This window comes from Engystomops pustulosus, chromosome 1 (genome assembly GCF_040894005.1).
Source record: "Engystomops pustulosus chromosome 1, aEngPut4.maternal, whole genome shotgun sequence".
Lineage (NCBI taxonomy): Eukaryota > Metazoa > Chordata > Amphibia > Anura > Leptodactylidae > Engystomops > Engystomops pustulosus.
In genome coordinates this window covers 112,593,808-112,665,896 of record NC_092411.1, presented here as the reverse complement: position 1 = coordinate 112,665,896, position 72,089 = coordinate 112,593,808, and the positions used below count along the sequence as shown (strand labels likewise).

Genomic DNA, 72,089 nt, shown 5'->3' with positions numbered 1-72,089 from the left:
CTCACCTCGATTATTAAGATTGGTGTCATTATGGGGATACCAATTTTATTTCAGGTCTTATTTGGTTTTAATAGGTTTTAAAAATGAAAACCTTTTGTATCAAAAAAATTCTTCATTTTCCCATATTTTGGCGCTAATCCCTTTTTTCATACTTTGGTTTATGGAGCTGTGTAAAATGTCATTTTTTTGTGGGACATGTTGATGCTATATTTGATATAGAGGTCGGAAGAAGTGCAGCTTGCACTAAGCGGTGGTAGCCTCTTTTTGTGGGCTATCTGCACATCCTTCCTCTCACCTAAAGCCCTGGTTCTGTTCGTGAGTATGCATATTTTTGTATGAAATAAAAGAAGAAAGCTTTGCATTGGAAGATCGGTGAGTGACAAACATTTTTTTTCTCTTGTTTGAAATGCCATAAGTGTATACTGTATACTGGAGTATATACTGTATACTGGAGTATATATATTGCAGGATATCCAATATATATTGGAGGATATCCCTTACTAGTTTTCAATGAAAAGACAATTAAGACAGATGGAGTTCCTATATTATCTATACTTTTTTATTAATGTGGATCAATTTTCTTCTGCCTCACAGTGCTTTTGTTTTCCACTGCCTCTTCTGGATCAACAATAGATGGACATGTGTCTTTATTGAACCTCATTTACTATAGTAATATGGTAGATTTTACAAGGGTACAATACTGTAGGATTTGGGATTAGTTAATTCCTTAGGGGGTCCTACCATGTGTCATGGTATAACTGTTAGAAGTGTATTATTGTCCATGGATCTTTCCCCATTCTCGAATATTCAACAGCCATGGTTGCTAATAATTCTATTGCAATGATTACCTGCTTTTACCTGTAATACCTATTTTATTTACATTGTCTGTGAAGCCAAGTTTCTATATCAATAGTAATTTTTTCTGTGCAATGGTTTAAGATACATAAAACTTTCTTCGTGTCTGTTATAATAATTGCAGCATTGATCACTAGAAAACTAAAATGTCAAGTGAAAAAGTTGTTTTCTCCCCCTAAAGTGATTCATGTGTGAAATCTTTCTAATTTATATTTTACTTTGAGTACTGTTCTGCATAGATATACAATTTCCTGAGCTGATATTTTAAACAGATGACTCTGGATATTGTTCACTATAATAGCTCCATAAATTACATCTTTGCTTGATTTTTTTTTCTGGAGGTTTTATTATTATTTTCTACTGCTTTCAGAAAGATGGAACATATTTCTTTTCTTCCTGTCATAGTTTACATTAACTCTAACATGTTTCCGTTAAAGGTACAGTGACTTCAACAGTTTCTCAGAAATGGTTATTAATATTATGGATGAAAAAACTGTATAGCTATGCTAAACTGAATATATTGCCTCTCATTGGTTACCATGTACATCATTTATATTTTAAATACAATAACAGAGGAAGATGATAACAAGCAGACAAAATGGTGCTCATTTGACTGTCTTTTATTTTTTTCAAACTGAAGGAGCATTTTACAGAGAAAGGGCACATTCACATGGCCATCTGCGGGGACGTACATGCGGCCGCAAATTTGCGGCCGCATGTACGTCCCCATAGACGGCAATAGCAGCGCGGCACACATACGGTGCCATACGGGCATACTGCTTTGTGAATTTACCCAAAGGGCGTTGGACTGTACACTGTGAAGAACATGCCCCAGGGACACCGGGACAAGTCTGGCAGGGAGCAGGGTAATTGTTGTAATTTTATACACAAAGAACAGAACTTTTATAAATACAGTGTGGGCATATGCTAGTACTCTGACAATTCAGAAAAGGTATGTGGTCGAATTATACCTTTCATAAAGAAACTCACAGTTTGAAAAATGTTTTTCTCTACAGCTCTTGATCTTGTGGCATGCTCTGGTGTCCCGGCAGGCTATTGGCTGGGTGCGCATGCACACCTGGTTTTACTGGCACACTACAAGTCCTAGACCTGATCAATGAGGGATCCAAGTGCCTTTGATATCCTAGATATAGAGGGTCATGGTATCTGTTGACCTCTCAGGTACTTGTATGAAGTTGAATCCATTGTTTTCAATTGTAAAATTTACATTTCCTTAGAGATTAAGGAGCTACAGGAGTATTTTTTTTTTTTTACGTATCTTTGGAATGGCCGATCCGTATATAATGCAGTTAGGTTTAGGGCTTGGCGTGTTTCAGAGGATGTCCCTACTTCCTGAGTAGCATAGATTTTTAGGGTAATTTCTCAGCATTTATTCTATTGTAGTTTTTTTTAGAAAAAATAGGAAAATGGCAGGCTGTTTGTAAAACCTGGGAGGAATCGGGCTAGTCACAGAGGACAGCACTGAATAGTTTAGCAAAAATTGTTGGTAGTCTCCTTTTCATACAACTGTTCCTATATAACAGTGAACACCTCTCCATTCTGGTTTAACTGAATGAATCCAACTATATTTCATGAACTTTGGATAACAATTGTGTACTTTTTAAAAATGCAATAAAAGTTAATGTTTCTCAAAACCAGTTTTAATATTTAATATGGGTTTTTGTATCCTATCTTTCAAACATAATAATAATAATAATAATCTTTATTTATATAGCGCCATCATATTACGTAGCGCTTTACAAATCATAGGGGACAAATACAAATATAATAAAACATGAGAGAGCACAAACATTTGTATGGAACAAGAGGAGTGAGGTCCCTGCTCGCAAGAGCTTACAGTTTACGAGGAGGAGTGGGGTGACACAAGAGGTAAAAGAATATATAATGGTCAAGCCATTCTTCTTAAGGGAATAGAACAAAATATAATAAATGGGATTGCTGTCGCTTGACCCAGTCATCAGCCGTCATCTTGTATACAAGGTCCAGGGTGAATGGGACTGCAGAGAAGTCTGGTGCCTGTTGGTTGCTGGATAACAGATGGGAGGAGGACACAGGACGGGTTAGTAAAAGAGTTAAAACTTCATGCAATTAATGAGTGTTATAGGCTTGCCTAAAGAAATGGGTTTTAAGAGCACGTTTGAAACTTTGGAGGTTGGGTATTAGTCTGATAGTCCAGAGCAGAGCATTCCATAGAATGGGTGCAGCTCTAGAGAAGTCTTGGAGACGCGAGTGGGAGGTCCGCACTAGGGTAGAGGTTAATCTAAGATCACTAGCGGATCTAAGAGCACGAGTTGGGCGATAGACTGAGATAAGAGAGGAGAGGTAGGGGGGTGCAGCATTATACAGAGCTTTGTGAATGAGGGTTATTATTTTAAACTGTATTCGAAAGGAGACTGGCAGCGAGTACAGTGACTGGCATGAACTGGAGGCATCCGTGTAGCATTTAGTCTGAAAGACGAGCCTGGCTGCTGCATTAAGAATTGATTGGAGAGAGTTTGGTGAGTGGAAGACCGGTTAGTAGAGAGTTACAATAGTCTAGACGAGAGTGAATCAGAGCAACAGTTAGCATTTTACAGGTTTCAAATGTGAGAAACAGTCGGATTCTAGAGATGTTTCTGAGATGCATCCGGCAAGAGCGAGCAAGAGATTGAATGTGTGGCTCAAAGGAGAGGTCGGAGTCCAGCACAACCCCAAGACAGTGGGCCTGCTGCCTTGGGGTTATGGTGACCACACAGACTGATATGGAGAGGTTAGGATAGGCTCTGTTAGTGGATGGTGGAAAGACAAGAAGTATACAGCTGGGTGTCATCAGCATAAAGATGATATGGAAAACCAAATCTGCTGATGGTTTGTCCAATGGGGGCAGTATAGAGGGAGAAGAGAAGAGGACCTAGGACTGAGCCCTGAGGAACCCCGACAGAGAGAGGAACAGAAGAAGAGAGAGATCCAGAAAAGGAGACACTGAAGGTGCGGTCAGAGAGATAGGAGGAAAACCAAGAGAGTGCAATGTCCTTCAGGCCAATGGAGTGAAGCATCCTAAGGAGGAGCTGGTGGTCCACAGTATCGAACGCTGCCAATAGATCCAGGAGAATGAGGAGAGAATAGTCACCTTTGGATTTTGCAGTGAGGAGATTATTGGAGACTTTAGTAAGAGCAGTTTCAGTAGAATGCATAGAGCAGAAACCAGATTGCAGGGGGTCAAGGAGCGAGTTAGCTGAGAGAAAACGGGAAAGTCGAGAATAGACCAGGCGTTCCAGGAGTTTGGAGATGAAAGGAAGGTTAGAGACCGGTCTGTAGTTAGCAGCATTGGATGGGTCCAGAGAAGGCTTCTTTAGTAATGGGGTAACAACCGCATGCTTGAAAGATGAGGGAAAGACGCCAGAAGTGAGAGAGAGGTTGAAGATCAAATTTTTCTATCAATGGATGTTGTTTAAATGTACACTCCACCAAATACCCCCTTTGAAGAACATGTTAAAAATGATTCTATATTAAAAGCAAAGTCATTTGTTGTTGATCTTAATATTTGAGTTTTTCGTTCAAGACATGCGGCTTTGCAAATACTGCGAGTGCCACACCTATAAAAAACCTTTTAGTGACACCAACGTGGTAGGAGATATGGATTTTGTTTTATTTATTGTGGGGGCCACTTAAATCCCCAGATTAGGAGCTCAAGTATAAATTATAGGTTTTTTTGGGGAGAGTTGGCCCAATGATTTCATCTCCTTTTAAGGTATGCCAATGCTTGTGGACAATCTTTTAAACCTTTTTACATTTTACATTGAATGGCAACACTAATTTCTTTTCTTTTTTGTATTCATTCATTTTTGTATTCATACAGAATTCTCATAATAGGTTTTCCTATCCAGCCCTCTCCCTTTCTCACATGACCATGTCAGAAAATTCTCTGAATACTCCTTCTATACAAATTGACTGGTAAGTAGTTTTACTTTTACTTCAAAATCTTCTATTTAGGTGAAGTTTTAACAGAGACATCTGAACTGACTAACTGTCTTGTAATATAAAGCTATTTCATGCAGTCTTTTTTCTAAATGTTGAGAAGTTGACTTTACCGTTTCGTATCTCTACTGATAAGTCAAGGAATTCAGTACGATGAGTACTATCATTTGAAGAAACTTCAAGGTTGCATTCATTCTGATTTAGTTCCAAAAGAAATTGATCTTGATCTTTGCCAAACATGTCATCAATATAATGCCACCATAGCACCAGATCCATGCAAATTTTGGGAGTATGATGGACTCATCCCAATATGCCATTAAAAAATGAGGATTGTTTCTTAGAGAGAAAATGATTTACATGAATGAGGCCTTGTTTATGTTTATAAGTGTACAGTGTTGACATGTGAAGTGTTACCATAATCCAATTTGATTGGCATTGTAATGTTTCTAAAGTAGTAATGATTAGAGATCAGCGAGCACTAAAATGCTCGAGCGCTCATTACTCGAGTCAAACTTTTTCTGATGCTCGAGTGCTCGTATCGAATAACGAATCCCATTGAAGTAAATGGGAGACTCGAGCATTTTTCAAGGGGGCCAAGGGGACCAATAAAATGTGTCATTTTATGTGTCATTTTATTGAGAAATAAGGAAGTCAGTCCTGTTTCTTCATTTTTTTTATTCAATGGAATATTCATGGAACTTCAAAAAGGAGAATGACCCGTGTTAAACATCTGCAATGTGTTCTTCACACATATTGTTCTTCACATACTATTGTGAAGAACACCGTTCGGCCAATCAAAATGATGTTGTGATATGTCATGCTTATATGATAAAAGGGGCTGATGTAGGTCGTAGGGTTGGGAAGATTTTCAGTTTTTATAATGGCTCTACTTGATATATCTCCTGAAAGTCAAGGCATTATTCGGCAGCAATATTGAACTTTTGCGTCTTGAAGGTAAAAAGTCTCCGTCTGTCTCGCACGATTTTTTTCTGTACATACTTCCCTCTTATGGATGGTATAAGTTGAGCTGTGCGTAGGCGTAGAATTAGGTATACAGACTGTACAATATTAGATAAATACCAAAAACTAGATGAAATGAGGGAAATCCATGCCAAAAATAAACTTGTAAAATAGAGAAACTTTATTGATAACAAATTAATTCTTTAAAATGTACTAAAAAAGATTGGAGAGGTGGAGACTATATTGCCAAAATGTCCAAAATAGAATCGAGATATATTTTCACCTTTGACACTATGTTACCTAGGGGCCTCAATGCAGAACTTGAAATTTTTGGTTTTCTGTGAATTGGATGGAGGTAACCGTAACACAGACCACATTTGTCCGGCTGTATACCAGCACATGTGGCTACCTTCCGGTCCCCCCACCCAAAATCTATATAAATATAAAAATATGATGTCTTGTATGTATGTTGCTGTGGGGGTCAACCTCTTTATATATAATTTATACGCATACAAATTAATTTGTTGCCTGAAGAAATGTCCCCTATTTCTTTCCCTATTGTTGAAGAAATATGTATCGGATTATGCCCATTTCTGTACTCATATTTCAGGTTTTTTGTATATATGTCTGAAACATGTCCGTCATTCTGCATATAGTCGAATATTTTTATTAATTTGAATAATATGAGTCTATACCTTAGTCACATTTTCCCATTTTATTTCATCGTTCATTTTCATTTTTTATATTTTATATATTTTTTATACTTTTTATCAACCTTAGATTTTTATCTTTTGCAGTCATGATTTACTGTGACACATATATTATAAATGCGAAACACCATCTTAAAAAGAACTTAAGTAAATTGGTCCAGGTCAGGTTTTTCACAGCCCGATCCAGCATGTACTAATCCAGGCCAGGCAATTTTTAGCCCAAAATGGGTATTTAACAAAGTGCAACAATGAGGAGGTTTTCACAACAAAAAAGCTACTGAGGAAGAAGCATTGCGCTTCGAAACGCGTCACGCTGCAAGAATCTTAACACTCTTACAGAATTTGAACACTCCTACAGAACCAAACTTACCATCATTATCACTCACGTACCAAGAACAAGCATGAAAAATTTGTATATCTAAGAAACATCCCAAATAATAGAAAGACATTTACTTAAAAACGCCAGAGAACTGAAACCAACTATTTAGAATATTGGCTGATGCGATTTTACCCACCGACGAGTACAACACTGTCCGTAACATACGATGGAAGTCACCCAGTCCGAACTGTGGGAGGAGAAGCCGCACGGTGGAATAGGAACGTGTGAGTTAACATCTCCGGACAGCATTCCTGGACGGCACCCACAGACGCCATCACACGTGGAAAACGGCCAACAAACAATCCACACAGCATTTGGCGTTTGGTCACTCCTGCATACCAAAAGCAGCAATACGAACACAGGGGGATCCATACCAGTCGCTGTTAACGAATCGTGAGTGTTCAAATTTTTATACAACAAACATTCATAAACAAGATTATTCGAACTTTCCAAAAAAACGTGTAAAAACGATCTGTAAGAGTTATCACAGGTGTAGGGCCCTACATCCTGTCAGTTAGTAAAACCTCCTGGACATTAATTTACTTCTAATAAAATAATTTTTTAGAAAATTGATACATTTTCAGCAACGTATTTTTGATATAGACTTTTTATCAATCATTTTTTATGCATGCATTTTTTCACATTTTTGGTGTACACCCATCAGAAGAACTAAACAGACAAGGATCAACAAAGCTTCTATATCCTTCTGTTTAGAACTCACTTGGGACATTATATTGTATAAGTTTACACTTATATTGTATAAGTTTACACAGTATATATGTTTCCACGAGGAGGGGTATTATAAGAAAAGGACCAACCAAGTCCCTGTACACCATAATTAAGATACCAAAGTGTACATAATATACATTTGTGGATAACACTACACTGTCTGTTACAATTTTAAAATTAACTGTTTGCTGTATTTTTAAAAGAACTAATTGTCTGTTATTCGGCAGGAATTAAAATCGTATATAATTCATTTCCGAAACCGTTTTTCGAGCGTGCCCACAACCACAAAATCTGTTTGAATTTTCCTTTCTGGTCCCTTTTGGTGTTGAGACCTATTGTGGCTGCACCCGAAATCGGCTTAACAGAAATCGATTAGTGCCACCAAATTTACGACACAACGAATGTATGTCAGTTTTGTTTGAAAAACACAGAAATACTACAGACTAGTCCTTACTTTAACATATGTACTTCCTGCACTAATGTCTTCTGATAAGATAGGAGATGTATGGAAACATCTGCAATGTGTTCTTCACTGAAGAACACATTGCAGATGTTTCCCTACATCTGCTAATTTATCAGAAGACATTATTGCCGAACGGTGTTCTTCACAATAGTATGTGAAGAACAATATGTGTGAAGATTCTTCACACATATTGTTCTTAACATACTACTGTGAAGAACACCGTTCAGCACTAATGTCTTCTGATAAGTTAGCAGATGTACGGAGACATCTGCAATGTGTTCTTCACTGTGTTCTTCACTGTGTTCTTCACTTAAATGATCCTGTGTTCTCTGTGTTCTTCACTGTTCTTCACTGTGTTTCCTTAAGGGAAAGCTCATTCTCGAGCAGGCGAAATACTTGTCCGAGCAAAGAGACGTTTCTAGTACGCTAATACTCGAGCATCAAGCTTGGACGAGTATGCTCACTCATCTCTAGTAATGATTTCTGTTGTGTCTTCAACCACTTAACAACCAGGCCCTTTTCATTTTTGCATTTCAATTTTTCACTCCCCACTTTCAAAAGCATATAACTTTTTTATTTTCCCAAGTAAAGAGCTGTTTATGGGCTTTTGTTCAGTGTAACAAATTGCAATTCATAGTGACAGTATTTAATATTCGATGCTGTGTACTGGGAAGTGGAAAAAAAATTATGAATGCAGTAAATATGCTTAAAAAACGCATTTGCACCATTTTCTTGTGGGCTTGGATTTAACAACTTTCACTGAGATCCTCAAATGACATATCTACTTCATTCTTATGGTCGGAGATATCAAATTTGTATAGGTTTTTATAAAGTTTTCATACATTTACAAAAATTAACAGAGATATCAAATTTGTATAGGTTTTTATAAAGTTTTCATACATTTACAAAAATTAAAACCTGTACAAATTTTTTTTTTAATTTTGTCGTCTTCTGGCGCTAACTTTTTCATACTTTGGTGTACGGAGCTGTGGGTGGTGTAATTTTTCGTGAATATTGATGAATTTTTCAATGCTACCATTTTGAGGACATTACGGCCTTTTGATCATTTTTTATAAAATTTCTTATATTTAGCAAAATGGCAAAAAAGTGGCATTTTCGACTTTGTGTGCTATTTTCTGTTACATGGTTAAATGCAGGGAAAAAACTTTATAATATTTTGATAGATTGGACATTTTGGGACACGTCAATACATAACATGTTATGATTTTTACTGTTTATTTATGTTTATATCAGTTCTGGGGAGGGGGAGTGATTAGAATTTAAATTAAATTGAATTTTTTTTACTTTTCTTATTTTTTTTATTTTTTTAACTATTTTTTATTATTTTCCTTTAACCCTAGGTTGTCTGTTTGATCCTACCATTTACTGCCATACTACCGTATTGCAGTATATGGGGATTTTGCACATCATCTATTAGAATGCGCAAATTGCATTGTAATAGATAGCCTAAAACATGACAACCTCGGGTTTTTGTGTGACCGGAGGTTGAGATACCAACAGATCGCTGCTTCCTGCCACCACAGGGAGCGACAATCCGAGCCAAGATGGCGGCACCCATGCACCCCGGCTGGTTAAATTCACCGGCAGCATTGCTATAACCAATCGTGGGTGTTAGCGAAGGATGTTTGCTCCATTGTGCAGCAAACACTTGGTTCATACCCCCCCTCTCTGCTACTGGACATACAGTAACGTCCAAATCCGGTAAGGGGTTAATATAGTTAAATGTATTCTTACAACAAGTTGTAACATTCTATGTATTCAGATAAATTTTAATTTAATGATGCTATCCCTGAAATAATTGGGCATTCTGGAGGTTTTATGGTCTTTATGAATCTTCAGTATTGTATAAAAACTGTAGCCTCTAACTACATAGGCTAGTAATAACTTAGAATGTATTTTATTTCAAAATGTGTTTATTTAAATTTGCTTTTAATAAAGTTTTTGATACAATCTGCTATAATTTATTGCTACATTTTCCAAGATCGCCATTGCAGTGTATTATGATAACCTAGCAATTTGAACATTCTCTATCAGAAACATTTTCAGAATTTTGTTTGCCATTGGCAGTAGAAAAATAGCAATAGTAATTAGAAACGTACAGCCACCATTAGTATTTGTATGATCGATGGAGCTAAATAAATATTGTCTCAAAAGTTCTGCAGAATATATAGACAATTATCTGCTGGTACGTCTAAAATTTGTAAATGGTCAACAGGAAATACCTCTATACAATGTCCAAACTTTGGAGTAGAAATGACAAAAAGAGTCGAAAGGCAACAGATCCCTCCAAAAACATGACACCAACTCCTGAAGGTTCCTTGACCTCTGATGGTTAACCAGATCCTGATTTATATTTTTGAACATAGTGGAATCCATTTCCTAAAAAACATTTTAGTTCAAGGTTGACATTGAATTAAAGTTTTAAACATAAAAATCCAATAGCTTTCTCTCTGGCTCATTTTTTTACTTAAATCTTCTCCCCTACAATGATTTGTTACTCTTTCTTATATATAGAAAACAGTCCCCCTAGGGTTCCTAGCATGATATTTAAAAAAATGTGCCAACAAGGAGTGGTCCATTTTCCTTTCCGAATATTGTTAAAATGTTAACTTAAATGTGTTTTTTAATTTGAAGTATGTCCTTCCTATGTCTTTCAAGCCACAAGGGCATACTATGTAATATATGACACCACTGTTTTGCACATACTGAATTCCTTCATTTCATAAGTTGTCATACCATCCAAGGAGGTACATTTATTGATACCTCCTATCTTCTTTTTAACCCCAACATCTTTACAGGGTTTACAATAAAGACAAGCAATAAAGCCTTTATGTATAAACACATCTTTGCTTTGAGTAACATGATCATGACTGCATGTTATTTCATCTGTAATGTTCATTGTTTATGGAAAGAATGGTCACTATATCCTGGATGTTTCTTTCTGGTTGAAGTTTTCAAAATGGGGTCACTGATTTAGGTTTTTTTTAATTCAGTTCAGAGTCTTTGGTGATTAATACTGAATTGGCAGACAATTGCAAATTTTCATTGTGCTCTATTACTTATAAGACTTATAAAATTTTCAGACAAAATCTAAAGGTCACTTTTATTTTGGGTCTATTGTAGCTTGTATCAGGCACTAAAATGTTTTTTTTTTCTTATTTTTACAGCATTTTCAAGCTTTTGGTACCTTAAGGGCTCTCCTTGTGAATCATAGCACCTGAAAACTATTCTAGCCAAATCTATACTCAAAGTTGCACTAGTAATGGGTTGGTAATTTCTTATTTAGCCCCTTTTAGATATGAAAAATGTGGAGTTAAAGTCACCTTGAAAAAAAAAATTTTCAATCCATGAATTGTCTATGTCAAAGTTAAAAAAAAATTCACTAAACCCTTTGATCAAGTTCTTGTTTGCAAAATGATGTAACTTGTTTATATATTTTTTTTGGTAGTTCCTCTGGGGCTCTCCAAATGATTATAAAATTATTTCAGCCAGAGCTGCTTCCCAAAAGCCCAACTATACTCATATGTCCTGTTGTGTGTCCATATTCCATTTTACAGCAACACGTAGGGTAATGGAATATCCAGAAGATTGTATTTTCTTGGTTTGGTATTGGGTGCATGTCTAGGTATACAAAACTGTATTTTTGGTCCAGGTTCGGGTGAACCTGCTGAACCATAAACCCCCCGGATCTGCTCATGCCTACTCTGCATAATCACCCTGGGTCTGCTCATCACCACTCTGCAGTAAAAATACATCCAAATAGTCCATATGGACACAGGAATACAAAATGTATATAGTTTTATTGTGGTATCAACCACAGATGTGAAATGGGCCTTGTTATTATTGATTAGAGTTGACTAAGGGTGGATTCACACTGGCGTACCTGTTGCATGACAATTGTTTGCTTTTTCTGTTTTGTCTCTGTTTTGCTCCTTCTTTTTGTCCCTGTCCACAGAAAAAAATTTACATTGGCTCCCAGCTTTAACAGTGACAAAAAATTAATATGGCAACAGTTACATTTTCGCATACCTATAGACTTTTACTGTCTTCTGTGATTCACATCCGTTAAAAGAAAGGACAGGTTTCAAAATCTTTTTCACGGAAAACAACTGAAATGTGAAAACACTTATTGAAAACAATGGCTCAGTAAAGCATCCATGAAAATCATTGAACTACGGATGTGAAAAGCAAAGCCAGTGCAAAAGAGGCCTAAATATGTTAAGAACATCTTTGTGTATTTCTTCTGAAAATAAAATACTCTGACAATTGTAATTTATTTCAATGTTGCAGCAGATGTTTTGTAATGCTAAATCATAAAATTTGTTAAGACCAACAACTAATTAGACAGCGTTTGAACGAAATGTCTAAACTCGTCACTTAATCTATATAATAGACATCTGCTTAATGTGTTCTAAACAATTAATTAAGATGTAGTAAAACTAGTTTTCCAAGTATTGTTTTATTGGTTCTCATTTGGTTATTAGGAATGTACCAATAAATTGAGCGGATATGGGCTATTACTGCACATTAGATTAGAACAATTACCTTAAATATAATAAATACACAGAGAATGTTTCACGGGTAAATCTAACAAGCGTTAAAAGTTCAATTACAGCTTTTCACAAAAGCATAGCCAAGCAAATGACCAATGCTGCCGTAGAAGATTGGAATGCAAAAAACTTTCACTAATTCAAACTAGTTTCAACATGAAAGGTAATAAAATAGGCGATACCTTAAGAACCATACGTGGCAGAAAATCAAATAAAATGAGAAATGCAGAGTACACATATTTTGCACAGAATCACAGCACAGCTACATAAACAGTATTATGTAGCACACATAATAAAAGAGGATCTTTAGACAGAGAAAAATAACTAATGTGAAACCCTAATTTATGTTTTATATCTCTTTATATTCTTTCATTAAAATGTTCTAAACTATTAATTTAAAATATTACTCAAGAAGAAAATCTTTTTTACTTAAAAAACATCTGTACAGGCAGTCCCCGGGTTACATACAAGATAGGGTCTGGAGGTTTGTTCTTAAGTTGAATTTGTATGTAAGTCGAAACTGTATATTTTATAATGGAAGTTCTAGACAATTTTTTTTCTTTTGCCCCAGTGACAATTGGAGTTTCAAAATTTTTGGTGTAATTGGACCAAGAATTATCAATAAAGCTTCATTACAGACACCTTACAGCTGATCATTGCAGTCTGGGACTGTAGTAAAGCATCCAGAGAGCTTCACCAGAGGTCACAGTGGGCAGGGGGGTCCGTCTGTAACTATGGGTTGTCTGTAAGTCGGGTGTCCTTAAGTAGGGGACCGCCTGTAGTTAATATGCATTTTGATACAGATCTGGTGTGAATTGTAGACATTGATTATGTGCCTCTATTTATCAATGGTAGCTTCTGCATGGAATTCCCTTAAAGTGTAACTATAAAGTTGCTGACAAAAAATAGTTTTACCACAGCTGGAAATAGCCTTTAATGACAATTCCAACAATACTTGTATCATGCTACTGGCTTCTTCTAAGCCTGAGATATATCTGGTATTGTTAACATTAGATTCAGATTCAGCTATTCCTGATGTGGGTGGGCATTTCCAGGTTGTGACATCAGCTCAGGGCAATGAAGCCAGAACAGGACAGCGAGCTTTTAATTGGCTGATCTGAAGCATGTGAAGCATCACATGCTTGTAACATCACGGAAGGTCTTTTGCCAGAACACTAAGGTCTTTCAAATGATGCAGAACAGTGTGTTTGTAATTGGCCAATCTTAAGCATGTGATGAGTCTCATGCCTGTGACTTCACTACAGGTCTTACAACCTCTCTCAACAAGCCTCCTGTTGTCTCTAGCTGGAATATAGGGTTTCCCATGGCAACCAGAAAGCATTGCAAAGATTAGCCTGGAGGGCAAGGCAAAACCTCTGCTTGATGCTAAACAGCTGCAGATAGCTAATTGTAGTAAATTGGAGAATTGCAGAGTTAGGCAAAAGTTTTTATACTTTACTGTTGTACTTTAAATAAATATAATAATATCTCCAACTGAAATCACTTGAAGGGAGGGGGCAGAATATGGGGTGATGCAATTTGTTTCTTTGTTTCCTCTGGCCTGAAATGCAATCCAATAAACGGGCCGTAAATTGAATTCATAAATGGGTACACAGTATTTGAGTGTGTGTATAGGTGGAATAGAGTATTCTAGAGTATGCAAAAGAAAGTCAGAATACAGGGGCCTGTTAAGTATTATACAGTGTGATTCAGAGCAAACATAACCATGCACATATTGTACCAAGGCTGACAGTTCTGCCAGAGGCCTAGCCGGTTGGTAAACTCTGAGGACAGGCCTGTTAACACTGCAGGGTTTGTACTGGAAATTAATTAAAGCAAAACACTTTCACATAAACATTCTTTCAAAGAATACATGGTTCAGGTCATGAATGAAACAATGAAAATAATGGTCCTGGTAAATAAGGAGGCACAGACACCCTTCGGTGCTCAGGACCTGTCAAGATCACGGCCTTAGATTCAGGATGGGAGACTATCGGATCACGCTGGACTGTTCTCCACCAAGTGATTATAGCTGCCACCACTCGTCATATATAAGGCAGACTAGACACCTTGCATAGACTATGACCAAAAACAGTATTGCACTCACTAATAAATCAATTCATTTAGGTAACCTCTCTTCTGAGTTATGTAATTGTTAGAACACAAGTTTTTTAATATAAAAAAGGAGAGTGCTTACAAAGGGGTTAACATACAAAAAAGGGTATCAACAGACATATATAGTTGGTACAGAGATTATCTAGAACCCTTTTCACTTTGTTTTATTGCTGCCAATTGGTAGGATCATTGCTCATTAATGTACACTCTGCACTCTGAAAACAGGGTGAAGATCACCCTAATCTTGATTAAGAGCCCTAACAGTTTTTTCTGAGCTAACCAGTCTCACCAGTTTTTTAGGGACAGGAGTTAATGGAGATGAATCTCTTTGAAGTAGTCACTTCTACTGTATTTAAAGGGAACATGCAATGGGTACAGAAAGTATTCAGACTCCTTTAAATGTTTCACTCTTTGCAGTCAATTAAGATAAAAAAAGTTCTGTTTTTGCTCATTAATGTACACTTTGCATCGTATCTTGACAGAAAAAAGCTGAAATATAGATATTTTTGCTAATTTATAGGGGAAGCTGCAGAGAATTGTGGGTATTTCAATTGTATAAAAGGTGTCACTGACCAGCAATCTGGGGGATTATGATTGTGGAGATTTGTGTTTTGCCTTCTGCTGGTCTGTGGAACTACAAGAGCCTGGTGTTTATTGAACCTGTTATGTTATATATGGACTTTTCTAAATAAACTCCTTTGGATTATTTTCATCAAGCAAAGCCTGGTTGTGCATTGAAAAGCCCATGCCTCAAAGTCATTAGTATGCAGACCCATTGCTTAGAAGTCTGGTGCCTGGAGAAGCACAAACACAATGGGGGTTATTTATGTGCCCGGCGGCTATGCACATGTGAAAATTGGCCGCGCCCTCTGCTCGCCTGACTTCTATCTTTTTCCTCATAATAGCCCACAGGCATACATACTAATTATGTAAGTAGTAATAATATTTAGCGAGTTATTTAAATTCTTCCTCTTACTGGGGTGCCATGCAGTGGCCTTTGACACAGTAACGGCAGAGATCTGGATGGAGTTATTAGGGAAAATTATGTGGCCAAAATATGAATTATGCCACATAATTCTTTGATGTGTAAAGCAAGTTGGAGAGTTATAAAGGTGACCTCAGATCTGTAGGCCGTAACCTTCTGCTGGCCTCATTAAGGGATGTAGAGAGAATCTCATCGTGTAATTAATTTTATGATTGGATCTGAAACTTGGAGATGAAGGCTTTATTGCTCCAGCAACGTGATCTGCAGTAGAGGAATAACAGAAACATTTCAGAGGGGAATTACAGAAGGGAAGGGTGCCTGCCTCTCCTAGTTTTGAGATATCCCTATGTTTTCACCACAGGACCCCATAATTATTCATGGTTGCTAAGGCCTAGTTACATATTTTACTTTGTGGTACATGAGATGTAATTAAGATGGCTAAAAGGAAATAACAATGATTTGACTGATTCACTTCTAATACTCAAAATACATTTCATCAAATAATTTTGTAAAAAAAAATAAACCTCTGACTCTCCCATGTGTAAAGCTTAACAGGTGTACTGTGTTTAACATCTACTCACCAATGTCCTACATAACAATTGACCAAAAAAAAAAAAATCAAATTTGTACCATTTTTTTTTAAAGCTTTGTTTTTACTGCACACAGGACACATCACCTTTATTGTTTGGATAAGTAAGATCACTGATATACCAAACTTATGTGGATTATGTTTTGATGCCCTAAAATTTAAATCTTTCAAAAAAGTAGCTATATCAACATGTTTTACTTCAGTGTACAGAACTATGCATGCTTTTATGGATCATGTATTTTTTTCTATGGAACAAGCCAACATTTCCATGAATAACATCTGGTTATATGACCAATTGATCACTTATTTATCCATTTTTTGTTTATCAGTGACAAAAAGACAAAAAAGCGGCAATTTGCATGTTCACAATTTTTTTCCATTATGGCTTTTACCACAGTTATTTAAAAATGTTAATGTCTTAAGTGTTTGTGATTTTGTTTGAAGAATTAGAGTAATTTGAACTTTTAGGTTGTGCTTGCTTTTCTTTAACGTTAAAAGGAATTATTTTTGCTATTATTTTCAGGCCCCCTATGGTCTATGAACCCAGTGATAACTGCTGGTATAATACAGAAGGAACATGTCCTGTATGGAGAGGACTTCTGAGCCATCTTTATGCACCCTTAATGATTTTGCAATATGCTATTGTCACATGTCATTAATGAGTTTACCCAATCATCACCATATTTGTTCTTTATGTGTCTCTTGTTACACCCTGGTTGGTGTATGGGTTGCCTTTGAGTGCTATATTTAGCACTTTTTGAGACAAGTTTGACAATTTCAACTTGCCATTACTTTATTATAATAAAGCATTAGCCCAATCTTTTTAATGGCATTTCACTGTACAGTAAAATTTACTGTTGAACTAATGAACATATACATGCATCCATACTGCATGGTACATTGATAATACCTATGTAACAATAGTGATGGTTTTTGCAAAGGGTTTAATTAAAAGATTTTACATATTTAAGTACTCGCTTTTCTAACTCCAAAATATGTGTCCTCGACCATTTCTATTCATTAAAGTAGAATTCAAAAGTAGAGCACAATAGAGTTATTCAATACCACTTATAGACATCTACAGTTACTGGAATATTTTAGTTGTAAAAGCTTACATTTTGTCCTATGAAAGATAAAGTATCTTGCTAGTATAATCACACACTGAAACAAAATTCAGAAACAAATTTTTGCACAGAAATAATGTTTTTTTTAAATCTCCTATGAACCTAGCACAAGTACCATTTTTTGGAGTATCTATAAAGGCAAGATGCTGAAGTAATGTTATACTGAAATGCTTAGAGCCTTTCAATATTTTAAGAGCTGTTTTCACATTAGAATCTGCAGCACAAACGTCAAATTTATTCTTTAACATCTTTACACTAATAGCATAATTTGAACTAAATTACAAGTAGTTGCCTTAGCATTTCCCATTGAAATTGGTTTTCATTGGGTTTTAAAGAATACCCTGAACTGAACTCATAGAATACATAAATGTACTTTGTTATATGATTATTAAATCATATAAGATCATTAAAGATGTAATTATGCAGCACAAACTTGAATCAATTGATTAGTTACATATATGCTGATACAAATAACATTTTTAAATAATTGTTAAAATTATTGCCAGATAAAGTAGAGAAGTAATTTAGGATATTTAGGATTTTAAATAATTTGAACTTGAGGTAAGAACTTGGCCACCTATAAGCATTACAATCAAGAGGAAAAATCAAACAAGTTAAAATATTCAAATATGTGTTTATACAGTTGCATATTTCTATAATTCACTTCTATTACAAAAAATTTACAGTGGGGAAAATAGGTATTTGATCCCAGGCCAATTTTTGCAAGTTTCCCAAACTACAAAGAATGGAGAGGTCTGTATTTTTTAATTGTAGGTACACTTCAACTATGAGAAACAGAATCTAAAAAAGAATACAGAAAGTCACATTTGATTTTAAAAGAATTACTTAACATTTTATTCCATTTAATAAGTATTTGATCCTATAGAATAACAGAACGTAACATTTGGTTTACAAACAAATTACTGAGGTCAGACATTTTCTGTATTTCTTAGAGTTCTTCTCCAGATGTTACAGGCTGTTGCTGGGCAATATTGAATTTCCGCTCCCTCCAAAAATTTCTGATAGGGTTCAGGTTTGGTGACTGGCTAGATCACTCCAGGACCGTGAAATGCTTCATATGAAGCTTTCCCTTAGTTGCCCTGACTGTGTGTTTTGTGTCATTGTCATACTGAGAGAAAGAGGTTTTTGTCCAAAATCTTGTGATGCATGGCCCATCCATCCTCCCTTCAATGCGGTGCATTGCAGAAAACCATGCCCAAAGTAAGATGTTTCCATTCCCATACTACACATCTTAGGGTTGTACCCATCCTTATTCTTACTCCAAACCCAGAAAGTGGAGTTTATACTAAAAAGTTCTATTTTGGTCTTATCTGATCACATGACCTTCTACCATGCCTCCTCTGGATCATCCAAAAGGACAGTGGGGAACTTAAAATGGGCCTTGACATGTGTTAGCATGAGCAAGGGGATCTTTCAAACCCTGCATGATTTTAATTCTTGATGGTGTAGTGTAAAAGTAATCTTTGACACTGTGTTACCACTTTAGGTTATTGATCACATCTGCCTGTGTAGTTCTGGGCTGATTCCTGATCTTTTTCAGAATAATCCTTACCCCACAAGGTGATATTTTGCATGGAGCCCCAGAACTATTTTCTAATAATTGTGTTAACAGTTGTTTTATACTCACCAAGCTGCTCGCCTATTCTCCTGCAACCCATCCAAGTCTTGTGCAGGTCTACAATTGTGTCCCTGGTGTCCTTAGATAGCTCTTTGGAGAGGTTGGCTCTTTTGGAGAGCATGATTACAGACGTCTCCGTCTCCCATTGGCACGGGATGGTATACTTATTTTCCCTACTGTAAATACTTTTTAAAAGCATACTTGGACAGATCCTCTCCATAAGTTATGTCATTGGTGAGTGTGTGCCACTCGTGCCATTGACAACTGAAAAAGACTGTCAGGTGCTGTCAGGAAAAAGTCCTGCTATATCTTTTAAGTCTCAAGAAGTCGGCTCATACATCAGGCGATGGAATTCACAGTCTTGTGCGTGAGCCCATAGAAGTGAATGTGGACATGAGTTAGCTCTTGAAACAGTAGCTAGCACATGTCCCAAGTTCACATTCATCTGCATGAACTCAATGGGGCACATTTACTTACCCGGTCCATTCGCGTTCCAGCGGTGGCTTCTCGGACGAGCATCTTCCGGCGATTCATGAAGGTCCTGCGCCCGATGTCCACCAGGTGTCGCTGCTGCGCCGAGGTCCGCCGAGTTGGTTCGGAGTTCACTGATCTCTTCCTGGTGCATGTGAGTATGGCCCGTGCGACCAATTTTTTGTTTTAAATGCGGCGGTTTTTCCGAATCCGTCGGGTTTTGGTTCGGCCACGCCCCCTGATTTCCGTCGCGTGCATGCCAGCGCTGATGCGCCACAATCCGATCGCGTGCGCCAAAAACCCGGGGCAATTCATGGAAAATCGGCGCAAATTGGAACTATTCGGGTAACACGTCGGGAAAACGCGAATCGGGCCCTTAGTAAATGACCCCCAATGTTTTCTTATTTGTGACTAATAAATTGCAAACTGAGACAAAAAAATTATGAATGCACATGTTAGACTAATGTGTGGTAATTATGGTGGTCACATTGAAAAACTCCTGCTGAAATATCGCCCTGGGGGATTATAACTGTGTATTAACCCAGTCGGGTCTGATAATGGACCCTTGTGTTGCTATGTTATTTTTAACCATATGATAGAACAGAAAAAGATATTTGACTATATGACACTAGTACAGTCCAGGTAGTTGGGTAGGAGATCCAAAGCATTTAAATGAGTTGCATTTCAGAAAAAAGTGTTTTACTTAGCACCTGGTTCCTTATTTGTAATCCAGGACATCTTTGGGCCAATTTAAGGATAAATAAAAGTCCAGTTAAGTTGAGATTCTACGTAACCCAAAATGTAAGCATAAAAAATTTAACACAGCCCTCAAAAACCAGCCCTTATACAATTATGATTACTGAAAAACCTAAAAACATTAATGGCTTTTGAAAGGTAAAAACATGATACATATTGCTTGGATATTTATTGTACATAAGTTTGTGGTTAAACACAAAGCAAAAACAAACATGGAATAGAAATAGAAAGACCAGTCCTTTTTCCATTTTTCTGTTTCCTATTTTCACATTTGGCATTCCAAAAAACCATTAAAATTATTAAAGTTTTTCTATTTGCAAAGCTGTATGTCAATTTATTATCTGTGGGGCAAATTTTACTTTGTTTAATTCCATCATTAATATTCTGTGTAGTTTACTGGGAAGCTAAAAAAAAATCCAAATTCAATGTACTTGATTAAAAAAGTATTTGCGCCAGCAAAATCACAGAGATTCCAAATTTACATAGTTTTGCCAAGTCTTAAAGGGGTTGGTCACTTTTCAATAAATCTGTTTCATTAGAGAGGTCTCAGCATGTACATGTACCTTTGTCTTTGCCTCCTGTGAGAGGCCTTTCCCTGTTAGCCACATGCTGTACTCAGCATCTCTACACAACTTCCTGATTCCAACTCCTTAAGTCCGTCCTAATGGCAGCCTCCATTGTGTCTATTTTCTCTCCATAAATTTCTCTGACTTACACAGGGAGGTGGGAGGGGGACAGCAGGATGAGTTATCATCTTCTGCTGTGGTACCCTCCTATTTACCAGTGTAGGATCTTTGACATGTCTATGCAGCGTGCACAGAGAGTCTACACACAGCAATAAAGGAAGCAGGGTTGATGAATTTATTGGTGAGCATTCAGGGATTATTGTTAAGGCAGTAAAAGAACATAAGCAATTCATGTAAAAGAGTGGCCAACCTCTTTAATACTTGTAAAAAAAATTGAAATCTTTGAAAAAAGAAAAGTTTACATTCCCATATATTTATGTATTCTCAAACTTTGGCACATGGAGTTTAGCATGTCATCTTTTTGAGGAAATGAGATTACATTTGCATTTATAACATTTTGGGAACTCAGTAATCATTTGATCACTTTTACTTTTTATTAAATATTTTATTGGTGGAAAAATGTATAAAAAGTGTTATATTGGGGCAGTTTTTTCTGTTAAAATGTTTACCGTATTGGATATTTATTTCTATACTTTGCTTAGACATTTTAAAACACTGCCATGACTAAGATGTTTTTTTTAATTATGTTTTTTTTAGATTTGTTAAGATCTCCTATTATGTTAAAACATACAATATGTTTCAATGCTACTGCTGCATTGAGATTAACAGCAGGTTCACAGGTGGTATATACACTATAATATAGCAGACACCTACCCTGTATGGAGATGGCTGGACCTGTAAACCCTATCCATAAACCTTTCGCAACAGACAACAAAAATATCCATTAGTCTTTGTGCGGAAGTTAATAGATGGAAAATGTATTAATATTGCATATTGCAGCAAAGCCCATATTGTGCTAGCCCTGATCGCGTGTGTTTTCCTGCCGATTGCCGCCGGCAATGCTACCGCTGACTTCAAAAAGATGGTGGCGCATGGGTCGTAGTATGAAAGTATATGATAGGATCAATCAGACAACCTAGGGTTAAAGTACCCTTAGGGAGTCTGAAAAATAGTATCCCCGCTTTCCCTGGAACTGATATAAATATTAATAAACAGTAAAAATCATAAACACATTAGGTATTGCCGTGTCTAAAAAAGCCCGATCTATCAAAATATAATAACAGTTTTTCACTGCGTTTTACCCCGTAACAGAAAAAAGTGCCCAAAGTCGAAAATGGCACTTTTTTGCCATTTTGAAAAATATCCAAAAATCTATAAAAAGTGATCAAAAGGTTGCACAGTCCTAAAAATTATAGCAATAAAAACGCCATCAAAAGTCGCGAAAAATGAAACCACCCACAGCTCCGTACACCAAATTATGAAAAAGTTATTTGCGCTAGAAGATGGCAAAAATTTTAAAAAAATTTTGTACAGGAGGTTTTAATTTTTGTAAATGTATGAAAACATTATAAAACCTATACAAATTTGGTATCCCCATGATTGAACCGACCCAAAGAATAAAGTAGACATGTCATTTGTGGCGCACAGTGAAAGCTGTAAAATCCAAGCCCCCAAGAAAACGTTGCAAATGCCTTTTTTTACCATTTTCACTGCATTTGGAATTTTTTTTCCCACTTCCCAGTACACGGCATGGAATATTAAATACTGTCACTATGAAGAGCAATTTGTTATGCAAAAAATAAGCCATCACAGAGCTCTTTATGTGGAAAAATAAAAAATTATAGATTTTTGAAGGTGAGCGAAAAATGGAAGTGAAAAAACTAAGAAGGGCCAGGTCGCTAATGGGTTAATTATTGTCTTTATTTATTGTTTTAGCTTATAGTCATTGAATAAATGAGAGCTATGAGAATCGAACCTCAACTTTTAGTAGTCTACATGGCTTGGATATAAGAAGTCGCAGTCTCCAAAATTAATGCAGAACCAGGTACGTTTTTACTTGTTCCATAATATTAACATTCAATTGTGTGGCAGAAATTGCAAATTTTTCTAATGCTTCCCAAATTCCTATACAAAGTAAAAAAAAAAGCAATGTAAAAGTTAATGAAAATGCCAGCCTATAATTGAACAAAGCAAGCACTCACTACCAGATATAGATTAACAAGAGGAAATTAATCTGTCATCTTGCAGGAGCCAAGACCAATATGAATGTCCTTATGTGATTATCTCAATAAATATCTCTTTTGTTTTCTCTAATTGCTGGTTTGAATGTATGAAACTCATCAATGGGATTAAGGCTAATAGATGTTTGGTCACGCATAACATGCAGAGGAGGAATCTGATACACATACAGGAAAAAAAACTGCACTTAATGAGCTTTGCAAATGTTTGCCATATTTTTAATGAACCCTGGGGCTGTCATTTAGAAATGCTTAGCAACTGCCTTTCCATCCTTGAAAAAAACAGCAACTGAAGGACATTAACACTTTATACACCGTAAAAGGAAACAGCTGTATTAGGGCATTAGGTAGGATGGTCGTATGTGTATTTCTGTAACAAAATAGTGATACTTAACACAATGACCAGTTGCTGTTTAACTAACCTTGTGCTTGTCAAGCATGAAATTGATACATTGCTTACTTAAGTACACACTCTACATAGCCAAAGGTATGTGAGTACCCGTCATTTTCTATGTTTGTGGCTGCCGCAGTAGCCACCACTCTTCTAGTTGGACTATAAGCTAAATTAGAAAATTATGCCTCACAGATTTTTGGCCATTATTCCTCACTAAAGTAAAACCATCAGTTGCAGGAACTTAAAACAATCATCATGGGGAATATCAACCACTTGGTGCTTAAATGGCCAGTATCCCATTACACAAGACTATTTGGCATGTAACAACCAGTATCAAAGAAAAGTTCATTGGGGCACATTTACCAAGGAACAAAAATGGTAAAGGAATGTCAGCTCACCTAAAGGAATGAATCAAACATGTAGCCACCGATGCTCCCGAGAGGGGGGGTAGATGAAGACAATCATCGATCTTCCAAAGCCGTGTCGGTGAACAGCTAGCAACAATGAAGAGTTGGCAGGAAAGTGTTCTCCGGCACTCCAGATTATGGTAAAAACATCTTGGGTTTATTGGTCACATTAAAATCTAAATGCAAAAAAATGCATATTCGGTACACAGACCAAAGCATTTCTTAGTCATGGTCTAACACTAGCATAGTTTAAATAGCCAAATAATGGTAAGTACACAGGCGCATGTGTATAGCATGCGAGGGAGGAATACATGTAAACAGCGCAGCTGTGGGAGTGCCGGAGAACATTTTCCTACCTTCTCACATTTACTAAGCACCTTGTGCCAGTTTTCTGTCACACTTTCAAATTGCTTGCTCATGTATTTAAGAAGTACCCAAGACACATTTGTGGCCCACGCAACTCTTTTGTTGCCTGGCTGCACTATTCACGCAATGCAAAATTCGTCACTGATCTGGGTGTTCCAATGCAGTCAGACCATGAATCAAAAAAAAGTTAATGCATTTGGTCGGAGCAGTTCAAGGTGCACCAGATTAATGAAGAACGGGCACAACAAATCATGAATCTGGCGCACCCTGCACACTACATAGGCAAACTGCAAATTGTGCAGTTTGCACTGTTTTTCGTAAATGTGGGCCATTGGGCCAATGTGGGCCTTTCCACCTTTTTCCATTTTAAAATGAAGCCCATGTTACCAAAAAGAGATACTCCATAGATTTCACTTTACATCAAACATGACTTTCAAGAAGCCTAATGACATGATGTAGGAATATACATATATAAAGGTTTAATCTAAAGCATATAACTAGCCCGCGGAGGGGGGTAAAAAAAATGAGCTTATATTTACCATGCACTGACGGAAGATGGTGCAGGATAATGGGAGTGACGGTGAAGGAAAGCATGACCTCATTTTTCTTTTTTTACCACCCCCCCATCCCCAGTAGGTTATATGTTGTATATTGAACCCCGGACAACCTCTTTAACCCCTTAATGAGTAGGCCATTTTTTTGTTTCCATTTTTCACTCCCCACCCTCAAAAATCAATAGCTTTTTTTATTTTTCCATGTACACTTTTCCATGTCCATGTGGGCTTGTTTTCTGCATAAGAAATGTTACTGAATACTGACAATATTTAATATTCTTTGCTGTCTACTGGGAAGTTTTAAAAATTGCAAAAGCAGTGAAGTTGCGTCAAGACATTGCGTCAAAACCACAGGCTACACTCTTTGCTAGTAAGACTTCTGTCAAACCTGGTTTTAACATACTTTGTTCATGTACCCTTTTGGTATCTAATCTAGGCCCTGTATTTCTAACTTTCTCATTATTTGTGCCTGCTGTAGCCGACTGGGATTGTCCACTCCAGCTTATTGTGATGTTTACTATGTTTTGACAGTAAGAGACAGAAGAGAACTGGATTTAGTGATGACATTTACATTGATCCAATTTTGCGGACTGTATGACCTTTTTGATCACATTTTATTAGTTTTTAATTGCTGCAAAATGGCAAAAAAGTAGTGCTTCATTTGGGTGCTATTTTATCTTCAACATCAGGAATAACCATTATTATATTTTGATAGATCAAGACTTTTGGTCCGTGATGATGTCTAATATGTTTAGGATTATATTTGTTTATTTTCATATACTTTCTAAGGAAAGGGGAGTTGATTGGTACTTAGGTTTCAAAAAAATAATTAGTTCTTGCTATTTTTCTGACCACTAGGATATTTTAACCCTTGGTTGTCAGATACAATGGGGCAGATTTACTTACACGGTCCATTCGCGATCCAGCGGCGCCTTCTCTGCGCTGGATTCGGGTCCGGCCGGGATTTAATAAGGTAGTTCCTCCGCCGTCCACCAGGTGGCGCTGCTCCGCTGAAAAGCATTTGAACGTGCTGGAGTTCACCGGCTCGTGCAGAGTGAAGGTAAGCGCGTCCCGAGCGACACATTTTCTGTTCTTAAATGCGGCGGTTTTTCCGAATATGTCAGGTTTTCATTCGGCCACGCCCCCCGATTTCCATCGCGCGCATGCCGGCGCCGATGTGCCACAATCCGATTGCGTGCCCCCAAATCCCGGGGCAATTCAGGTACAATCGGCGCAAATCGGAAATATTCGGGTAACACGTTGGGAAAACGCGAATCGGGCCCTTGGTAAATGACCCCCAATGTGCCACCGGCACAACCGATCTTTCAAAATGACACAGCCTCAATGACTCCAAATGACGTCAAGGGGAGCGATGATTAAAGCCAATATTACGTTGCCCCTGCTAGGACCAATCAAGGGTATTATCCATCTTATATGTAGAGAGGTCAGTCTGTAACCCCTCCATACATGTATGTACTAATACCTCACATGGTGTTGAGGGGTTAATTGACAAAGTAACTTTAAAGAGAACTCTTACTTCCTGATCCTATTAAAACATTGAGACAAATAATTATTCTGCAAGAGAAAAGGAAAACCTGTGATGCCTCTTCAAACATCCTTAAATCAAGGTAAAAAGCTGGTTGTGGGTGTTAGCATGAGCCTGAATGTCAAACACGAACTTCCGGCCAATATCTATACAGATATTATCATTTATTAAAATCATGGAAAACAACCTGCAGATAACAGACCAGTCCCACTACCGGTTTTTCTGCTTTGAATATTTCATGGAATAGGAATGTAGAAAATTTGATTGAAGCATTGATTTGAGCAAGCAAATAAATAACGCCTTCAATCTTTTCATTCTGTACTTATTGGGGCGAATGTATAAAGACTGGCACGGTGTGCACCATATTAAATCATCGGTTTGGCATGCCAGAAATTGAACAAAAGAGACAAAAACTTTTCAACTTTTCAAAATTTCAAAAACTGGTACACAAGGCATGATATATATATCGACCCCAGTATTCTTAGATGAATTAATTAATATTTTATAGGGCAAAACAGCACAACTATAAAATGCCCAATACAGTGCTTATTCATTACTGTGCCAACATGATAACACCAAATACCATTGTAAATTGCTAAAACAGTATTGAAATATGGTACATTGCACAAAAGTATTACTGATTGTCCTATTGTCTTACATGCACTTAACTTTGAATCTGAGATTAAAATATAATGTTATGTATCTAGCAATCATTGCTTTAGGAGTAGGCTAGGACACCATCTCTAGGAGGCAAAATACTGTAATATTTTAGTATTAGTAGGGGCTCCTGTGCTGTGGCAGTGTCCTTTATCTAACTAACATATGGATTTTCCGCTGGGGCATGGAGCATCCTTTACCGGGAGTGGGAGCAAAGGCTACTCCATTCCCCATTAACCTCTGTGGTCCCTCCTGCCTGTGCACCCAAAAACTGAAGCTGAAGATACAGTGCATGCACTGTGCTCTGGGAGATGATGGTGTGACAGAAGATTCCACTAGGGTTCGCAGGTTGGAGGGATTATAGAGGCTACTGGGGCATGAAGTAGCCTATGCTTTCGCTTCCCTTTTCCTCTGCAGAAAATTTACATATTATGTGTATTTATTATATGTAAGGCAGAGCTTCAGAACCAAGCACAGTTGCTATACATAGAGTGGTCCTTTGCTTGGCGGGGAGAAAGCAACTGCAGTGCTTATCCAAATACTGGGGTGACATTAAACAATAGACAGTGGGTCGATCAATATTTAAATTCTGAAACATTCCATTAAACTTTCACTTGGACTTCTCTTATGCACCAATTATAGCAGTAACCACTTGATGATTGAATAGAAATTTTAGGAGTGATTAGGATTGTCTTCAATAGCTCATTTTTGTTGAAAAGTCATCTTCAAGATTACAACCTCAATGACCTCTATGGATATGGCTTATCCAAGCTCTTGTGCGAGCACAAGAACCTCTTCATTGTTCACTTAGTAGGTCAGTTTTGTATTCTGCATCTGCGTCCAATTCAAGTGAGAGATCATGCTGTCAAGAAGACAGGGGTGGTATAAAGCAAGCATGTCAAAAAGTACCTTCTAGTGATCTGGCTAAATCAAGGGGATTATTTTTGACATGCTGCAGTTCAAAAAAAAAAAAATCAAGGTGAACTTAGAGGTAGAACATCCACCAACACAAAGCAGCCTAACAAGGTGTTTAGGGAGACTCCCCTAATTATTTTTTTACTTCAATTTGGTGATTTAAAGAAAATTGTCCGGATAAAAATATTTTTTTTTAAATTTTTGTTAGTGAAACAATAGCTAAACCATACTATAGTTTATAACTTTAGTCAACTACAATTAATAAAATGCCAAGTACAATAGATAAGAGATGCCAATAAACTGTCAATATTTATAACACAATAATACAATTGAGTCCAGCTTCAAGCAAAAGTCCAGGAAAAATATAAAAACCATAGTACTTTATTTCATCTTCTTGTAAAAAATATCATGGAAACAGATGAACATATGGAGAACACACGTCTACACAGCGTTATTGCCTACGCATTTCGGCAAAACTTCATCATGGCATATTTTTTTTACAACAAGATGAAATAAAGTACTACGGCTTTTATATTTTACCCGCGACTGTTGCTTGAAGCTGGACTCCCTCTTCTTACAATAATACATTATCTCAAAATATCCATTATTGGGACAAGTATTACTCAGGGTCTTCTGCATCTTTGTTTTAGTAACATAAATGGTAAAATACATTCTAAGTCATATAATCGTCCCATAAAGTATGCACTCTATGAAAAATGCCCCTTTTCTCTTAGACCGGTTACATTATAAAGCTGTACAAATCAGTCAGATTAATGCCACAGCATTGGTCAGCATATAAAATAACATGTCAGTAGTGGACGTGATGTACAGTGTATTGCTATAACTTGAAATTCGTAGCACTTTAACACCTGTTTCCATAGCTACCGGTGTTATCCAGACATTGGAGAGACTGGTCTACCTCTTATAAATCTATCATTTCAAGTAAATAAATTAAGAAAGCTGATGACAGGTTCTGGATTATATCATTTTTTAATGTATCTCACACTTTGACCTTATTTTGAACACATGCATACGACTAGTTCTTGAAAGCTTTGTGGAAGACATTATGACACAGTAGAACCTTAGTATATGGCTTCTATTTAATTTGTTTATATTTATCATATTGAGGGATGATTGCTTCTCAAATATCTGTTTCATTCATTTGTACAGTTCACTAGCTTGTGAATTATTGAGAGTTTTTTAGTTTTTCTTTTTTTTACTATTTGCATTTGCATATTTCCTCCAGCCACCTCCTCCACAAAGCAGAAGTAATGGCAAAAGATCACAGTAATATTTAAGACAAGTTAACAAGATGCATATTGTAAACTTTAGGAAATTGGAATTGATTTTTGAAGCATTTTGTAACAGATTGGGATACATGACATTGAAATAATAGGTGTTATATTTTCACTAGTAGTAGTTAAAAAGGTACATTTATGGTGGCTTTTGTAGTGGATGTTCTATTATCAAAATGTGACGTGTATTTTATCATATAGAATTGTTGTCTAATTTATGCTTCGAGAATCTGGGCAGATCCCCCTACTCCTTTGTTGTACATTGAGGAAAGTAGTACATGCAAATAAAAATGTGGTCCCTAGGTACCCATGTTGCCTTAACTCTTGACCCTTGTGCCCCACCAGACTCTTTCTCCTGTATCAAAAACTCCTGTGCAATCCCTCAATTCTTTTCTTTCCTGTATGTTTTCCAATTACCGTATATACTCGAGTATAAGCCGACCCGAGTATAAGCCGAGACCCCTCATTTTACCACCAAAAACTGGGAAAACCCAGTGGGACTCGAGTATAAGCCGAGGGTGTAGTATACAGCCAGTCTCCGTGTAGTATACAGCCAGTCCCAATGTAGTATACAGACAGTCCCAATGTAGTTTACAGCTAGCCCCCAAGAGGTATACAGCCTGCCCCCATAGAGTATACAGCCTGCCCCCATAGAGTATACAGCCTGCCCCCATAGAGTATACAGCCTGCCCCCATAATGTATACAGCCTGCCCCCTAATGTATACAGCCTGCCCCCTGCCAAGCGAATAAAAAAAGAAAAAATGTAATACTCACCCTCCGGTGTCCCGATCTTCAGCGCGGGTCCCGATCTTCAGCGCGAGGCTCCCGATCCTCGGCGCGGTACCAGGTGGCGACGGTGGCGACGCGACACCGCTGCATCTTATTGTGCGCCCGCCGGCAGATCACATGGACGCGATATGCCGGCTACAGAAGAGAGAAGAAGACCCGCCGCCGCCTGGTACCGCGCCGAGGATCGGGAGCCTCGCGCTGAAGATCGGGACCCGCGCTGAAGATCGGGACACCGGAGGGTGAGTATTACGTTTTTTATTTTTTTCTTGACTCGTGTATAAGCCAAAGTGAAGTTTTTCAGCACATTTTTTGTGCTGAAAAACTCGGCTTATACACGAGTATATACGGTAGTTCAAAGGGTTAACACTTATTTTATTCACATCTAGATTGATCAATCTAGATGTGAATGTCCTGGAAAGCAGTAGAGACATTCACACAAAAAATTTGAGACAATTTTAAAACATTATAGAAACTTGGGTGCACATACCTTGACAACTGTTCATCAAGCAAAAATGGCAGCATCCCAAGAATTTTAGGAAGCAAAAAAAGGTGTTTTCTACCTCCAGCAAATAATTAATACTGTCTGTATAAGGAAAAGTTCAAATTTGTGCTTTGAGTATCAATTACTCACATTTTTCTTGAAGTCCTGCTATAGAAAGCTTCTATGTTTACTTCCTGTTGATAGAAACTTGTCCATGGTTTTACCCTAACATGCTTGTGCACATTTTTTTATGTTTTTGGATTATTTGTATCTTTTTATGGATTAATTAATAAATAAAGAAACATTTTTTTACTGAGCTAGTTCCTAAGGATATATTTCTTTCTACAAATCTCCATTTCAACTTGGTTTTGGACCAAGCTACTTCCAGAGCGAGCACAACCTCTCACAATCCAAGCAAAACACCCAGGGGTGAGCAGCCACTTACCTTTTTATCTTTTTTTGATATCAGAGTTCTTGTGTCTCTCCTGTGCTCTGGTTGGTCACCTATATATACTAACTTCATTCCTTACTACCTTTCTATGGTTCTGGTACCATATCTATGTAGTAAACTTAGTTTTAGTGCTGCATCTATGATGTAAGCTCGGTTCTTGTGAAACACTTTGCATGTATATGCAATGACTTCAAAGTGGTGCAAGAAGCAGCATAAGCTGCAGTGGAAGCTTCAGCAGTGGAAAGGTGAGTATGTACTGTATTGTTGTACAGTACTTTATTTTTTCCGTCTTTTTCTGGAGGCATTATTACTAGAGATGAGCGAGTATACTCGTCCGAGCTTGATGCTCGTTCGAGTATTAAGGTACTCGAAACAGCTCGTTGCTCAGACGAGTATTTCCCCTGCTCGAGATTGAGCATTTAATTAAAAAAACACAGTGAAGAATAGAATAAAAACAGTGAACACAGGATCATTTAAGTGAAAGACACAGTGAAAAACACAGTGAAGAATAGATTACAGATGTTCGGCACATCTGCTTACTTGTCGGGAGATACGTGCGGAGCGGTGTGAACAAAATAGTATGTGAAGAACAATATATATGTGTGAAGAACACATTGAAGAACACGGGAAGCAGCACAGAGACACCGGGGAGCAGCACAGAGACACCGGGGCAGCAGCACGGAGACACCGGGGCAGCAGCACGGAGAAACCGGGGCAGCAGCACGGAGACACCGGGGCAGCAGCATGGAGACACCGGGGCAGCAGCGCGGAGAGACATCGGGGCAGCAGCACGAAGAGACATCGGGGCAGCAGCACGGAGAGACATTGGGGCAGCAGCACGGAGAGAGACATCGGGGCAGCAGCACGGAGAGACATCGGGGCAGCAGCACGGAGAGAAATTGGGGCAGCTGCACGGAGAGACATCGGGGAGCAGCGCAGAGAGATCGGGAAGACTTCAGTGGAAGAAGAGGAGCGGATCCCGGGACAGCGCATCTCCGACGAGTAAGCAGATGTGCCGAACATCTGCAATCTATTCTTCACTGTGTTTTTCACTGCGTTTTTCACTTAAGTGATCCTGTGTAGAGATGAGCGAACATACTCGTCCGAGCTTGATGCTCGATCGAGCATTAGCGTACTCGTAACTGCTCGTTGCTCGGACGAGTATTTCGCCCGCTCGAGAAAATGGCAGCTCCCGCCGTTTTGCTTTTTGGCGGCCAGAAACATAGCCAATCACAAGCCAGGAGACTCTGCACTCCACCCAGCATGACGTGGTACCCTTACACGTAGATAGCAGTGGTTGGCTGGCCACATCAGGTGACCCTGGGATAGACTAGCCGCTGCCCGCGCTGCTCGGATCATTCTCTGTCTGGATGCCGCTAGGGAGAGAGCTGCTGCTGCTCAGGGAAAGCGTTAGGGTGTTCTATTAGCTTACTGTTAGGCAGGAGTGATTCTAAAAGAACCCAACAGCCCTTCTTAGGGCTACAATAACGTTATAATTTTTTTTTTTTTTTATTTGCAGCTAGTACCATATTGTGAGGAATTAGCAGGGGGACTTGCTACCGTTGTGTTTAGCTCTTAGTGACACACATATCCACCTCAAACACCAAAGTGGGAAAATTTATTAGGGGTTTGAGTAGAATTAGGCACAGTCTGCCAGTTTCTTTTTATTTTACGTTTATTTTTTTCATAACTCAGCGTCATCTCATCTGGCATAGTAGTGTGCTGTAATACTTGGCTAGAAAATAGCCATAGGAGAATACAAACGGCTTAATTACGCCTACAGTAGCGTTATATATATTTGATTTCTGGTTGATCTGCTGGTGGCTGTACTTGCTGCAGTGCATCTACTATCAAATTGGGAGCAATTTGGAGTCAGACTTGCGACCACTGTGTTTTAGTGACGCACATATCCATCGCAAAGACCGAAGTGGGAAAATTTATTAGGGCCCGGGGTTGTATTTCAATTAGGCACAGTCTGCCAGTTTCTTTTTATTTTACGTTTATTTTTTCATAACTCAGCGTCATCTCATCTGGCATAGTAGTGTGCTGTAATACTTGGCTAGAAAATAGCCATAGGAGAATACAAACATCTTAATTACGCCTACAGTAGCGTTATATATATTTGATTTCTGGTTGATCTGCTGGTGGCTGTACTTGCTGCAGTGCATCTACTATCAAATTGGGAGCAATTTGGAGTCAGACTTGCGACCACTGTGTTTTAGTGACGCACATATCCATCGCAAAGACCGAAGTGGGAAAATTTATTAGGGCCCGGGGTTGTATTTCAATTAGGCAGAGTCTGCCAGTTTCTTTTTATTTTACGTTTATTTTTTTCATAACTCAGCGTCATCTCATCTGGCATAGTAGTGTGCTGTAATACTTGGCTAGAAAATAGCCATAGGAGAATACAAACGTCTTAATTACGCCTACAGTAGCGTTATATATATTTGATTTCTGGTTGATCTGCTGGTGGCTGTACTTGCTGCAGTGCATCTACTATCAAATTGGGAGCAATTTGGAGTCAGACTTGCGACCACTGTGTTTTAGTGACGCACATATCCATCGCAAAGACCGAAGTGGGAAAATTTATTAGGGCCCGGGGTTGTATTTCAATTAGGCACAGTCTGCCAGTTTCTTTTTATTTTACGTTTATTTTATCATAACTCAGCGTCATCTCATCTGGCATAGTAGTGTGCTGTAATACTTGGCTAGAAAATAGCCATAGGAGAATACAAACGGCTTAATTACGCCTACAGTAGCGTTATATATATTTGATTTCTGGTTGATCTGCTGGTGGCTGTACTTGCTGCAGTGCATCTACTATCAAATTGGGAGCAATTTGGAGTCAGACTTGCGACCACTGTGTTTTAGTGACGCACATATCCATCGCAAAGACCGAAGTGGGAAAATTTATTAGGGCCCGGGGTTGTATTTCAATTAGGCACAGTCTGCCAGTTTCTTTTTATTTTAAGTTTATTTTTTTCATAACTCAGCGTCATCTCATCTGGCATAGTAGTGTGCTGTAATACTTGGCTAGAAAATAGCCATAGGAGAATACAAACGTCTTAATTATGCCTACAGTAGCGTTATATATATTTGATTTCTGGTTGATCTGCTGGTGGCTGTACTTGCTGCAGTGCATCTACTATCAAATTGGGAGCAATTTGGAGTCAGACTTGCGACCACTGTGTTTTAGTGACGCACATATCCATCGCAAAGACCGAAGTGGGAAAATTTATTAGGGCCCGGGGTTGTATTTCAACTAGGCACAGTCTGCCATTTCCTTTTTTATTTTACGTTTATTTTTTTCATAACTCAGCGTCATCTCATCTGGCATAGTAGTGTGCTGTAATACTTGGCTAGAAAATAGCCATAGCAATAGGATAGCATCGTTTGGTTTTAAAAACTAAAAAACACAAAAAAAAAACAAAAAAAAAAAAAAAAAGTTAAAAAAAAAATACAAGTTATAACTCTCATTTTCAAAATGTTTAACCCGAGGTCTAGGGGTAGAGGACGAGGGCGGGGACGTGGGCGTCCAACTACTGCAGGGGTCAGAGGCCGTGGTCCTGGGCGGGGTGAGACACCACCTGCTTATGAGGGAGCAGGGGAACGCCGCAGAGCTACACTCCCTAGGTTCATGTCTGAAGTTACTGGGAATCGTGGTAGAGCACTGTTGAGGCCAGAACAGTGCGAACAGGTGATGTCGTGGATTGCCGACAATGCTTCGAGCAATTTGTCCACCAGTCAGTCTTCCACGCAGTCCACCCATGTCACCGAAATCGGCACTCCTCCAGCTCCTGCACCTCAGCCTCCTCCCCCCCAGTCTGCCCCCTCCCAGCAAAATTTGCCATTTGAACCGGCATACTCTGAGGAACTGTTTTCTGGACCCTTCCCACAGTCACAAACCACTTGTCCGGTTGCTGATGAGCAATTTTCCGATGCCCAGGTTTTCCACAAGTCGCAGTCTGTGGGTGATGATGACCTTGTTGACGTACTGGAAGAAGTGTGTAAAGAGGTGTCCGACGATGAGGAGACACGGTTGTCAGACAGTGGGGAAGTTGTTGTCAGGGCAGGAAGTCCGAGGGGGGAGCAGACTGAGGGATCGGAGGATGATGAGGTGACAGACCCAAGCTGGGTTGAGAGGCCGGGTGAACACAGTGCTTCTGAGACGGAGGAGAGTCCTCGACCAGAACAGGTTGGAAGAGGTAGTGGTGGGGCCAGACGGAGAGGCAGGGCCAGAGCTAGCGCATCAGCGCCAAATGTGTCAACTAGTGAAGCTCCCGTGGCGAGGGCTCCTGCGGCGAGGGCTAGATTTTCAGAAGTCTGGAGGTTCTTTAAGGAAACACCGGATGACCGACGGACTGTGGTGTGCCACATTTGCCAAACCAGGATCAGCAGGGGTTCCACCACTACTAGCTTAACTACCACCAGTATGCGCAGGCATATGAATGCTAAACACCCCACTCAGTGGCAACAAGCGCGTTCACCTCCGGCCGTGCACACCACTGCTCCTTCCCCTGTGTCAGCTGATAGTCAGCCCCCTGCCCAGGACCCTGCCACAAAAACCCCATCGTCACCTCCACGATCCTCCACAGCATCCACCAGCGTTCAGCTCTCCATACCCCAGACGCTGGAGCGGAAACGCAAATATAGTGCAACCCACCCGCACGCCCAAGCCCTTAATGTGCACATCTCCAGATTGCTAAGCCTGGAGATGCTGCCCTATAGGCTAGTAGAGACCGAGGCCTTTCGCAGCCTCATGGCGGCGGCCGCCCCTCGGTATTCGGTCCCCAGCCGCCACTACTTTTCCCGATGTGCCGTCCCAGCCCTGCACCAGCACGTGTCAGACAACATAATCCGTGCCCTGACCAACGCCGTTTCTGACAAGGTCCACCTGACCACGGACACGTGGACGAGTGCTGCCGGGCAGGGCCACTATATATCTCTGACGGCACATTGGGTTAACTTGGTGGAGGCTGGGACCGAGTGTGACCCTGCGGCTGGTCATATACTGCCGACGCCGAGGATTGCGGGGCCTACCTCGGTCCAGGTGTTTGAGGCCTACCATGCCTCCTCCTCCTCCCACCCCTCCTCCACCTCCTCCTCCGAACGACCATCCGTGGGCATGGCGCCATCAGTCGGTAGCTCTAGGCACAGCAGCAGTGCCGTCGCTAAGCGACAGCAGGCGGTGCTCAAACTGCTGAGCCTAGGCGATAAAAGGCACACCGCCCAAGAACTATTACAGGGCATCACGGCGCAGACTGATCTGTGGCTGGCACCGCTGACCCTGAAGCCAGGCATGGTTGTGTGTGACAACGGCCGTAACCTGGTGGCGGCTCTGCAACTCGGCAGACTGACACATGTGCCATGCCTGGCCCATGTGTTAAATCTGATAGTTCAGCGTTTCCTCAAGACATACCCCAATCTGTCTGATTTGCTCACGAAGGTGCGCCGCATCTGTGCGCATTTCAGGAAGTCCAGCACAGATGCTGCCACTCTCAGGGCAGCGCAGCGCCGCCTCCAACTGCCCGCTCACCGACTGTTGTGCGACGTGCCCACGAGGTGGAATTCAACACTGACCATGTTATCCAGAGTTTACCAGCAGCGCCGAGCGATTGTAGACTGCCAGATGTCAACTTCCACCAGAACTGGTAGTCAGGTCAGTCAGCTTCCTCAAGTCTACAATGAGGAGTGGACGTGCATGTCTGATATCTGTCAGGTGCTGAGTAACTTTGAGGAGTCAACACAGATGGTCAGTGGCGATGCCGCCATCATCAGCCTCACCATCCCGCTGCTTGGCCTGTTGAAAAACTCTCTGGTCAGCATGAAGTCGGAAGCTTTGCGCTCCTCACAAGAGACAGGGGAAGAAGATTCCCTTGTTGATAGCCAAAGCACCCTTAGGTCTGTTTCTCAGCGCATATCGGAGGAGGTGGAGGTGGAGGAGGATGAGGAGGAAGAGGAGGAGAATGTTGGCGAGACACAAGAGGGGACCATTGTTGAGTCCTACACTGTTGAGCGTGTATGGGCAGAAGAAGAGGAGTTGGAGGAGTTGGAGGAGGAGGAAATGGACAGTCAGGCCAGTGAGGGGAGTGAATTCTTACGCGTTGGTACTCTGGCGCATATGGCAGATTTCATGCTAGGCTGCCTATCCCGTGACCCTCGCGTTCAAAGAATTTATTCCAGCACCGATTACTGGGTGTTCACTCTCCTGGACCCACGGTACAAGCAAAATCTTTCCACTCTCATCCCTGGAGAGGAAAGGAGTGTGAGAATGCATGAATACCAGCAGGCCCTGGTGCACAAGCTGAAACAGTATTTCCCTTCTGACAGCGCTAGCGGCAGAGTGCGTAGTTCTGCGGGACAAGTAGCGAGGGAGAGTAGGCGAGCAGGCAGCTTGTCCGGCACTGGCAAGGGTACGCTTTACAAGGCTTTTGCCAGCTTTATGTCACCCCAGCAAGACACTGTCACCTGTCCCCAGTCTCGGCAGAGTAGGGCTGATCTTTACAGAAAGATGGTGAGGGAGTACGTAGCTGACCATACCATCGTCCTAAATGATCACACAGCTCCCTACAACTACTGGGTTTCAAAGCTGGACATGTGGCACGAACTGGCGCTCTACGCCTTGGAGGTTCTTGCCTGCCCTGCCGCTAGCGTCTTGTCAGAGCGGGTTTTCAGTGCAGCTGGTGGCATCATCACCGATAAGCGTACACGCCTGTCGACTGACAGCGCTGACAGGCTGACGCTTATCAAGATGAATAAAGCATGGATTTCTCCTAATTTCAAATCTCCAGCAGGTGAAGGAAGCTCAACCTGAATAATTTATCCACTCCTCCTCCTCCTCATTTTCCTCCTTCTCCTCCTCTTTCTACAGTAAAGCAGAGGAAACTGGCTGTTTTTTGACAGGGCCCACTGGCTCTAGGTATAGTACTTTATGCATTTAATTTTTCTGGAGGGCCACCGACACGGTCCTCTGTTTTAAACAATTTTTGGGAGTGCCACATACAGGCACTCAATCTATTCAATTTTTCTGGAGGGCCACCTTTCCGGTCCTCTGTTTTAAACAATTTTTTGGGACTGCCACATACAGGCACTCAATCTATTCCATTTTTCTGGAGGGCCACCTACCTGCTCCTCTGGTTTAAAAACTTTTTTGGACTGCCACATACAGGCACTCAATCTATTCCATTTTTCTGGAGGGCCACCTACCTGCTCCTCTGGTTTAAAAACTTTTTTGGACTGCCACATACAGGCACTCAATCTATTCCATTTTTCTGGAGGGCCACCTACCTGCTCCTCTGGTTTTAAAAATTTTTTGGACTGCCACATACAGGCACTCAATCTATTCCATTTTTCTGGAGGGCCACCTACCTGCTCCTCTGGTTTGAAAAATTTTTTGGACTGCCACATACAGGCACTATCCAAATTGAATTGTCTCCATAGCAGCCTCCACACGTTGTCTCCATTGCTACCTCCAAAAGTCGTCCATATAGCTGCCTCCATACATCGTCCCTTTATCAAACGAGGTTTGTCAGGCCGAAATTTCGGTTGTTTTCATGGATTCCACATCAAAGTTGTTAACTTTGTCGCCACCCTGCTGTGTTATCCACAAAATACACTGGCAAACTTTTACCATTTACGGATATTATTTCAGCGCTTCTTGCGCATCTGTTTACATTCCCCTCACCCGCCATATCCTAAACTTATAAGAACGCTACTACACTTGATCTTATACAAAAGGTTCTTAGAAGTGCTGTTTGGGGAGTAGCCTAGAGACAGGGGCTTGGATTGGCGAAAGCTCGCCTAGCAGCGGAGCGCCAGCTCCATGCGCATCATGCGCTTCTTGCGCATCTGTTTAAATTCCCCTCACCCGCCATATCCCAAACTTATAAGAACGCTACTACACTTAACTTGGTGCAGGCTGGGACCGAGTCTGACCCTGGGGCTGGTCATATACTGCCGACGCAGAGGATTGCGGGGCCTACCTCGGTCCAGGTCTCAAAGGCCTACTATACCTCCAAATCCTCCCACCCCTCCTTCACCTCCTCCTCCTCCGAATTACCATCCGTGGGCATGGCGCCATCAGTCGGTAGCTCTAGGCACAGCAGCAGTGCCGTTGCTAAGCGACAGCAGGCGGTGCTCAAACTGCTGAGCCTAGGTGATAAAAGGCACACCGCCCAAGAGCTATTGCAGGGCATTCCACATCAAACTTGTTAACTTTGTCGCCACCCTGCTGTGTAAGCCACAAAATATACTGGAAAACTTTTTTCATTTACGGATATTATTTCAGCGCTTCTTGCGCAGATGTTTACATTCCCCTCACCCGCCATATCCCAAACTTATAAGAACGCTACTACACTTGATCTTATCCGAAAGGTTCTTAGAAGTGCTGTTTGGGGAGTAGCCTAGAGACAGGGGCTTGGATTGGCGAAAGCTCGCCTGGCAGCGGAGCGCCAGCTCCATGCCAAGAACCAACTAACATAGTTTTAACTGCAGCACCTTTAATCTACTACTAGTTCACTGCCTCCATACATCGTCCCCTTATCAAACGAGCTGTGTCAGGCAGAATTTTGGATTGTTTTCATGGTTTCCATGTTAACTTTGTCGCCACCCTGCTGTGTAATCCACAAAATATACTGGCAAACTTTTATCATGTACCAATATTATTTGAGCGCTTCTTGCTCACCTCCTTTGGTTCCTCTCTGCTACCCATTGGTTTGAAGCCTGAGTCCATTTAGGGTATGTCGCCATGCCACTCTCTAGCCTTCCGCTGCTGCCGCTGCCTCTGCATGCCGTCCCCTATAGTGTCAGGGTCAATTATTGGATGTTTTAGATGCTATCTAGCTTCATTCTGTCACTCTGTCATGGCCATGCTGTTGCCCATAATTTTGGCATAATGGTGCATTTAAGCAGCCTCAGAGGCATCCATGCATGCTGCCCCTGCTGTTTCCTGTCCATTTCCGTGGTGTTTCCATCCTTTTCTGAGGTTCCCAGGTGTTTGGCCAAGCTTCCCTGTGCAGAGCCTTGGTCCCCTTGAAAAATGCTCGAGTCTCCCATTGACTTCAATGGGGCTCGTTACTCGAAACGAGCACTCGAGCATCGGGAAAAGTTCGTCTCGAATAACGAGTACCCGAGCATTTTAGTGCTCGCTCATCTCTAATCCTGTGTTCACTGTGTTCACTGTTTTTATTCTATTCTTCACTGTTCTTCACATCTTCTAACTTGTCGGGAGATAATATACGCACGGAACAGTGAAGAATAGATTGCCGATGTTTGCATACATCTGCTAACTTATGAGAATACATTCTTTTTCAATTAAATAACACATTTCATTCCCCAACCATGGTCCCTTTGAAAAATGCTCGAGTCTCCCATTGACTTCTATGGGGCTCGTTATTCGAGACGAGCACTCGAGCATCAGGAAAAGTTTGTCTCGAATAACGAGCACTCGAGCATTTTAGTGGTCGCTCACCTCTAATTATTACTAATGGGAGCACTGTGATTATTAACTACTGAGGGCAATGTGACAATTTCCTACTGGGGGTAATGTGACCATTGGCTTTTATGGGGCACTGTTAATATTTGTTTCTGTAGGGCACTGTGACTATATATTAACTAATGTAGGGCACTGTGTTGATACTGGGTATTGTGTGGCACTAGTTTGTATATCGGCTATTTTGAGGCAAGAGGGTCCTATCACTATTAACTATTGTGGGAGAACCGCTATTATATTTGCTACTGTAGGGACTCTGTGACTATGGTGGTTTCTGTGGGAGCATCATTACAATATTGGCTACTGAGAGGACACTGTCACTATATGTTACTATATTGCGCTTTGTGATTTTATTGTCTTCTGTGAGACCTTGTGACTATATTGACTACTCAGAGGACACTGTCACTATATGTTATTATATGGGCTACTGTGGGGATACTGTTACTATATTGAATACTGTAGAGATAATGTTAAGATATTTTATATATACATGGAACTACAGCCACAACATACAGTCATACATGGAGGTACAACTGTAATACTCAGTCATTCATTGAGCTACAGCTATGTAATCTGGGTTCTGCTGTTGTATTTATCTACTCTACTTTGTCTTGGTGCTGGTTTCATGTGCAGATAAAAATTGATTCAGAGTTTTTTTGCTTCTGGTTCTATGCAGTTGTTCAATAAGATTTATAACTAAATAGTCTGTGTAGGTAGGTTTGTTAACAGTTTTATTAATAGTTAGCTAAATGTTCATTTAAAATTCTTGGTAAGAAAACTAAAAAGTTGAAAAAATTTTAAAAAAATGTAAATAAATTGAAATAATACATTTATGTGAAAATAGTTTAATTCTCGCTTGCAAAGTAGGTAGCTTGTTGTAAAAAAATTCAATCCCACCCATAAGCATGCCTTCTCAATATGACCATTTCCACTGTTAGAATAGAATACTTTGGGGGTCATTTACTAAGGGCCCGATTCACGTTTTCCCGACGTGTTACCCGAATATTTCCGATTTGCGCCGATTTCCCCTGAATTGCCCCGGGATTTTGGCGCATGCGATCGGATTATGGCGCATTGGCGCTGGCATGCACGCGACGGAAATCGGGGGGCGTGGTCGAACGAAAACCCAATGGATTCGGAAAAACCGCCGCATTTAAAAAAATAATTCTGTCGCGGAGCTTGCACTTACCTTCACTCAGCCCGGCTCGGTGAACTCCAGTGCGTTCCAATGCTTTTCAGCGCAGCGGAGGAACTACCTTAATGAATCCCGGCCGGACCCGAATCCAGCGCAGAGAACACGCCGCTGGATCGCGAATGGACCGGGTAAGTAAATCTGCCCCATTGTTTGCTATTAATGTCTGAAAGCTGGCTTTCCAAGGTCTTGGATTTTCAAAAATGAATAAAAGTTTCTAGATTAACAGCATTGACATGGGACCTCAAATTGTAATTTTTATATTGACTTTTTATAGGATTAATGTTTACATTTTTAAAATTTTGAAAAAAGAAATAATTTACCCATTGTTTATTAGCTTTGATTTTGTTTGGATAAAATCTAAAATCTTTAATGAGGTCTCTTTTGAATCATTTTTGAAATCAGGTAAATATAGTATACGGAATATGGTGGCATTGTTAAGTTTAACTTAAAGCGTAACTGTAAAGCTATAGTGAGTTTACCAAATTATTACATGTGATTCCCCCTTTGAAAACAAACAGAACAATGTCTACTTTGTGCTGCTCGTCCTTTTCTTTCCAAAGTTATGGGATTTTCTGTTCTGAAAGTGTTTGGCAAAAATCTTTCTCACTAGAGGTGAAGTGGTGGAGACTAATATCTTTCGGTTTATGCTCTTAAACTGAAGCCAGTTATCTTGCCCACAGGTTCCATGATGCAGTGTGTTCTCTCTCAAAGTAATTTAGCATTAAATCCCTTTAGTTTCCCACAAGTAAATCCAGGGAACACTGCTGTGCACATTCAGGATGTATATGGTTACAGCCCGGCAGCTTACATCCCATGTAGAAGCAGATAACATCTAATAAGTGGTAGAAATCATAAGTAAACCAGTTACATGCAGTATATAGCCTATGCTGTTTGAGCACTAAGAGTTAATAGCTTATCTGGACAGAGATAAAAATGCTGATGACAAGGTGAGGGGGAGGGAGCAGTGAGAAGAGCAAAGACAGACAAAGAAAGTTCTGTAGAATCACAGACTGTGATAGAGGGACTGATAGGGAACAGGGGAGATCTTGTACCTCACTATTCTGTGCAGTAGACATCTGCAGACACATGCAGCTCTGCTCCATTCACTGCTACATGACCACCACCTCTGTCAGCAGGGAGCAGCTGCTCCTTCCCTACCATGAATCGGTAGTTTGTTTACACTTTGTTTCTCTGACAAATTCCAGGGCTTATCAGCTCATGGAAAGGAGGCAGCCATTGCAGCACTAAGGTAATCTGAGGGATATAGCAAGGAAACTACTGCATGTAGGTAATAAAGATAATAGGCAAAGTTTATATCCCAAGAGCTATTGATTTGTGGAAAACAAAAAACCTTTACAGTTACTCTTTAAGTTTAGGCCTCATTCACACTGCATGTATAAGGGATGTATATCCAGCCGAGGTATATATGTCCCCATAGACATCTTTATTGTGGCACTCGACTCTCTTCCTCTCCAGTGCGGGCGACGTGTTAATGTGGCCTAACCTTTACTCTGTGTCAACATAGTATGTTCTTTATACTTCTGGAACATAACATATAGTATTTATCTAATTAGATAGATTCATGTATCCAATAAAACTATCATGTTTCAAAAAATACACAAAAACACTGTTTATAAAAGAAGATTCTTTTTAATTAGTATTTCTCTTTATTTACAGTAATTATTATCACACATTTATTTGGTGTTAAAATTATCAAGGGTTATTTACTTTTTTATTTTGTGAATAAAGGGTTAAAGAACTGTATTTTATTATAAAAGTAAAACAGACAGCAATGTCTATTTTTTGCATAAATGTTTAGAAAATATGCATGCCGACATGGCGTGTAAGTGGTGTAGCCACAAAAATATTCACGATTTCTTGCAGTGCACAAAAAATGAATTCAGTGTTTATACACAAATTCACATGTATTGTACTTAGAGATGGGCGAATCGATTCGAACGAAGTGGAATTCCATACGAATTTCACAGAAAATTTGATTCGCCACAAATCCGAAGTTTACTCTGATTCATGGAAACAAAGTTTTTTTTCCCCCAACTTTTTTAGCTAAATGGCTGTGAGCACAACGTGTTACATGGGGCAGAGAACTCTGGAAAGGAGAAAGAAATACCCTTGATGACATCTGCAGACCTGTAAGCCAATCAGCGACCGGCAGGCTTATGTGATGTCACACAGCCCTATAAAAACTGTCAGCCATTTGCAATCTCGGCATTTCACACTGCATGTGCTGTCTGTAGTGTCTAGCTGCTATTACTGTAATGTGGCTAGTGGGGGGGGGGGGGGCTAGCAGTTCTCGACTCTCTTCCTCTCCAGTGCGGGCAACGTGTTAATGTGGCCTAACCTTTACTCTGTGTCAGCATAGTATGTTCTTTATACTTCTGGAACATAACATATAGTATTTATATAATTAGATAGATTCATGTATCCAATAAAACTATCATGTTTCAAAAAATACACAAAAACACTGTTTATAAAAGTAGATTCTTTTTAATTAGTATTTCTCTTTATTTACAGTAATTATTATCACTCATTTATTTGGTGTTAAAATTATCAAGGGTTATTTACTTTTTTATTTTGTGAATAAAGGGTTAAAGAACTGTATTTTATAATAAAAGTAAAACAGACAGCAATGTCTATTTTTCCCTCCCACATGTGTTGAAACATCATCTGAGTAGTAATTATACTGTACAAAGCATACACTATTTCCCATAGCTTCTGAAGTCAAGGCCCTAATGATAGTTTGGAGATTGCAAAATACATTTTCTGCACTTACCAGATGTCAGAGGTGTCATCTGTAGAAATACAGAGATGCAGGATCAGGTTTCTGCTTTATTAGCTAAATTTTCCAAACTGTGGCACACAAACTAGGGTATGTCAAGAGACAGTCTTAGACTCCAGATGAGTCAACTAATATATACTCAAATTGTTGCATTTTCATTCAGTCCTATATATATATATATATATATAAATATATATATATAAATACACTGCTCACAAAATAAAGAGAACACTCAAATGACACATCTTAGATCTGAATGAATGAAATTTTCATATTGAATACTTTGTTCTGTACAGAGATGAATGTGCTGACAACAAAATCAAATAAAATTATAGATGGAAATTAAATTTATTAACCAATGGAGCAAGGATATGGAATCACCCACATAATTAAAGTAGAAAAATACACTACAGGCTCACCCAACTTTAATGTAATGTCTGTAAAACAAGACAAAATGAGGCTCAGTATTGTGTACAGAACAAAGTATTCAATGAGAATATTTTATTCACATGGATTTAGCATGTGTTATTGGAGTGTTCTCTTTTTTTTTGAGCAGTGTACAATTTCTAATTATCACTATCTTGGTTGCCCAGAATTAATGAGTGACGCTCCAGAGATTCAATATGGGTCAGTTTTTCTGGTCACTTTAACTTGGCAACAACAAAATCAGCTCAAATGGACACTTCCTGTTACCTATGGCAGTGAATATTTGGTTAATAATGGTGGGTTGGTATTAGGCTTTTAGTGAAGTAATGGACACCAGTAAATTTATATACAGGCAGTCCCCGGGTTATGTACAAGATAGGTTCTGTACATCTGTAATTAGGTTGAATCGTATATAAGTTGGAACTGTATATATTATACGTATAACCCCAAAATAATTTGGTCTCTATGACAATTGGAATTTAAAAAATGTTTGGTTGTCATTAGAACCAATAACAATAAAGCTTAATTGCAGAAACCTTTATTAACTGTTAGAGCTAATCATTGTTGGTTTATTAAGGGATTTTTCTACCTTGAATTAAATAGCCAGTCCCCATGTTTAATGATTCATTGGAAAATTTTGTGAATTTGTTATAAAACTGATATGTGCTGATTTAGCTATTTCCTATGTACAGTATTTTGTCTCATGTTTTACTTATATAATTGTTTCTTTAGTCCTAAAGTGCACTAAGCTCCTTTATATTTCTGTTTCAGTGCTATCCTATCAATTCAATGGGATGCAAGAGATCTCTTTTTCTATACTATCATTCTTTTGTGTATGGGCATGCATGCCATCTGACCACCTGACCAAACTGATAGTGTCGATTTATACTAGAAATGAGAAGGTAGGTCTTTATAAAGTTTTTGATTGGTTAAATGTCGGAGAGAACTCCACAGATTATCATTCAACTATTACTGTATTTTCTTTCTTATTCCTCCCAAAACCTCTGTGGATGCCAGATGGTTTCAATGGGGGAAATTTTTCATATGCCTCTTGATGTTTCTGTCGGGCGGCCAAAACCAAAACAATGCCAGGTCCGACCTGGTGTTGTTTTGCATAAATGTTTAGAAAATATGCAGGTACAGGGCTGGTAAGGCCGGCGGCCAACATGCCGACATGGCGTGGAAGTGGTGTAGCCACAAAAATATTCACGATTTCTTGCAGTGCACAAAAAATTATTTCAGTGTTTATACACAAATTCATATGTATTGTACTTAGAGATGGGCGAATCAATTCGAACGAAGTGGAATTCCATACGAATTTCACGAAAAATTTGATTCGCCACGAATCCGAAGCTTACTCTGATTCATGGAAACAAAGTTTTTTTTTCCCCAACTTTTTTAGCTAAATGGCTGTGAGCACAACGTGTTACACGGGGCAGAGAACTCTGGAAAGGAGAAAGAAATACCCTTGATGACATCTGCAGACCTGTAAGCCAATCAGCGACTGGCAGGCTTATGTGATGTCACACAGCCCTATAAAAACTGTCAGCCATTTGCAATCTCGGCATTTCACACTGCATGTACTGTCTGTAGTGTCTAGCTGCTATTACTGTAATGTGCAGTAGCGATTTCTGCTCCAATCCCAGGGTTTGCGTTTAGGGGGATCTTTATACCCAAAATAGTAGTTCTTTTTTGTTATTAAAGCCACTAGGAAGAAATCTGTTTCATATCCACACAGCTGCTGTAGTGATTTTTGCCCCTCTCCCAGGATGTACATTTAGGGGGATCTGTATACCCAAAATAGCAGTTCTTTTTTGTTACTGAAGCCACTAGGAAGAAATCTCTTTCATATCCACACAGCTACTGTAGTGATTTCAGCCCCTCTACCAGGGTGTGCGTTTAGGGGGATCTGTATACTCCAAATGGCAATTCTGCTTTGTTACTGAAGCCACTAGGAAGAAATCTGTGTCATAACTGCACAGCTGCTGCAGTTATTTTTGCTCCTTTCCCAGGGTGTGCATTTGCATCTGTATAACGCAAATTCCCTTACATTTGTTTTGCTAAAGTTGAGATCAAGAAATATATGTCAAATCCAAGTAGTTGATTAACCACTATGTCAGACAGAAAGGTGGCAGGTGGTGCAGGCAGAGGTCGCAGCACAGTAAGGGGACGATTGTAGCAGGGTGACTCTGTGAGGCCAGAACTGCTGTTGTCATCTAGCGGCAGTGTGTTGATCAACAACCCAAAGGTTGTAGATTGGTTGATTAGGTCACCCAATTCCTCAAATATAACATCTAACAACTCCAGCCAAGAGTCCCTGGGTTCGTCAGATACAACAATCAGTTGGCATGGCCCAGGAGCAGGTGAGCGGCCCTCACCTGTCCTCTCAGCCAGAGAGCTACTAGGTGGTCTTGGCTCAGTGCCCTTTACAGCAAGGACAAAGTGTTTGAGGACAGTTAGAAGCTGCTTGGCAGTGAAGAGGTGGGGCAGACATCCACTGCTTCATGTAGTAGGCAGGCTGTGCATACTGACACCATTGAGGAGAATATCAGTGACAGGGAAATGCAAATTGACGATGATGTAGCCGATGGACTGGGAGAAACATGGAACAGATGTGGAGGTCCATCCTGCCGCCGCAGCAACAGCAGCAGCACCTAGTGGCACACATGCCATTTCAACCAGTCAAGGCTCCAGCACCTCTGTGGAGAGAGCTGTTTGTCTTTGACATCATCTCCCGGTCCAGATGCTTCTGCTCCTCACTTTTCATGGCACCAGCAGTCGTTGAGACAACAAAGAGACAACTATATGCGTCCAGCCATCCAAAGGTGCAGAAGCTGGCCGCACTCTTGTCCAAGTTGTTGGTACTGCAGTCTCTCCCTTTCCAAGTTGTGGACTCTGCACCCTTCAGAGAACTTATGGCTTGTGCCAAACCGAGGTGGAGAATTCCAAGCTGCAATTTTTTTTCCAAAAAGGTAGTGCCAGCCCTTCACCAATATGTAGAACAGAAGGTGGGCCAATCCTTGAGCTTATCAGTTTCTTCCAAGGTGCACAGCAGCGCAGACATGGGGAGCTGTAACTACGGTCAGGGCCAATGCATGTCCTTTACAGCCCACTGGGTGACTGTGCTTCCCAGCCCAGCCACACCAACAACTTGAATAAGAGATGCCGCGTTCTCCTCCACGTTGTCAAAATGCTGCTTCTTGGCCAGTGTCCGCTTGGTTATTTGTCAGTCACTAGGACTGCAGGATGAATAACATCATTCAACTGCTTCATGTCCTGGAACTCATGCTGCAAAATCTGTCTGGTCAGGGCACTGTAGAAGTGGAGACTACATCTCATGGCCACATGAGTCCGGAGGGGGCTCAACTGGAGGAGGAGGACATTAGAGCACATGCAGAGTCTGGCAGATGACCCAGAAGCACCGTGGCAGTATACAGTGGAGATGGAGGCCGGGAGTCCCTTAGAGTCACTTGCGCAGATGGTCCACAGCATGATGATTTGCCTAACTAGTGACTGCCGAATAGTCAACATCCGGCATAGGGATGAGTTTTGGTTCTATACCCTCGCTACTGTTCAAAAATGGGTGACTTTTTTCCAGCTGTCGAGAGGGAGACACAACTGGCATACTATAGAGAAATACTGAAAACACAGTTGGCCGCTGCCTTTGTGCACCATCGACCATCCTCTGTCAGGTCTGACCGAGGGTTTCCTGGCAGTGATCGCTCACGTACTACTGTAACGGCTGCTGTGGGGAGATGGGGGGGGTGTAGGAGCAGTAGCAGCTCCATCAGCAGCAGCTTAAGTCTGGAGTCCTTAATGAGCAACTTCCTTCACCCGCCTAGTAAGGAGGGTAGCCGCCACCGGCAGCAACAGGACATGGAGGAGACCCTGCACCAGCAGGTGGTGGCCTACTTGGACAGCACTGTACCACTCCAGGTAGAGGATCCCCTTGACTACTGGGCATCCAAACTTGATGCGTGGCTGCAACTTGCAGAGTTTTCAGTAGAGAAGCTGTCCGGGCAGTAGTGTGGAATCATAGCGGGTGTCAGTGCGGCGGGGACCATTGTTACCCCAAGGAGAACCCGCTTGTCCACCCATAATATGGAGAGACTGATCTTTCTCAAGATGAATCGGGCTTGGATTGGCCTGGATTTCAACTCACCAATGCCTTATGCATCAGATTAGATCAGCCATGACGCCTCCCCTAAACTTTGATAAATGAGTCTGGGTTCTAACTACCTGCCTCAGCCACTATTCTGATGCTGCCACCCACTCGATGCCACACATCTGCTGCCAGTTGCTCCATATGCCTCTTACCATCTTTACCAGGGACTGGAATTGTCCGCCACCTACACAATCTGTGATTGGGCCACTTTGTGGCTTTCCATGTTGCTGCAACCTCCACACTCTGTCAATGTGACACCCTGAGGCCTCCTCCTGCTGCTGCCGCCGCCACCTCTCCGCACTGTCTTTGTGCCACTCTGTGACCTACCATTTTTCCGCCACCGCCATAAATTGTCATTGTGGCCTACTTATGCTGCTGTCAACTGACCGCTGTCTCTCTGAAACACCCTATGATTTCAATAATGCTGTTTTCACTCTCCAACACTTTATGACATTGCCACTATGTTTAGTTTTCCCCTACATTTCATCTGTCAGAAGGAATGAAAAGCCTCGGGATTGATAGCCAAAAGCAGGAGTGGATACAGAACACAGAGGACATGCAAATATCCCATTTACTGGTCATCTCTGTTTTGGACCCACTCCTGTTTGTTTTTGGCTTTAGCAATACTGATGAAGAATTATTGACCGTCAATGCAGAATTACTGCCGACACCGTCTGCACTCTTTTGCAAGGTTTCTACATGTATCCACATTTAAAAGAGCAGGTTCTGTCGTAATCTATGGAATCATCTGATGTCAGTGTTAAAAGAGAGCACTCTTTGATGTTAAAGTGGGATCTTGGCCCTTAGCTAAGTCCTTTCAAGCTGGCACAGATGTTACCTTGTCAGGCTGCATTCTCGCTTTGCTTATTTGGTGAAGTTGGCCTCTGTAAGTGCCCATGGAATTGAAGAGTGAAGCGAATCTAAGAATGGCTGCTGTCATGAGCGTGTCATACTAAAACACAGCATTGTTTGAAGACCAAACCATGTTCCCTATGCATATTTAAGCATGGCAACGTTCTACAACACCCTACAGGCCCTCTGCAGCCAGGAAATATCTGGTTTTTTTAACATGATTCGCCATGATTCGATTCGGGTCGAATCAAATTTTTTCAAAAAATTTGACGAATTGGGTCGAACCGAATTTCAACAAATTCGCCCATCTCTATTAGTACTGCTCATTTTTGTCATCAGTCCACACCAGTATTTCACATTAAATATATCAAGCATAAACCTCTGATCCAAAAAAATTATGTTAACATTGGTAAGTTATTAATTAATAATAACATTTGGTGTATTCCAAAGTTGGTTAAGGCAATTATCTCAAACATTATTAAATGAAGTTCTGACTTTAAAACTTGTTTTTCTCAAGTACATTTCCTTTTATGCACTGATATCATCATAAAATTGGATTGTGCCAAAAACATGGATCATTTATCTAATTAGGTCTAAAATATCTTGCAAATTATGCAGCGGTTCCACTCATCAAACAATGACATGTTGTTTCCTTTTTAAATTAATGAGCCATAGTTAAAAAGCTCCAATGTGATAATATAATACAGATATTCTTCCCAGCATATGTGAACAATGTATAATTAATAATGTAGATGAATTCATAAGTTGTGTGTATATTTACAGTAAAAAATAGCAAGTTTATGAAAATTCTAATCACGAAAATTTTATTCTGGTAGATAACTTCCACTGTTATATTATATATAATTATCTGGTTAGAGTGGGATTTGAGAAGCATGAAATATGGTTAGTAAAAGAAAGTGAATAAACCTAGAAATGGAAACCATAACTATATGTTTGAGTAAAGCTGAGTTTTTCAGATGCAGTTTCTGATGTCCAAACTAGAAATGGAATAAGTAGGAGTAGCACCTTTAAATTATTTATCTCAACCCTGTATGATCCACACCTGTTTTTGGCTTCAAAAACTGCATCTGAAAAACTGAATGTGTGGCTGCACCCTGGGAATGAAGGACCTACAAGCCTCTGTTGGTAGTGATGTGAAGTACGTTCTCTCATGTAAAAGTCAGAAATGACATTTATTCATTTGTGAATATGGCAAGATCGGTAGGTGTTATAGAATGGAAGCATGGTAGTATGCAGTGGAGCCAGAATGTTTAGTATGATGACATTTAGTAGTGAGTAGAGTAATCCACAATAAGAATACATTTACCAAGGAGTTAAGTTCATTTGAACACCCAGTTGACTAGAGAAGATTAAGAATAAAAAAAATTGAGATATTTCAGTATACTATTTAACTTAATTAGCACTGCTTTACATTCACAGAGGGAGAAGGCATTGCCATTTATGACCTGTTTACAAGCCACCTTTGCTCCTCTCCTAATCTTGGTGCAAGCACCTTGAAGCAAACCACACCTTGAAAGTCATCTCTGCTCTGGAATAGCTCCTCGACTCATTCATCTGGCTTGTCAACTCCCCACACTCCTTTCTCCCTCTTGGCCGCTGCACACAGAGAACCAGAATCCATCCCAGCATCCCATATTTTGAATACTACAGTGCGCTTCCATCTGCAACCTGGAATCACATATGGGAACCAAAGACTAAATGGTCTCACCCCTTGCCACCAATGTAAGCAAGCACTAATCAGTGTCATTCTGTTTAAGGAAAATCTACAATTAACAAAAGTCAAACATGGATAATATAGTGGCACTTACTCGTAGACCCAGGCACTTTGAATGTGGTAATCTTCTTATATTTGTTAAAACTTCCAAAATTAACTTTTAAAATGATGTCAATGAGCTTGAGGGGCTCTGGTGGTTGTGTCTTGTTTGTCTTGTTTGGAGACCAAGGATAAAATAACTTCATGCAGTATATGTACCTATGGACTTCAATCTATTTATTGATGCTAATATATATACGACTAAGGCTGTGTGGGATTCATTTTACACATCATAGTCTTCATAGTCTAAAGGCAGCTCTCAAAATCCACATAAATTGGGATATGTTCTACTTTTAGCAGATCGATCACATGGTTTTAAAAAAGCTGTACATTAAATTAAATTGCATTTAATAATGCTGTTTTAAAAAACACTGTCCATTTTTCACTGTCCTGTATTAGAAATTATTAAAGACTTCCAGTTAAAGCATACTGGTACCTTTTGGAAAAGTTTTATTGCTGCAACTTTTTTTCATAAAGAAAGCAGAGGATTTGACAGGGATGAAAGGGGTCGTAAGTGAAAAGATAATTAGACTCTTTAGAGAGTGTCAAGAGTCAATAGCTCAGCACTGTCAGCACTGCAGAGTTTTACAGGCTATAATTATATGGCTTGGAGGTGTAGAGAATTTTTGGCAGTTTGTATTTTGCATCCTCCTAACAGAGTAAAAAAATAATCATGATGCTTTCCAGACACAAAGACAGCATGAATATTATTAAATTCTTCTCTGTGTCATTATGTCCGATTTCTGATTACATAGACTGGAAGTTGTCACATCAACACTTCTCATAATTATTGAAACGGAAAATCTGTAGAGATGATGTATTTGGATGCAACATCACAAATAATATCACAGAGCAGTTGTTTATATTGTGTTTTTTTTATAAGTATTAAACTTAAACTTACAGCAGGGCAGATAACATGTAAAGCACAAGTTAGTCACATGTCTGGATGTATATGATTACTAAAGACAATCAATACTACTGGAATATAGAGGCCTAAGACCTTCAGACCTTCAGTGTCCATGACATCATGTAGCCTTAATGTCTCAGGGATTACAAAGTTTTCATCAACAGGATTACCATAATACAGTATGGCAGTATATGTGGATTTTACTCCCCATTCATTAAAATGTGCCTCCAGAAGACCCAAGGCTACCTTGGCGACGGATCGCGTCATGGATCGCGACGGATGAGATGCCTCGGAAAGATGGCAGCGCTTCGCCGGCGGCGATCAGCCCGTGAGCCCTCTCCATCCACCCGCACCCGGTATGTGACGTAATACTACGTCACATGTTGGTAAGGGGTTAAAAAGAGGACCCCTTCAGACTTCATCCTTGTCGGACAATGCACCTCGGGATTGTGCAGGTACCGGGTAAATAAATGTGCCCCATTGTGTTTATCACAATGTTTCAGCAGTTTTGCTGGTGGTTGCATTTACGCGGTGTTTGCGTCGCCGTTATGCTTACACAGCATTTGAATCACAGTTGCACGGCTTTTGCATCAAGGTTACACAGCGTTTGCATCACGGTTATGCTTACGTGCCGTTTCCATCACGATTATGCTTAATCGGTGCTTGTGCCATGGTTACGCTTATGCAGCGTTTGTCACACAGTTACACTTACACAGCGCTTGCATCATGGTTACGCCTACGCAGCGTTTGTGGCACATCTATGCTTATTTCGCATTTGGATCACGTTTACACTTATGTGGCATTTGAATTTGCGTCATGTTTATGCTTACTCATCGTTTGCATCACGTTTCCTCTTACAAGGTATTTGCGTCACATTGATGCTTATGTGGCACTTGCATCTCGTTTACGCTTACACAGCATTTGCATCACATTTACGCTTATGCAGCGTTTGCGTCTTGTTTACACTTATGCAGTGTTTGTATCACGTTTACCCTTATGTGGTATTTGCATCACATTTATGCCTACTCCACATTTATGCTTGCATCACGTTTGTACTTATGTTGCGTTTGCATCACGTTTATGCTTATGCGGTGTTTGCGTCACGTTTACGCTTACAAGACTTTTGTGTCACGTTTACGCTTATGCGTTGTTTGCATCATGTTTATGCTTATGTTGCCTTTGCATCACATTTACGCTTACACGGCGTTTGCATTACCTTTACACTTACGGACCATTTGTGGCACATTTGCGTTTACACTGCCTTTGTGTCCCGGTTAGGCTTACGCGCCGTTTGCGTCACATTTTTGCTAACAAGCCTTTTGCGTCACGTTTATGCTTACACTGTGTTTGGGTCATATTTGCGCTTTCGAGGCTTTTGCGTCACATTTATGATTACGTGGTGTTTGCATCATGCTTACGTATCGCTTGCGTCACCTTTGCCCTTAGGCTGCGTTTGAGCCATGTTTACACTAATGAGCCATTTTCATCACGTTACGGTCATATAGTCCTCAAAATGGTAGCATTGAAAATGTCATCTCATCTCGCAAAAAATGACACAACACACAGCTCTGTACACTGAAGTATGAAAAAGTTTTTAGCGCCAGAAGATGGCAAAATGAAGAATTTTTTTTGTACAGGTTTTAACTTTTGTAAATGTATAAAAGCATTTTAAAATCTACATACATTAAGAATCTCTGTTATTGTACCAACCCAAAAAATAAAGGAGACATGACATGTGGGTCGCCCAATTAAAGCCATTAAAGAGGACCTTTCACTAGTTCAAACATGTAGAGATTAGTTCACAATCCTGTAGGGTCTGCTACACAGATACAGCGGCACTTTGAATTTTCATGTTTGTGCTTATGTCTCGTTTGCATCACATTTACGCTTACAAGGCGTTTGCGTCACGTTTACGCTTATCCACCATTTGTGTCACATTTGCGCTTAAGCTGCCTTTACGTGGCGTTTGTATCACATTTATGCTAACAAGGCTTTTGCATCACGTTTATGCTTATACTGTGTTTGCGGCACGTTTACCAGGCTTTTGCGTCATGTTAATGCTAACGCTGTGTTTGCGCCATGCTTACGCAGCGCTTGTGTCACTTTTGCGCTTAGGCTGTGTTTGCGCCGCGTTTACGCTAATGAGGCATTTTTACTGGGTTTTTTGCACACTTTCATGGTCTGTTTTTTTGACAGTTTATCCTCTACTTTTACCCACACCATTTGGGATACAATGGTTACCCCCATTCATCATAGGGGTCTCTGTAAATGTGGTTATACCCTATTATGGGTCAGTATGCTGTTGTTAATGCATGTGTGTTTGGAATTATTATAGTCCACATTCGTACTTAGTGGCATTCTTTTTGCCAGGGATAACTTTGCTTATGTACCTGTTTACACCAGAGTTGTGCTTTCTGGTTTTTTAGTCTATTTGTTTGTCCCTTTGTGTCTGATTTTTTATGTCTCCAAATGGGAAAATGATTTTTGGTATGAACTTTAATTAACCGGTTAAGGACCGGGCCCTTTCCTGTTTTTTCATGTCCATTTTTCACTCCCCACCTTCAAAAATCTATAACTTTTTTATTTTTACACGTAAAGAGCTGTGTGATGGCTTGTTTTCTGCGTAACAAATTGCACTTCATAATGATGGTATTAAATATTCCATGCCATGTACTCAGAAGCGGGAAAAAAATTCCAAATGCAATGAAAATGGTGAAAAAACGCATTTGCGCCATATTCTTGTGGGCTTGGATATTACGTCTTTCACTGAGCGCCCTAAATGACATGTCTACTTTATTCTTTGGGTCGGTACGATTACGTGGATACCAAATTTGTATAGGTTTTATAATGTTTTCATACATTTACAAAAATTAAAACCTCCATTTTTTTGATTTTGCCAACTTCTGGCGCTAATAACTTTTTTATACTATGGTGTACGGAGCTGTGGGTGGTGTCATTTTTTGCGAAATTTGATAATATGTTCAATGATATAATTTTTAGGACTGTACGACCTTTTGATCACTTTTTATAGATTTTTTTAGGATTTTTCAAAATGGCAAATGGCCCGTGAGCCCTCTCCATGCAGCGCGACGCGACCGCCGCCGTGAATACATGGCGGGCGGTCGCGAACCGGTTAAATACCTTTTTGTATATATGTAAATGTGCTTCTTATAGTCTTTTGTACATACTGGGTAGGTGTTTTAAGTCTGTAATGTGGTTAGAAAAAGGTGAAATATTATCTATGAATATCATTATTAGAAGCCCCAGTTTAAGTTTGCAAAAAAAGGACGTCAAGTGGACTGTAGTAAATTGGAAAGCATGCTAAGGAGAAGCTGGTGGCCCACAGTTTCAAATGTTGTAGAGAGATCCAGCAGAATGAGTAGAGAATAGTCACCTTTTTGCAGCTGTTTTTCTTAGCTATTAATGAGTTGGGTGATGCTGTTTCTCTTTTCTTTGGAAATCTTTGGTCAATTTGAGGGGTCTTTTATATCAATAATACTGTACATGAAAGTAACTAGAATGGGCTCTGATTAGTGGAGTGGGTCTCAGAAAACCAATGGAAAGGGGAATGACTGATCAAGAAATTGAAAGAACTGTCGAGTTCAGTAAAAGAAGTCTGTTGATATGTGTTGCACACCAGACCAGGATCAATGGTGATCTCAGTGCTAAGCTGTATGTGAGTTTTCTGTAAGATACTTACTTTGTTCATAAAGTTTATAAAAAGGACAACAAAGTGTTCCAGCAGGACAATGACCTGAAGCACACATCAACATTGGTAAATAAATGGTTTAATGTCAGTGAAATAGATGGTGGATTGGCCCTCACAGTAGCCAGACCTGAACCAAATAGAACAAGTCCTAGATGAAGATCGCTGGGACATCCTGAATTTGATGGAAGGATTTAGACAGTGTTAAAAGCTGAAGGTGGATTTACAAAATAGTAAAAAAATAATAAAAATGAAAACTTAGATTGTGATGCGTAACAAATTTTAAGATGAGTTTTCTCTATTTATCTTTTGTGAACATATACATTTTAGGGCTAAATGAACATATTACCGACAAAAATGGACCATTCTAAATTTCATGTCCATTTTGATTTAAATACTATGAAGATCTCAAAGGGTTTACATCCTTCCTAAAAGCTGTTTATGATAGTTTGAGGGGTGCATATTTGAAAATGGGTTGATATACAGGGGGTTTCTATTATTATATATTTCAAATTTTATTAAACACAATAATGATCCCCAAAAACAATTATGCAATCTCCTTGAAAATACTGATTGAAACTGATGTTCGATTTGTAAGCGATAACCTTGAAAGACAGGTGCTAGATTTTAATTAAATATTACACACAAGTCAAAAGCATATGTGAACCAATTAAATATGGACAGTGACTAGTGATGAGTGGACCCACACCGCAGGGTGATTAACTTTTTAAATACCACCTGGTGGCACTAGCTTTTTAAATACCACCTGGTGGCACTAGCTTTTTTAATACCCCCTGGTGGCACCAGCTTTGGTACATTTAATGGTAGCATTTAAATGCAATATTCTTGAGGAGCTTTGCTCCCTGTGATGCCTTTGGGGAGTGAAGATCCTCAGCAAAATAGCAGTGTATTGGGTTAAGTATTCGGGTAATGAACCTCAACTTGAATGGGTGCACTCATCCCATAAAGTGACCCAAATCTTCAAAAGACAGGTTATACATTTTTCTTTCTGTATTACACACAGAAACGTTTTTAATCTGAAACCAAATATCATCTGCTGCAATGAGCAGGATGTATTGATCCCCAAAACAATCAACAGTAGTCTATCCTGTTCCTGTTCTGGTTGTAATTGGGATAGTGGCCCAAAACCTCAAAACAGGTGCAACATTTTCTTTCTGCATTGCACACAGACTAGAAGTTAATTGGACCAAAACACTTGGGATAGTGACCCCAAAACTGAAATGGCTAGTTGCTAAATTTTATTTATGTATTACACAGAAGCATATTCGAGCAAAAAAATTTGACCAAAACCTATGCAAAATGAATCTACATTACAGACTAGCTAACCCTAATTTCCTATACACAATAAAAAGCCTTGGGCCACCAAGTAATTGACTGTCCTTTCTTTGACCACTTTCGGTAGGTACTAGCCATTCCCTCCCACAAAGTATTGTGACTTCTTGTTTCAATCACATTTACTGTCAAAAGATCTTCATTAAAGTAAATGAATTAATGGCAAAATAACAGAAAATTCATATTTTTATAGTCACAAACACATCCACAGTTTGGAGAACTGTAAGCTATAAATGATAAATTCCAGGTACAAGCTATTCCCATGGAACGCAGCAAGGGAGCAATTATCAGAATATTTTATCTGTAAATGTGGCTCATTGAATCAATCTTCATCATGACCTCACAAATGTCATTGAACAATTTAACTGTTGCATGAGAAAAGTGAAGTGTTTTAATGGTCTGCATGTAAAAACAAAAGTAAAATGTCGGTTGAATTGCTTTCTGTGTTTTAGTATTACAGTGAATGACTCATTTAATGTAATGCCTAGTATCTTCAGCATGGAAGCACAGCCGCTAAGAGCTAATTATCACTCATTCCAGAATGTAATCGTTGTCCTTTTCACATTCATCCAAGGTGACAGGTGACTTTTATTGATAGACAAACATTAAAAGAAAGCTCTGATTCCTTGACAACCATTAAGATAAGCAGTGGATGGAAATGAGGACGTAAAAATGAAAATACTAACTGCTCAAAGCACAAGACATTTGCAAGGTACAACAAAGGCTAGGCGTAATCTGCATATTCTGGCCAATAGATGTCACTGTTTGCAACATAATGCTCTCTCTTCTGTTTTGTACCAGATATAGTTTTATTACTCTCTTTCTCTATATTCATATTAGATGGATGCAAATATTTTTTTAATAACTGGATAAAAACTTGATCCAGTCATGGCTATAGAGTTAATCAGATTCTGGACTTTGTTTAACATTACTATTGGATTTGTTTGGTTTTGTAGGATTTGGACATTTAAATTAAAGTGGTAAAGAGATGCACTTTACCCGGAGTCTGACAACCACCAACCTGACACTGATGACTTTGCTTTAAAATAGGATAATAATGAATTATGATAAAACAACATATTCAAAGTCATGAAAAAAACCTTAATATCTACATGAAGTAAAAGTGTAGATGTACTTTTTTTTATTCAGAGACAGCCTAAAGATATATTAATGCCTTTACCAATAATAAGCATTAGTTTTATGAATGCAGATGTTTCATATCTTCTATGCATTTTAACTTTCATGTAGAGTGTGTCTACACAAAAATTAACTAAATCTATTTTACAACTTGCGCACATGTAAAACATTTTATGCATACTCACCAATTCCAAATTCTCAAACTTTAAAGAACTTATAGTACAGGCAGTCCCCGGGTTACATACAAGATATGGTCTGGAGGTTTGTTCTTAAGTTGAATTTGTATGTAAGTCGAAACTGTATATTTTATAATGGAAGTTCTAGACAATTTTTTTTCTTTTGCCCCAGTGACAATTGGAGTTTCAAAATTTTTGGTGTAATTGGACCAAGAATTATCAATAAAGCTTCATTACAGACACATTACAGCTGATCATTGCAGTCTGGGACTATAGTAAAGCATCCAGAGAGCTTCACCAGAGGTCACAGTGGGCAGAGGGGTCCGTCTGTAACTATGGGTTGTCTGTAAGTCGGGTGTCCTTAAGTAGGGGACCGCCTGTACACTGTATATCCCCCACTAAGTGTTTCATGCTGAAGAACTTTTTTGCTCCAATAAATCCCAAAAGTTTGGACTGTGTACAGATATAGAAGAATGCCAACTTGTTCATGTAAAACATAATAGCTTTATTGCTTTCATTGCTGTATATAACTATTTCTCTCGGTGCAAGACCCTCAATTATAATTAAGACAGCATTCTGAGAAAGAGAGAGCTTGAATTCAGTGTTAAAATCTCCGCCTCCGTAACGTTATGCAACAAATTTATACACACCTCAAAGTTTTTTTTTCTTGATGATGCCACCCCACTAGACAATGAAAAAAACTGCTTCATAACATGTTGATAGTGGTTTATTAGATCAATTTCGGTTGACCGGTGACAGGTTCCCTCGAATAGCAACAGATGTGATACACTATGCAAGGACATTTAACACCAACATAGCAGTAGCACAAGGTTACCTGGCCAAAAATAGCAAAAGTGGAGAGAGTCTAAATTTCAGGCTATGAAGAAGCCTAAGATTTTTTAATCGCCCTTCTTATAAAATCCAGCTTACAGTTTACAGGCACTTCTTGGTTGTGACATCAACTAAGGGAACTGAGACCAGAGCACTGCCCATAATGCTGAGTGACTTCATGTGCACTACAATTAGAAGCTCAGCCAATAAAGCCACAGTATCTCAGGCTGAAGCCTCTCCTCAGCCATGACTTAGAACGGCTAGCCCTTTTGAAACGCATTGGCCAAGATTACTTGCTATGGAATTTTAATATTTGCCTGAAATAAAGAAATGAAGTTGTTACTGACAAGGCTGGATATTGGAATTTTTTAGATGTAATACTAACCTGACAGATAAATATCAATATCAGTTTTACATCCCCACATCCTTATTAACATCCATTACAATCACAGTAACCTATACAGACATATAATTACCCACACATATCCACCTAAACACTGTTACACAGATAGACCTATACCTGACATGCAGGAGGATGGAGAAGACAGCTCACAAATAAGTAAATAATTTTCATCCGGTGTATCAGACTACTGTGTTGACCCCTTCTCTTCTCATTGACCCAACTGTGTCCTTGTCAAATCCTAGAGTGAAAATTGTGGTGAGCCAAGACGGTTTATGGAGGATATTCTGTGCACACTCTGTTTTTTAAACAGAGAAGCTGTCAAGGGAGGAGGTACACTTTGTGTGGGAATATGATACAGATTGTAGACAGGACAGAGCTGACAGGAAGGTGCTACATCCTGTAATTACTGAACACAAATGAGAAAGAGCATAGCATCGGCCCTTCACCACCTGCTGACCTTGGAGTCCATAGCCTGCATGTCCTGTTTCCTCCTGTTAACTCTACGGTTACTTCTTGGCAACAAGAAGGCAGTGCTGAAGGGGGAAGGACTGAGACAGACAGAAAACAGAGCATTAGCAGGCAAATTGCTTCACTAAGGTAATAATTGTATATGCAAAAAAAGAAAAAGCTTTATAAAAGTTACAGTTACGCTTTAAACATTCTATTGATTTATTTATGTTCTACTGTATATATGTAATCTGGTGATTTTCTTCCTCTGCTATGACCACGATCAGCATGGCTTTTGTACCAGGAGCCTGGCTATCAGTATGTGCTGAGCTCTTTATATAAAATTCTCTATTAATAATTTTGTTAAATTAATTTCAGAATGAGAGAGAGTCAAATTGTGCAATTCCAAAAAAGGAAAATGTTTTAATTTATCTTTTTTTATCTTTAGATTATTTTAGCTTGCATGCAGTCTGCCTCATTACTGTATTGTATCATCCTTTAGCAAATCCTACTTTTTTATAGTTACTAAGTGTGAAAAATAACATTTTGGGGCTTCTAAGCAGCAAATTGCTAATTAGCAAAATCCCCTTGCGTACCATGATAATTAGTCATGAAAATGAAACCACCAACTAACCCCTAATAGTTCCTCAATTAACAATTGTGACCCTATTTTGTTATTCAAAAATATTTACATTTTTTTAACTATAATCACAGGATATAAACAGTTTAAAATAATTCAAAAATATAAGAACATACATGTATTGGATATTTTGAGAAGGCTTTTGAGAAAGTCATGATTTATGCTGATGCGACTGCCTTCAAGTTAGAGACAGTTTTCCTTGCCCAATGTTGAAAACATATTTTAATATTTTCCTGAAACCCTAACAGCACTTTCGGTTTCTGCAAGAATTTAATGGTAAATGCTCCATGAAAAGAAATGGTGCATTAGTACTCACCGGTAATTTGGTTTCCATCTAGTCCCCCTTGATGGCCCACTTGGTGGATGCCCCTTGACCTCTGTAGGGACAGGAAGAACAGAGGTTAAAGTCCTCCCACCCACATCCTCCCGCCAGTGTCTACCAAATAACTACACCGGTGGAAGATACAACATAATTTATTTTGTATGTTCAAGACACATACATATTATAGAAATAATAACAAAGCAAGGGAGGGAATATATGTAGGCCGTCATGGGGGACTACATGGAAACCGAATTACCGGTGAGCACTAATTCACCATTTGCATGACGTCCTCCCATGGCGGCCCACTTGGAGATCTACAAAATAAGTAGAGTGTTAGGGTGGGACCACTGCCTGAAGGACCTTCCTTCCGAAGGAAAGGTCCTGAGTCCCAGATAATGCTTGATGAATGTAGATGGGGAAGCCCATGTAGCTGCTTTGCAGATTTGTTCCAGGGAGGCACCTCTTCTTTCTGCCCAATAAGCCGACATGGCCTGGGTATAATGGGCCTTAAGATTTGTAGGAACCTCTTTCCCTTGTTCCACATAGCAAGTAGCGAAAGCTGTTCTCAGCCATATTGCTATTGATGTTTTGGATGCCTTTTTCCCTTTATTCTTCAGCTGAAACTAAATAGATAGATAGGCTAGGACAGCATGCCTTACATGTAGAGAACGCCACAAGGATTCTCTGTTTGAAGAGGAGTTCTCGCAGAAGGATGGAAGGGTGATCTCCTGGTCCTTGTGGAACTTGGACACCACTTTGGGGGTGAAACTTGGATCTAAGGTGAGAATGATCTGGTCAGGCAGTATCCACATATAGGGTTTTCTAATGGAGATAGCCTGAAGCTCCCCCAATCTCCTAGCTGAAGTTACAGCTATCAGGAGTGTATTCTTATACTAGTTTTTTAATACTAGCGCCCTTCAAGGGTTCAAAGAGAGACTTGGAGAGGGCGTCTGGTACTAAGGTGAGATACCAGGATGGAACCCGTTTGAGGATCTGAGGTCGGATCCTAGATGTGGCCATGATAAACCTTTTGACCCACCTGTGATCCACGAGGGGATGGTCGAAAAAGGTGCTGAGAGCGGAAACCTGGACCTTCAGGGTGCTGGTAGATAAAAAGTTCCAGGCCTTTCTGAAGTCCAGAACCTGAAAGATATTGGGGCTAGCCTGAGATGGGGGGTTAGCCCCACAAAAGTTCACAAACCTTTTCCATATCTTATGGTATATGGCGATGGTAACCCTTTTACTACTTGCCTTGAGAGTAGAAACTACTGCCCTGGAGAGAGCCTGAGATCTCAGGAATTCAGACTCAGTATCCATGGAGAAAGTTGAAGTTTCCCCGGGTCAGGATGAAGGATGGGACCCTGGTACAGTAGATCCTTCAGCAAGGGGAGAATTATTGGCTGCTGCAGAGACAAGGATGTTAGCAGGGAATACCAACTCTTCTTTGGCCAGTTTGGGCAGATTAGGCAGAGGCGACAGAGGAGACCACCTTTTCCTCAATAAAGGACTTTAGCTCATCCATAAAGGACATCTTCTCCTCCCGCATGAAGTTCTCAATACAAGACCTGCAGATAGGTTTCTTATATGAGTCTGGTATGGAATGGGGATACATGTTGCTTCTTCTGGCAGTGGCTTTACTCTTCACAAACTTGCTAGATTTCTCGGTTCTTTCTGATCTATCTTCTCTACCTTTCCCCTTAGACCCTTGATCCTTCTCCTAGGGAGGGGGAAATGTTAAAGGAGATACTAACTTGGTGTTCTAATAGCATAAAAGCAATAACATATAACATGCCATACAGCACCACTTACATGAACAGGAGGGTGGAGTAGGACCGAGTCTGCCTCATTAGCCATAATGTCTGGGACAGCAAGGAACACAGCATACACAGCCTGCACAACACCATAGACCTCAGATGCACGCAACTAAGTCTCTAGAGGTTTAAATGCCTTATTGGGGAGCCCTTCCCCCATGCAGGTAGCTGTCATTAGCATACCTGTGTTCCCTTCCATGTTCCAAGCGAAATCCGCAAAGTCGTCATCAGAGCGCAAAGGATGCCTGGGTACTGTAGTCCCGGCGAGGTCGGGCGTTCTCGCATATCCAGTGCCGCTGGAGAGGACAGACGCCGGACCAAGAAGACCCAGGGAAGGCGTGCGCGGAGAAGGGATGCCAACCAAGGATCGATCCGGAGGGGAATTTAGTCCGAAGCCAGCATAACCCTAGGTAAGTGACTTCCCTCCCCCCACTTAGGAGGAGAGAGGCCCTCTCTTGACCTGACCCCTGTAGGGACAGGAAGAACACTGGCGGGAGGATGCGGGCAGAAGGCGTTTAATCTCTCTTCTTCCTGTCCCTACAGACGTCAAGGGGCATCCTCCAAGTGGGCCATCATGGGAAGATGTCAAGGAAAAGTTTCTATCCTGACTTTGTAAGGTACACAACCACCCATTGACCACACCCACTTTCTGACAAGGTAATGTCTGTGCAGGTCGAAGAACTGAGCTGAGGGCCAAGATACCACTATAACATCACAGAGTGCACTCTTTTTACACTGACATCAGATAATTCCATAGATTACGACAGAACCTGTTCTGTTAAACGCAGATATATGTGGAAAGGCCCCCAAAAGAGTGCAGAGGATTACGGCAGTAATTTTGCACTGACGTCACAGATCAGTGGATGAAAACAGCATTATGGAAATCACAGGTATTCCAGGGAGACAACGATCAGCATGAGTAGGCCGCAGAGTGGCACAATGACAAATTATGAAAGTGGCAGCAAAATGGTAGGCCATAGAGTGGCAGAATGACAGAGTGTGGAGGTGGCGGCAGCAAAATCATGAGGTCAGAGAGTGGCACAATTAAAAATTCTGGAGCTATCAGAAACATGGTAGGCCACAGTTTTGCACCATGACAGAGTGGGGAGGTGGCAGCAGCAGCATGAGGTCAGAAAGTGGCACAATGACAAATTCCAGAGCTGGCAGCAACATGGTAGGCCACAGAGCGGCACAATGACAAATTCCGGAGCTGGCAGCAACATGGTAGGCCCCAGAGTGGTACAATGACAAAGTGTGGAGGTGGCAACAGCAGCAATAGGAGGTCAGAGAGTGGTACAAAGCTAAATTCTAGAGGTGGCAGCAACATGGTAGGCCACAGAGTGGCACAATAACAATTTCTGAAGATGGAAACACCCTGGTAGGCCACAGAGTGGCTCAATGACAGAGCATGGAGGTGGCAGCTGCAGCAACAGCAGCAGGAGGTCAGAAAGGGACACAATGACAGAGTGTGGAGGTGCCAGCAGTAGCAGCAGAGGGATGTCAGATAGTGGCACAATCACAGAGTGTGGAGGTGGGAGACAATTCCAGTTGCTGGTAAAGATGGTGGCAGATGGAGCAACTGACAACAGATATATGGCATCAGGCGGGTGGCAGCATCAGAATAGTGGCTGAGGCAGGTAGTTAGAATCCAGACTCATATCTCAACATTTGGGGGAGGCGTCATGGCTAATCTAATTTGATGCATAAGGCATTGGTGTGTTGAAATCCTGGCCGATCCACGCCTGATTCATCTTGACAAAGGTCAGTTTCTCCACATTATGGGCGGACAAGCGGGTTCTCCTTGCGATAACGATGGCCCCTGCCACACTGAAAACCCACTCTGATGTCACACTACTGGTGTGGGGTCTGCTCAATGTCCTGCTGCTGCTGCTGGTGGGGCTACCCTCCTCACTAGGCGGGTGAAGGAGCTGCTCATTAAGGTCTCCAGACTTGGGGAATTTAATAATTTAATCATGTTGATTTCAACATAGGAATAAAAAAAAACTGTGGGAAAACCAAAAACCCTTCCTCTCACTAAATCCCCTCCAGAAGATTATAGACACCACATGCATCATTCATTACAAACAATTTCACTAAAAATATTATGCCTTTGCCTCTTTTTCATTGGTTATATTCAGGGTAGAATTGCTAAGATCAATAGAAGATGTCCACTACTGGAGGGGCAAATCTTTTTTTCTAATGATGGATAAACATGAAAGCTGTGCCATTGCTTTCCTGAAAAGTTATAGCACTGAACTCATCACTCTAGCTCAGGGATTGTTGCAGGCCTTTAAAAAACAAGAAGTAGGATGAGGAGGATTGCCCATATTTTAAAATATAACGCTTAAGCTAACACCGTCTTCTCCCGACAATGATGATGATTAAGCCCTTGCTAATCCCGGCTCCCAAGTGAGAACGGCTACATCATCATCGATTTGTGTTTCCCTGTCACTGCTATTCTCCTCCATGGTCTCAGTATGCACAGCCTGACTACTTGCAAGTGCAGCATAACCTCCCATGCCACTCTCCACATCTCTACTTTCCAGCCTACTGCACAAAGCAGCGGATGTCTACCCCACCTCTTTACTGCCAAGCAGCTGCTGACTGTCCTCAAAGAGTTTGTCTTCTCTGTATAATGGCGCTGAGACCAGACCACCTTATAGATCTCTGGTTGAGGGAAATGAACAGGACAGAGGCAGGTTGAGGACAGGTGAGTGCCTATGACCTGCTCCTGGGCCATGCCAACTAAGGGTTGTATCTGATGAACCCACGGACTCTTGGCTGTGGTTGTCATTTGGGAGGAAGTGGATGACCTTTTCAACCAATTGAGAACCTTTGGATTGTTAATCAACACACTGCCGCTAGATGACAACAGCAGCTCTGGCCGAACCGAGTGACCCCTGCTGTGACGTCCTCTTACTGTGCTGTAACCTGTGCCTGCTCTACCTGCCACCTCTCTGTCTGACATATTTGTCAACTATGTTGATTTAACACGGATTTCTTGATATCTACTTCATCAACAAAAAAATGTGGGATACACAGAAGCACAAGAAATGACACACTGGACTTCAGCAAAATCACTTCAGCAACTATGTGGATTTGACACGGATTTCTTGATATCTACTTTATTAACAAAAAAAACCCCACTTGAAATGTGGGGTATACAGAAGCACAAGAACTGACACCCTGGAAGAGAAAAAAATCACTCCAGAAGATATTGAGCACAAGCAGATAGACGCTACAGACAGCACACTTGCAGTGTGAAATGACAAGATTGGAAATGGCTGCCTGTTTTTATAGGGCTGTGATATCACATAAGCCTGCCGGTCACTGATTGGCTTACATGTCTGCACCTGTGATTGAGGGTGTTCCTTTCTTCTTCCCAGAGTTCTCTGCCCCATGAAACACATTTTGCTTGCACCCATTTTGCTAATGAAGGGGGAAAAAACTTTGTTCCCACGAATAACCGTAAACTTCGAATTTGTGACGAATCAAAGTTTTCCTGAAATTTGGAAAGAATCCTGATTCTTTAGAATCGATTCTCCCATCTCTAAAGAACATTCATGGCTGTACTTGCTCAAAAGGGTGCAATACTGAGCAAAGGGTCTTACTTACTTATTACCATTAGATATTTCAGTTTCACTTTTTTTCCATTTTTTTCAATGGGCAGTTTGTATATTAATGAGCAAAACAAAATAATTTTTTTGATCTTTCCATTTGGCTGTAATGAAACAAAGAGTGAATCATGTAAAGGAGTCTGAATGCTTTCCATAACCAATGTATGTTCTCTTTAAATAGAGCAGAAGTGACTCCTTCAAATAGCGTTCGAGATGAAGGAGAGTCACCTCCATTTACTCCTGTCCCTCCAAAACTGGTGAGACTTGTGAGCTCAGAAAGATCTTTTATGACATGAACTAAATAGCGGGGATGTGCATGAAAACTGGCCACAAGAAATAAATATCAAGTGTGCATCTATAAATTTCTTACTTTATTGTGATATAATAGCACTATTTAGTGCTATTATATCACAATAAAGTAAGAAATTTATAGATGCACACTTGATATTTATTTCTTGTGGCCAGTTTTCATGCACATCCCCGCTATTTAGTTCATCTCATACATTGTCTATAGGGATGTGAGGCTAGTTAGTCCACACATCAGTAATTATACTCAGAAAGATCTTTGTGCTGCACCCACTAGGGTTTCAAATTATACTAGTGTCCACATATTTAAGACACAGATAATATTAACTACAAGAGCATTGCATAGGGTTCCTTTTCTGAGCCTAAACAGGGTCAACAGATCACATTTCATTCGGACTTCCCAACGTTTTTGGGATTTGCACCACTGGGACAAGTATTTAGAAGGGAATTGTGTCGCACATGATTGGATTTTGGCGCAATCGCACAGGCTTTCATGCGACAGAAATCGGGGGGGTGGGCTGTCGGACGGATTCGGACTCAGCACAGGGTTTAACTTTAAGATTGTGTCACAAAACAGGAAGAAGAAGGTGAACTCTGGCGGACCTGAGCGGGGTAGTGACACATGCAGAATATTTGGCGCACAATCTTAGTGAATTGCGCCAGAGTGCATTATTGTCGGAACAATGCACTTTGAATGAACTTCTCTGGATGGGTAAATAAATGTGCCCCGTAGCCTTTTTCATAGTACGATGATGACATAGCAGACATAGGCTGGAGTACTCAGTATAATATGTATATTCTCGAAATTATGTCACTGTATACATATTTGCTTCATTCATGAACTGTCCCAGGTTCTGGTTCTACTTTTCTGTATGGAGATTGGATCTTTATTTTCATATGGGTTCCATTCTCCTGTAGGGGGCTGGTTCTGGAGCTGTAATAATTTGGGGATCTCTAGTTCTGCATTCATGTGCAGAGCCCAGTTTTGATATTGAGTTTCCGTACTAAGCTCACTTGCACTGGAATATGCTGCACATCACTTCCACTGTGTCTGCTGTTGTTTCTTCGTCTGGTTTGTTTTCTGTCTGGGTGTCATTTTTCTGATGTGGTTGTGAGATTGCTTTGAGGTACAGATTCATTGAGGTGCTCTTCCTGTGTTGCGCTATTGGTGATTGTCCTAGCTGTGCTGCTCCTGGGTTACCTAGTGATTGGTCCCACTTGTGCACATGACTGTGGCAGCCCCGGCAGGCCTTTTGTCTTCGGGAGAGGAGTGCTGACTGTCAGCTGATCCAGGGTGGAGGCATTGCTTGTGCTACCTTGGATGTGATTGCACACTGTGAGAACTTTTCCACTCGAAAGGAAGTCACCTATGTAGCTGTGTGTTGTGGGAAGAAATTCCTGTTTGGATGGAAATATCTACCCTGGTATAGATGTTGGTTCTGGATATGTTACAGCATCAGGAGTCCAGGTATGGTGATACTGACATGAGAGGGAATTGTCAGCTATGTCTTTGTTTCAGAGATGGGGACACCTATGGTGCGATCAGTCTCTCCTTGCACCCTGGTGAGTTAGAGGGGAACATTTCCCAGGGAATAATGAAGGCACAGTTTGTGGGACCACATAAATTAGGTGGTTTTTGCCCTGTAATGGGTCCCAATGTTACTATGAAAGGGAAACATTGAAGCCATTTAACAGTTCTGAAGTATTTAGGATTCTTAGTTATGTATCCCGATGCTCAAGGTGGGATTAAGCTATCTCACTTTGAGGAAAGGGGTCTCAGTATATCTGTCAGACATTGACAAATATTTGTTTCCCCCTTCCTGCTCAAGCTTACCGTGGTACTCCATCCACCTCTGAACCTGCCTGGTTTGATAATTCTCTGAGTAATAAATTTGAATATCTCCAGAGGATGAACCTGTTCTTTATGTTTCAAGCTATTTCAGTCCATCTGGATTTGACTTTTTTTTTTTTTTTGAATCAAATAAAGTTTTTAATGAAAACCAAACAGTTTTCCATTTGTTACATTTATACAACATGAACAGTAAACCCAATATCCATCCACTCTGTGCACGCAGTAGTGATCAGTGGTGTGCATCTTTAGATGAACACATTGCTGATCACTGGACGCAGGCAGCAGTACTACCACTGCCTGCATCCATTGTAAGGCCCAGGCGCCGACACCGCAGCTTAGGCGACGGCTCCTGGATTATAGAGAAGACTCATCCGGGGTGCGTGGAGGAGATGGCTGCAGGCAGGTGAGTTTTTTTTGGCTGAGATTCTGGGGCATGTGTGGGGGCTGCTATATACTACTGGGGCACGTGTGGGGGCTGCTATAAACTGCTGGGGCACGTTTGGGGGTTACTATATACAGATGGGATATGTGTGGGGGCTGCTGTATACTGCTTGGGCATGTGTGGGGACAACGATATACTGCTAGGGCACATGTGGGGGCCGTTATATACTGCTGGAGTACGTGTGGGGCTACCTGTATACTACTGGGCAGTGTGAGGGTTACCTGTATACTGCTGGGCATGTGGGAAGGCTACCTGTATACTGCTGGGCATGTGTAGGGGCTACTATATACTGCTTACCCTGTGTGGGGCCACTATATACTGCTTTGCTCTGATTCTGCTGCATTTTTTCTTCAGTTTTACAGGTGGAGGGATGGGTTGATGCAACTTTTCTTATCTGCTTTGGACACCAAAATGCCTCGCCTTGCCCCTGCTGGGGCCCACTAAGTAACACCATTGACCTTTTATAAAAGTATCCCAGGACGTGCGCTGTGAGCACTGCTAGCAGGCAGCAGGTCCGGGACTGAAGCAGAAGAATACTGTATGCGCTGGGAGCTCTGGATTAGCAGGTGACACAGGTTAAGGGGCGTGACACAATGATGCTGTGAAAAGGGCATGGCAAACCCTGCTTCTTCTGCTCTAGCCAAGCACCCACCGACTACTAGCAGCACTCAATTAGTAGTATGTGCCTTTGCAGATAAAAACTATTTTTTAAGGCCTACTCAGATGTGTTGGCACCTCTGTGCTGAAACCCTAGCATTAAATGATTATAGACCAATTGCATTGACTTCACTGGTCATAAAAATCTTTAAAAAGATAATGATACTACACCCATCTGTGGTTGTGATGTAGATCTATTGCTTTCAAGAAAATCATTCCTGCACCGCAGAAGGCAAGACTTCAGCAATTGGAAGTAGAACAGAAACTGGTTGATGGATTATCTAGCTTCCAGGCCACAAAAGTTTCGGATAGGGAGTTAATTATCTGATGAGGTTGTGTGCAATATTGATGCCCCTTAGGGTACAGTGTTGTCCCCTTGTTTGTATATCATTTATAGCTCAGGTTTTAGAAAAAATGAGTCTGGATGTTTCTTACAGAAATATTAAGATGATTCTGTTTCAGCAGGGTGCATCTAGGATAGAGAGGATACAGAGCACAAATAGACAGTGGCAAAATTTACAAACTGGTACAGTGATAACAGTCTGGTGATTAATGTCAATAAAACTAAACAAGTAGTAATTAATTTTTTACGTCAGAGTTGGATGAGCCATTATGGGGGCACGGAAGTGTTAAATTGTTTAAGTGTTCAAAATACCTGAGCATCATTATGATAGGTTAAATTGGCATTAGCATTCTGAGAAACAATGTAAGCGAGCTCCGATTTTTTTTAATGCAGATTGTGGTCTTTTAATGTTTGTAAAACAATGTAATTGTGTTTTAATAATACAATAATTAGTCTTTTTCTATACCAGCATGGGGCGATCGTCTTTCGGTTAGGGATTGTCAAAAATTTAATAAGAATATAAGAAAATTGGCCCCAACGCTGGGTTCTCCATTAGAGAACTGGGAACAAATGGTACAGCATAGAATGTTAGAGCATAACATTATTTATTAATATGGTTTAATCCAGGTTTAGCAAAGTGGTTTTAGTTTACGTTTTATTCTTATGACATGTGAGTCTGCGCGATATAAGAAATCATTTATCATGGCTGTATTAGCAATGGTGAATGGAAGTGACTCACGTATGTGCAGAAAAATGAGACCACGGTAATAATTAAGAAAATGTTTTGTTTATAAGAATTTTATTTCTGTGCAATTTTTTACATTTTGTTTTATATTAGGAAATGTTTTTTTCTATATAATGTAGAATGTGTACGGATGTTGATACCTCAATTTCATAAAAGTTTATTTATTATTTATTCTATTTATGGTTTTGTATTTCTGTGCTGAGTTCAAATCTGATGCTGTATTTCTGAACTGAACTTGGTTATGGGGCCATATCTGTGTATTCAGCTACTTTAATTAATTTAGGGGAAGGCAGTATACATGATTGGAGAGGGGGGGGGGGGTATTTTTGAAATTCATCCTGTTGAATAAAATACCTTATAATTAAGGTATCCATCCATTACGGGAACAAGAATTCGAATGAATCAAGAAGAATAAAGGGAGCCTATTCACTTGCTTTATTTTATACACTTATCTCACCTTTCAATATACAATGTACAATATACAATGTTCAATGCACACTATAGCCTGCACCCTTGTATGGAAAAGCGCTGCGCCTGAGCCCTCTCCATACCGCTTGGTAATCTTGTACATTTTTTTAGATGTATTTAGTCAGTTACTAAAATGTGCTGTAAGTTTTCTGTTTGTATAACATACTGCAAGAAACACATTTATGGATGTTCACAAAATTTAAAATAGTTTATGACATTTATC

General features: G+C 40.2%; 1 long non-coding RNA gene across 1 annotated transcript; it reads left to right on the top strand.

Moving 5' to 3' along the window:
• Nucleotides 1-23,371: 23,371 nt before the first annotated feature.
• Nucleotides 23,372-51,715, top strand: LOC140082874 (uncharacterized). Its single transcript, XR_011849932.1, has 3 exons — nucleotides 23,372-23,435; nucleotides 45,624-45,754; nucleotides 51,310-51,715. It is a non-coding gene; the product is annotated as an uncharacterized lncRNA (long non-coding RNA).
• Nucleotides 51,716-72,089: the final 20,374 nt, after the last annotated feature.